Source organism: Pogoniulus pusillus, chromosome 16, assembly GCF_015220805.1.
Source record: "Pogoniulus pusillus isolate bPogPus1 chromosome 16, bPogPus1.pri, whole genome shotgun sequence".
NCBI classification, from domain to species: domain Eukaryota; kingdom Metazoa; phylum Chordata; class Aves; order Piciformes; family Lybiidae; genus Pogoniulus; species Pogoniulus pusillus.
The window spans coordinates 1,357,834-1,427,162 of NC_087279.1; the positions used below are offsets into that span (position 1 = coordinate 1,357,834).

Here is a 69,329-nt window from a genome sequence, read left to right on the forward strand (position 1 = left end):
GCGGGGTCCCACAGACCTGCCTCTTCATGGCGAGCACTAAATCCAAAGGGATCACAGGTCACAGGATGGAAGGGACCCAAAGAGCTCATCCAGCCCAACCCCCTGCCAGAGCAGGACCATGCAATCAGGCTCAGGGCACACAGGAACATATCCAGACAGGTCTGCAAAGGCTCCAGAGAAGGAGACTCCACAGCCTCTCTGGGCAGCCTGTGCCAGGGCTCTGGGACCCTTCCAGGCAAGAAGTTGCCCTTGTGCTGAGCTGGAACCTGCTGTGCTGCAGCTTCCATCCATTGTTGCTTGTGCTGTGCCAGGGAGCAGTGAGCAGAGCCTGTCCCCCCTCCTGACCCCCAGCCCTCAGATAGTTACAGACATTGATTAGACCCCTCTCATTCTTCCCTTCTCCAGACTAAGCAGCCCCAGGTCCCTCAGCCTCTCCTCACCAGGCAGTGCTCCAGTCCCCTCATCATCCTCATAGCCCTCTGCTGGACCCTCTCCAGCAGATCCCTGTCCCCATTCAACTGGGGAGCCCAAAACTGGGCCTGACCTGTGGTGAGCTGCTGCTGAGAGATGAACAAAGCCAAACAGGAACATGAAGGCTGTGAAGACCCTTGGAGTTTTTCCCTCAGTGCTCTCATGGAAAAGAGGAGAGATAATCCTGGGGCGTGGGTGTCACTTTGCAATGAGGGATATGTATTCCTGGCCACAGTGGCTGCCTGATGTGCACACAGACAGAAGGACAGTTCCCTCTCATGTAATGCTTTCTCACCAGTGACATTCTCAGAACCACAGAAGCACCCAGGCTGGCAGAGGCCCTCAGCAGCACCAAGCCCAACCTAGAACCCTGCTCAACAAGATTCACCTTAAACCATAGCCCCAAGCACCACATCCAAACCAGCCTGAAACACAGCCAGGCTGGGGGACTGCACCACCTCCCTGGGCAGCTCATTCCAGTCCCTGACCACTCTCTGCACAAAAAAACTTTTCCCTAATGTCCAATCTGAACTTCCCCAGCCTCAGCTTGAGGCCATTCCCCCTTGTTCTGGCTCCAGTTCCCTGTGAGCAGAGCCCAGCAGCAGCCTCTCCACAGTGTCCCTTCAGGTAGCTGTAGACAGCAATGAGGTCTGCCCTCAGCCTCCTCTTCCTCACACTAACCACCCCCAGCTCCCTCAGTCTCTCCTCATCAGATTTATTCTCCAGACCCTTCCCCAGCTTTGTTGCCCTCCTCTGGACCCACTCCAGCACCTCCACATCTCTCTTGTATGGAAGTGCCCAATACTGAACACAGCACTCAGGTATGGCCTCACCAGAGCCCAGTCCAAGGGGACAATCCCCTCTCTGCTCCTGCTTGGCCACCTGGGCACACTGCTGGCTCACATTCAGCTGCCTGGGCACACTGCTGGCTCACATTCAGCTGCCTGTCTATTACAACCCCCAGATCCCTTTCTGCCAGGCATCTCTCCAGCCACACTGCCCTGAATGTGCTTCCTGAAGCACCACAGGAGAGCCGAGGCAGGGACAGGAGAAGCAATGTGCCCAAAGGGAGCTGGCAGCCACTCAGGCACATCTCCAGCTGCTGGGAGCTGTAGTTTCACTTGCAGGCTGCAGAGCAGAGGCTGTGAAGGGACGCCCAAGGAAGTGGGAGGTTGTGCTCAGGTGTCCCTCTCTGCTGAGCTCCATCTACATGGAATCTACATGGAAAAGCTGCCCACACTCTTGCCTTGTGGTGAGGGAGCACCCAGCTTCTTCCTGGTGGGGGAGGAAACAACACATCCACAGGGACAAACATCTTCAGCTGAACCAAGGCAGCTGAGCTGCTCTGATTTGCACCAGCCAAATACTCAGCTCATGGCCTCAGCACCTTGTCGGGGTCCAAGGCTGAGGAGGAGGAACTGGATGTATGTCAGCTCTGAACCCATTTCTTGGGTTCAGAGGGGCAGAGGAGCACTCAGCTCACTCTCCTGCTCTGGCTTCCACACGGTCGGGCTGCCTCTGCTGTCCCCTGTGCCTCCTCTGGAAGTCCCCATCCCCCGCTGGCCTTTCACGGGAAGCACCGCACAGGTCCTGCTGTCGGAACGCTGCTCTCCAAGGTTATTTCCCATCAAACTGCTCCTTCTCCCCTTACTTCCCCCTTGGCTAAACCACCTGAAAGCAGAGCTAAGCCTGCAGCCAGCCCAGATCCTCCTGCTCCATATGCATGAGCAGGAGAGGGAATTTAGGGCTTTCCTGCAAAGCCACACACAAAAGCCTGCTGGAGAGCATCGCTGATCAGCTCCCATCGCACAACCCAGGGACCCAAACAGAATCCAAGTAAGGGAGAGCTCAGCATGTGGCTTCTCTGCCTGCCTGCCTGCCTGCTTCAAGGCTCCTCACCTGCTGGCTCCTGGCCCTCCTCAGCGCTCTGTTTGTGCACATCCCAATAACTGGTTGGGTTTTATCCTCCTCTAACCACGAGGAAAAGAGGAGCAGAGCAACACGAAGCTGTCCTCATAACACAGCACAACCCCTGGCCTGCATTTGGCCATAAACCTGCCAGGTGCCTACCCAGAGGCCTCCCCTGCCTCCACCGTTGCTATTGCATGCAGGTGAACACCTCCAACATGCAACCCAGGGTGTGACAAAGCCCTGGCAGCCTCAGCACTGCCAACGTTGCCTGCTGGCTTGTGGAAGGGAGATGGAAACTTTTCATTTAGATCTGGGAACTAAATTAGCCAAAAAAAAAAGGGTGGGGGTTGGAGGGAGAAAGAAGAAGAAAACTACCTCCCATCCAAGCAAGCCTCTTGGGCAGGATGCAGCCCTGGAAAAAGCCTGATAGGATGTGGATTTTGCAGATAGCTCTGCTGGGTGATGGACTGGACCAGACTCCTCCTTCTGAACTCCCTGAACTTTGAGGGTTTGATGCAGAGCCAGAGTTAAAATTTCCAGTGGGACCTTTCTCACTTGAAAAAAAAACCCAACACCAAACCCAGAAGCAGAGGGACCTCATCTCCCTAGAGAGGCTGCACCAGATATCATCACAGAATGGGTTGGGTTGAAAGGGACCTTCAAGATCATCCAGCTCAAATCCCCTGCCATGGGCAGGGACACCTCCCACTAGCCCAGGTTGCTCAAGGCCTTACCCAGCCTGGCCTTGAACACTTCCAGGGAAGGGGGCATCAAAGAATCACAGAGCTGTTGATGTTGGAAGAGACCTTTGAGATCACCAAGTCCAACCTCTCACCCAGAGCTCACAATCCCACTACTGCTGCTAAGCCACTGCCACTAAGCCATGTCCCTCAGCACCACATTCAGGTGGCTTTCAAACCTCTTCAGGGATAATGACTCCACCACCTCCTTGGGCAGCCTGTTCCAGTGCCTGAGAGCCCTTGCTGGGAAGAAATTGTCCCCAGTATCCAACCTGAGCCTTTCTTGGCACAACTTGAGCACACACATGCTCCTTCTCCCTCTGTGTCTTGTCACAGAATCACAGAGTCAGGCAGGGCTGGAAGGGAGCACAAGGAGCAGCCAGCCCCAACCCCCTGCCATGCCCAGGGACATCCTACCCTAGAGCAGGCTGCACACAGCCTCAGCCAGCCTGGCCAAAAACACCTCCAGCCATGGGGCCTCAACCACCTCCCTGGGCAACCCCTGCCAGCCTCTCACCACTCTCCTGACCAACAACTTCCTCCTCACCTCCAGCCTCACTCTCCCCACCTCCAGCTTTGCTCCATTCCCCCAGTCCTGGCACTCCCTGACAGCCTCAGAAGTCCCTCCCCAGCTTTTTTTTAGCCCCCTTCAGATGCTGGAAGGCCACAAGAATGTCCCCTGGGAGCCTCCTCTGCTCCAGCCTGCACAGCCCCAACTCTTTCAGGCTGTGCTCACAGCAGAGCTGCTGCAGCCTCTGAGCATCCTCCTGGCCCTGCTCTGGACATGCTCCAGCATCTCCACAGCCCTCTTGTCCCAGAGGCTCCAGAAATGGATGCAATACTCCAGGTGGGGTCTCAGCAGAGCAGAGCAGAGCAGAGCAGAGCAGAGCAGAGCAGAGCAGAGCAGAGGGGGAGAATCCCCTCCCTGGCCCTGCTGGCCACACTGCTCCTGCTGCAGCCCAGGCTCTGCTTGGCTTTCCGGGCTGCAAGTGCACACTGCTGGCTCCTGTTGAGCTTCTTGTTCACCAGCATCCCCAAATCTCTCTCCTCAGGCTGCTCTCCAGACAGTCATTGCCTTCTTTACCCTTCTCCAGTCCATGTGAGCCTTGACCTAAGGCACCTACAAACCAGTCTTGGCTCTCCTAGACAGGGCACTGCAGTTCCTGTGAAACCAGGCTGCCTCATTTAGGGATTTCTCCTTTTTTCAACAAATTAACCCCACACAAAGCTGATCCAAAGCTGTGGGCACTCAGAAGTCATGTTTTAAACCACAAGAACAGAGGAGAGACAGGATCCAAGCCCATGCATCCCTTCTTCCCACCCTGCTCGGCGAGCACCGAGTCATGAGACTCGCGCGGCTTAAATCCCTCTGCTGCACTTTCCCACCAGACAAATCCTGCTTTATGAAACTCAAGTGCAAGGGAATTAGCAAACCCACCCATTTCCTTCATGCTATGGCATAGGCAAGCAACCTAATCCACCCTCCAAAGCTCCCACAGCTCTTGAAACACACACACACACACCAGGCTGGGATTTCCCATCAGCTGCTCACAGTCTCCCTCCTGTCAGCTCCCAATTACCTTTCCGTTCTGGAGCAGGGGATGGAGAAAAGCATTTGGGCACCTGCCAAAATGCATGGAATCACAGAATCATTCTGGCTGGAAAAGCCCTTCAAGATCATCAAGTCCAACCACTCTCTAACTCTACCAAGGCTGGTGCTAAACTGTGTCCCTCGGCACCACATCTCTGCCTCCTTGAGACCCCCACAGGCATGGGGACTCCATACCTCCCTGGGCAGCCTGTTCCTATCCCTGACCACTCCTGCAGCAAAGAATTTACTCCTCATCTCCAACTCAACCCTCCCCTGGCACATTTCCTCTCCTTCTATCACCTGAGACCAGGGAGAAGAGCTCAACCCCACCTGGCTACAACCCCACCCCTTCTCTTAGGGAGCTGCGGAGAGCAATGAGCTCTGCCCTCAGCCTCCTCTTCTCCAGGCTGCACCCCCCCAGCTGCCTCAGCTGCCCCTTCCCCAGCTTGGTTGCCCTCGTCTGGACTCATCTGGCCGATGGAACCAGAGCTCACGTTTGACCCAACGCTGCTGGCTCTGCCCAGCTGCCAGGGAGGAGGGGGCTTAGGGCTGATGGGAGCCGGAGGGATCCCCAGCGCCGCTGCCTGACCTGCCCTTCACCCCTGCCTGGCAGGGGCAGCCCAGCGCTCTGATGAAAGAGAAAGGAAGTGCGAGTCAGTGCGAAGGAGTCGGCGTTTCATTTACATGAGATAAGCGCCTTCGTGCAGCGACTCGAAAGGAAGGGCAAGTGCTGTGCCCGGGAGATGGGTGTCTTTCGTGACACCGGGCAGCGATGGGCCTCCTCCTCCTCTTCCTCGGAAGGAGCAGAAACCAGCGCTCCCGTGAGCGAACCCTGCAGTAGCGACGTGTTCCATCCTCTTGCTCAGGAGGGAGGAAGGAAGGAAGGACACGCGAAAAGCAGAATAGCAGCGAACGGTCCTGCTGCTGCTGCTGCCTTTTCTGTGGCTGCCGTTCCTGTCACCCTCCTGGCCTCACAGACAGGAACTTCGTTTCCAACTAAAAATAAGAGCTGCTGCTGCCTGCCTGCTGCCTGCCTGCTGCCCGCCCGCTGCAGCTGGGCGCTCCCAGCGGGCTGCCGGCTGCAGCTCCCCCCCGCCTGCCGCCTGCTATATTTACGCGGCAGCGGCTAGCGGCGGAACAGGATGTCCCGGCGGAGCTGCACCGGGATCCGCCGCACTCCTCACCCCCCGGGCACCCCAGGCACGGGCCAGGGCCTTACCGCCCATACTCGGCTCCGGGACCGCGGCGGTGCCCGGGGTGGGTGTTATCCCAGCTGGCATGCAGGCACAGCTCCGCTGGCATTCCCAGCCTCCCTCCAGACCCGGTCTGACACGTGTGGCTGAGGCAGAGGAGGGGGCGGGTGGGGGGGTGGGCAGTGGAAAGCTCCCATTTCTCATCCTGTCACACCTTGCCTTGCGAGGGCAGAGGAGATTCACTCTGCCCTCGGCAAAATCAGGTCTGTGATCTCCTCTGCACTTTGCTCTTCCCCCTAAACCCCCAGCAGCCATCGGGAGCGTTTCGATGAGAGGTTGATGGAGCTCAGGCAAGCCATTTCCCAGGCATTCCGGACCCTGCAAGGCAATGAGCTGTCTCCCTGGGAAGCACGTTGGATGCCCTGCCTCCCTTACCACCTTGGATTTAAATGCCTTTCTCACACGTTGGGTGTAGCTGCCCAAGTATTGTGCCTTCAGTACATCACTCCACCTTGATTTCAAACCACTTCGGCTTGTGTTTGGGAGTGGTTTCCAAGCATTCAGCTCGCCCATATCTTATCCACACTGGTTTCCTTTATGAGCTGCACCCACGACAGGTCCAGAGCCTTAAATGCAAACCCAAACAAATATGTGGTAGTGCTTCCCATTCCCACTGGGCTGGCCTGGAGTGGGAGTGGAGTGAGTCAGGAGAACCCATAAAGGAAAGTGAAATAGATCCACCCTGAGCAGATGATAGGATCAGGGCAGATTAGTAGCCTTGGATCAGATTCAAGGGTCAGCATAAATCTTTCATCTTTGCAAAGTCCTAGAGACTCCCTCCCCGGTGCTCAGGCTCACATGCACACACACCAGGCATGACTAAACAGCTCTCTGCGGGGATGGCAGACGCTTCAGAAACTCCCGGCTGGTTTTGGTTTGCAAAATAAAACAATCAGGCTGCTCTCTAAACGTGAGAACTTCCCTGCTCAGGCACGGCACCACCGACGCAAGCCCGAAGCTGCAGGTGCTGCTCGGGCACCGGGGGGCAGTGCGCTGCTGCGGCCACCGCTCCTGCCAGCAGCTGGCAAGCTCTTGGCTGGTGGGTGCCCTCCAGTCTGCTCTGATCCCTTCAGTTTGCTCTGATCCCAGGCTGTAAAACGCTGGGCTGCAGTTGGGTAAGAGCTAAGTACAGCCCCCGGCATTCTTAGGCCCTGGCAAGGCGATCTGCCAGGATGCCATCGCTCCTTACGTGAGACAGGGAACCACTGGAGAGAGGCCAGCGGGGAGCTGTGAGGGTGATGGAGGGACTGCAACGTCTCTGCTGTGAAGGAAGACTGAGAGAACTGGGGCTGGTTAGTCTGGAGAAGGCTGAGAGGGGATCTGACTGAGAATGTAATAGCTATCTGAGGGGTGGGAGGCAAGAAGAAAGGGACAGTCTCTTTCTGGTGGTGCCCAGGACAAGAAACAATGGGCATAGCTGGGACCCAGGAAGCTCCACCTCAACACCAGAGGCACTTCTTCACTGTGAGGGTGCTGGAGGCTGCCCAAAGAGGTTGTCCCCAGATGTCTCCTTCTCTGGAGACTTTCAACACCTCCCTGGATGTGTTTCTGTGTGGCCTGTCCCAGGTTATCCTGCTTTGGCATCATAGAATCATCATAGAATCACCCAGGTTGGAAGAGACCTCTGGGCCCATCCAGCCCAACCCAGCACCCAGCCCTGCCCAACCAACCAGACCATGGCACTCAGTGCCCCAGCCAGGCTTGGCTGCAACACCTCCAGGCACAGCAACTCCACCACCTCCCTGGGCAGCCCATTCCAATGCCAATCACTCTCTCTGCCAACAACTTCCTAACAACATCCAGCCTGAACCTGCCCTGGCACAGCTTGAGGCTGTGTCCCCTTGTTCTGGTGCTGGGTGCCTGGCAGCAGAGCCCAACCCCACCTGGCTACAGCCTTCCTTCATGTAGCTGTAGACAGCAGTGAGGTCCCCCCTTGAATTGAGGAGACATTGGCAAGGGGATTGGACTCAATCTTCAGAGGTCCCTTCCAACCCCTGCCATTCTATGATTCTATTCCTCTCTCTTTGCTCCCCACTGATGCTCTGCTCAGTTCCCAGGTTTCACAAGGAGCTGTAAGTGGTTTTGCTTGGAGTTATCAAGGTAGAGGGGGGAAAAAAACCTGAAGCTGCCCTTGGAGGGCAGAGAAGCGTGTGCCAGCTTTGCACCCAGGCAAAAGAAAGAGAAAAGAAATAAATAACTAAACAAAAAAAGCCCTGGCCTAGTTTTTGTTCCACTGTGCTGGGCTGAGGCTGGGAGGATGTGGTTTGGTGGTCAGCACGTAAGCAAACGAGAGAGAAGAGAAAAAAAAGATTCCTTTGGTTGAATCCAGCCCAGGCCTGTGCTGCTCTTCCTCAGGCCAGTGGGAAATCACACCAGGGACAACCCTGCCCACGCTGCCTGCAGCCCACAGCTGAGCTCCTGTGGCGACCCTGTCCTGCTAGCTGGGATGCTACATCCCACGGAGAGAGGTGTCCCATCCTGGTACCGGCAGCAGCTCGAGTCCTGCCAGAGCTCGCTGGTGAGGAGCTCAGTACCAGCTGGCACCGTGCGCCTGCAGCCCAGCCCCAGCCAGGTCCTCCCCAGGGATTCTGCCCCTCTGCTCTGCTGAGACCCCACCTGAAGTGCTGGGGCCAGCTCTGGAGCCTTCAGCACAAGGAGGATGTGGAACTGTTAGATGGGGTCTAGAAGAGACCACAAAGATGATCAGGGGGATGAAGAACCTCTGCTGTAAGGCCAGGTTGAGAGAGTGGGGACTGTTCAGCCTGCAGAAGGCTCCAGGGGGACCTCAGAACAGCCCTCCAGTGCCTGAAGGGGCTGCAGGAGAGCTGGGGAGGGAGTTCTGACAAGGGCTGGGAGTGACAGGACAAGGGACAATGGCTTTGAGCTGGAAGAAGCTGGACTTAGATCAGACATTAGGAAGCCATTCCTCCCCATGAGGGTGCTGAGGCACTGGAACAGGTTGTCCAGAGAAGTTTCAGAGCAGTGTTCAAATCCACTTTGGATGAGGCCTTGAGCACCCTGATCTAGCAGGAGGTCTCCCTGCCCACGGCAGGGAGGTCAGAACTGGATGATCTTCAGGGTCCCTTCGATTCAAGCCAGCCTATGCCCCCTTAGGCATCTCCTCAGCAGGCAGCAGGCTCCTTCCGAAGCTCTCTTGATGGGTTTATAACAATTCGAGTCAGTGCCTGCACGCCCAGGGCCAGGCAGGGTCTGTGGCAGTGACCATCTCCTTACCCCCACCCTCACTTTTGGATGGGGAGGTTGCCTCATCTGGCTCATGAGGCAGCGAGCACGGGCAGCCGGCCGGGGAGCCTGGCAGCGCCGCCCAGGGTGGCTGCGGCCCCTCGCCGCTGCCCGCTGCACACCAACCCTTTGCCTCCTCTCCCGAGCGCCTCCAGAGTGATCTGCACGGAGGCCTCGGTCTCACCAGCCTCCTGCAGAACCACCCTTAGCCTTCACAGAGCTGCCACTGCGCCGCCTCGAGTGCCCAGGTGCTCCGCAGAGCCCAGCTGCAGCTGGAAACCCCCTCTGTGGTTAATGCCTCACCAGCAGCCAGGGCTCCTGCCTGTCACACGAGTGGCACTGCCTGGCTTTGCCCAGCTGGCTCTTGGCGTGGTCTTCACGCCAGCACACCCCCTCGGCAGCTGTGTGCTGCGGGCACCAGGGGCCAGCCTCTGCCACCAGCCCTCTCCCTCGCCCTGGGCGAGCTCCTACCCGGTCCTGCCTGGCTGTGCCATCCGCTGGGCCGGCAGCTCTTGCTTGCTTTGCCAGGGCTTGCAGAGACACAGCAAACCCCTGAGGAAAGCTGCCCTCGGGCTTGTGGGCCCCACCAAGGAGCCAAGGTCCAGCATGAGCCTCACATGCCCTCAGCTCCCTCCTGCGGACCAGAGAAGTCACCGAGTGCTGCAGTGCCAGGCTGCTGTGTTACTATGGGGACAAACATCACAAGCATCAGCGCAGAGCAGTCCCTGCAGCTTTGCTCCGAGAGCAGCAGGGATCACTGCGGTGCCGTAACCTGCCCTCCTCCCCTCCCCGCCCTCTGCCTGGCTCCGCGGCCACCCAGCCCTTGCACCACCCGGTCCCTTCCTATCTTTTCCCAATCTTCGAGGCTGACGACTCAGAGCTTTACAGGCAGTTGCGGTTACGCTGGCCCGGAAACGCCTTGCAGCAAAGGCGGGTGCCTGCTGCCCTGCCCGCTGCTGGCCACGGGCCAGAGCATCCCTTGGGCACCGTGTGCCAGGCGAGGGGCCTCAAACAGGCTGCGTGGACTGTGGGCATGGCGCGGCAGGTGACACATGTGCTCCGCGTTCCCTGCCAGCACAGGTTTGCAGCAGCCACCTTGGCATGGGACGCACAGCAGCCGGTGCGGGCGCGGAGGGAGGCAGGCGCCGCACACTCACCCCTTACTCACTCAGCTCCGGGAGCCACTGGGCAGAGCCTGAGCTCTCCCTGACCTTTGGGCACTCGGCTAAACCGTGGAAAGCCTGACAGAGAGGCAGCCAGCAGGCAGGGAAAACAGGAAAACAGCCTTCGCGGCAGCCTCTGTCCTTGGATGTTCCCCAGGTTGGGGTGAGAACGGCGCCCATCACCTCTAGAGCTTGCCAGCACCCAGCGGGGGGGGGAGGTGACCAACCTCTTCTAGTCTTTAATCCTCCAAAAGCGAGCAGTGAGGCTCATAGGAAAGGTCGATGCTGGTGGTCACTTCACTGTCCCTCCTGAGCCAGTCCAAACCTGCAGACCAAAACCAGAGTCAGCCCTCATCTGCTCCAGGACCTGCTTTGTGGCTCAGCAGGCGCTGCTAAACTGAGCAGAGATGCCCTGATGGAGACGGGACTGTGGAGAGCCCGAGAGGGGCTGTGCTGCAGGAGGGAGCAGCACGGTGCGAGCCCGGGCTGCTGACAGCTTTCCCGAGGGCATCATCTTCGAAAGCAGCTCCTCCGCAGGGGTGATTCAAGGGGAAAGCTCCGCAGCAGTCATTCTGGGAAGTTTCCATTTGAATTGCTGCAAAGAGCTCTTTTTCCATGATAAACAGATTGCTTCAGTTCCCCAGCAGCTCTGGGCTGGGGGGTTGGGGGGGTGTCACTACCACCCTCTCCCTCCGCTGCCCTTCCTGCACGGGGCCTTGAGTCATCCTCCACCCAAAGGCTTGGCCCCAGAGGATGGGTGTGTGCGTGTGTGTGTGGTGGCATCTGGTGGGATCCAGGCTTGCAGCTGCCCGTGGTGCCCCGAGGAGCCCTCCCACTCCAAAGGGGGAATTCAGCCCTAGAGCAGCCGGTACAGCTTTGAGGTCAAAGGCTTGTTTGAAACCAAGCAGCAGAGAAAACCCCTCCCAGCCGACTCCTGACCAGCGCGCACGCAGCCAGAGCCTCCCCCGAGGCCGCCCAGGCAGGCTCAGCCTTTCCTTGTCTGCAGACCGGGGCTGCAGCGGGGTCAAACGCTTGGACTCCACGAACAACAGAATCCTTGCCTCCCGCCTGCCTTGTGGCCACACCACCCAGGCAGGGATGCCCAAGGAGGTTGCCCAGCGCCTCCCGCTCCCCCTGCCCCCCCGAGAGCAGCGCCTTTCCGAGCGCTGTGTTTTGGCTCTGCTCGCCTGCTTGTGGCAGCCACCGCGGGGGAGAGCAACTCTCAGCTCCTCCTGCAGCCGGCACCCGAAGCAGGTCGGGTGGCTCCTGTCCCGGGAGCTCCAGGGCTACTGTCTGAGTGGTGCAGCTCACCGAGGGAGAGGAATCCCGCTCCCTGCACCTCTTTAATCCTATGGGATAAGGCATGCGAGGAAGGAGGGGGATCTGGATCCCTTCCAGCACTCACTGCCTGCAGCAGCACCAGCAGCGAGCTGGGTGCTTTCAGCAGCCTGCTGCCGGCCACGCAAACAGCTCAGCCAGCCCCAGCGCTCCCCGAGCAGCCAGCAGACATCAGGACCTATGCCCATAGGTCACATCTGGTCTCCAATCACACCCGTTCCGTAGAACTGGAGTCGCTGTCCCTGGAGGTGTTGCAGCCAAGCCTGTCTGGGGCACTGAGGTAGTGGATTAAAGGCTGGCTGGGGCACTTAGTGCCATGGTCTGGTTGGTTGGGCAGGGCTGGGTGCTAGGCTGGGCTGGCTGAGCCTGGAGCTCTCTTCCAACCTGGCTGATTCTGTGCTTCTATGAACTGTAGGAGTGACAAGGTTGGAAGAGACCTCTCAGATCAAGTCCAGCTACTGACCCGGAGCTCACAACCCCACCACTGCCACTAAACCACAGCCTTTGGCACCACCCCATGTGTCTTTTAAACACCTCCAGGGATGGGGACTGCCACCTCCCTGAGCAGCCTGAGCCAGTGCCGGAGAACCTTCTGTGGGAACAGATTTTTCCTAATATCCAACCTGAATCTGCCCTGGCACCGCTTGAGGCCATTTCTTTTTAGCCCTGTCACTTGTTGCACATGAGAAGAGACCAATTCCCACCTACCTCAGACCTCCTTTCAAGGAGTTGTAGAGCCACGAGGTCTCATCTCAGCCTCCCCCCTTCTCCAGACAAAACTCCCTCAGCTGCTCCTCCCAGGGACACCTGCTAACACCTCAGGTAATCATCAGTGACTGCTTCCATCTGGGCTGAAATATTCCCCCCACCCCCACACACCACACAGCACTTGATGGCTGGAGAGAAACTCCCCCAGCAGGTCTCCAAAGCCTGGCTGCAGCAGGAGGAGAGCTCTGGGAAAGGCCCCAAGTGTGGCCATAACCTTATTAATGATTGAGCTTTCCAGAATAGAAATAAGAGTTAAAGCTTCCCTAAGCTGCTCAGCCCCACGCTGGCGTTGGGCACAACCTCAGGCAAAAGTGCAAATGCCAGCTCCATGCACAGCCTGTGAGGAGGAGAAGGAATGTTCCAGGGGCTCTGCATACTCCTCAGCCCTCCCAAGGCAGGCTCTCCCTCCTGGCCTTTTTTCTTTCCTAGCTGACACTGAAAGCAGACCCTCAGCGAGGCTGGCAGGAGAAGTGACCCAAGGGCTGGAGCACCTCTGCTGTGAGGATAGCAACGGGAAGCAAGAACAGACCATGGGGGAAGCCCACAGAGATGGTGTCCAAGCAGCCAGGGATGAGGATGGGAGAGCAAAAGCACAGAGAGAGTTGAACATGGCCAGGGACATAGAGGGGACTTGGGGAGGTTTTCTTCAGGGACAAGAAGGTGTCTGGGGAAGGTCTGGGGCCTCTGCTAAAGGAGAATGGGGACCTGGCCACGATGAATATGGAGAGGCCTGAGGTGCTCAGTGGCTGCTTTGCCTCGGTGTTGTCTGCAAGGGCTCTGCCTGAACCACCCAAGCTCCACAAAACACGGGTGGGGAGTGGCAAAAGGGAGATGTGCAGACTGCAAGAGAGGAGCAGGTTCAGGGCTAGCTAAAGACCCTGAAGCTGCACCAGCCCACGGAGCCCCATGAGGTCCACCCATGGCTCTGGAGGGAACTGGCAGGTGAAGCTGCCAAAGCATGTTCCAAAAGTCCTGGCACTCTGGTGACATCCCTGCTGAGTGGAGAAGGGGCAGCATCAAGTCCAACCAACACACTCAACAGAGGCCAATTAGCAGCTGTCACCTGGCTGGCTGCCACCAGCAGCTATTTGGCCATTTCTCCATGCAGTGCCTGGAGAGGGATAATGGGAAAGGTGTGGAGCTGGGCTGGAGGGGGGAGAGCTGTGCCTGCTGGCTCCGGGGCATGGAGCTGGGCTGGAGGGGGGAGAGCTGTGCCTGCTGGCTCCGGGGCATGGAGCTGGGCTGGAGGGGTGAGAGCTGTGCCTGCTGGCCCCGGGGCGTGGAGCTGGGCTGGAGGGGTGAGAGCTGTGCCTGCTGACCCCGGGGCATGGAGCTGGGCTGGAGGGGTGAGAGCTGTGCCTGCTGGCTCCGGGGCATGGAGCTGGGCTGGAGGGGGGAGAGCTGTGCCTGCTGGCTCCGGGGCATGGAGCTGGGCTGGAGGGGTGAGAGCTGTGCCTGCTGGCTCCGGGGCATGGAGCTGGGCTGGAGGGGTGAGAGCTGTGCCTGCTGGCTCCGGGGCATGGAGCTGGGCTGGAGGGGGGAGAGCTGTGCCTGCTGGCCCCGGGGCATGGAGCTGGGCTGGAGGGGTGAGAGCTGTGCCTGCTGGCTCCGGGGCATGGAGCTGGGCTGGAGGGGTGAGAGCTGTGCCTGCTGGCTCCGGGGCATGGAGCTGGGCTGGAGGGGTGAGAGCTGTGCCTGCTGGCCCCGGGGCATGGAGCTGGGCTGGAGGGGTGAGAGCTGTGTCTGCTGACCCCGGGGCGTGGAGCTGAGCTGGAGGGGGGAGAGCTGTGCCTGCTGGCTCCGGGGCATGGAGCTGGACTGGAGGGGTGAGAGCTGTGCCTGCTGGCCCCGGGGCATGGAGCTGGGCTGGAGGGGTGAGAGCTGTGCCTGCTGGCTCCGGGGCATGGAGCTGGGCTGGAGGGGTGAGAGCTGTGCCTGTTGGCCCCGGGGCGTGGAGCTGGGCTGGAGGGGTGAGAGCTGTGCCTGCTGGCCCTGGGGCATGGAGCTGGGCTGGAGTCAGAGCTGTGCCCGCTGGCCCCGGCAGCACGCCCCAGTCACCGAACAGCAGTATCCTGTGTCACATAGCCAGGGGTCAGCCTCACGGCTGGGCTGGCTTTGGTTACAAGACCTCTGCTCAGCAGAAGTCATTTTGCCTGCAGCCCTGCACTGCCTGCTTTCATCCTGCCTCTTCCCCGGGCATTCCCAACCCTCTCCTTCCACCCCCAGCATCACACCAACTGTCTAAAAAGGATAAAAAAGATTTGCTCGAGACCTGCTGCCTTTTTTTTCCTCTTTTTTTTTGTCTTCTCCACGGCGAAGCAGCTAAAGCAGAAACAGCAATTATCTGGTTCAGTCTGGTGCTGCTGGCCTGGAACATGCCATGACAACGTGTTTCTTGTTTCAAAGCCTCTTTTGTACTAGGACACAGTTCAAGGGATCTTGCAATGCCTGCATTTGTAAACACGCGGCACTTGCAGCTACACGCTTTGCAGATGAAAGGCAGGGCAGAGCAGAAAGGGCACTTCCACCCCTGCCGTGCCCCTGTCACCCCTTCGGAGGAGGAGGCAGAAATGCCTCTCGTTGTGGCTTGCTTGCTTTGCCCCCCCTTCCTGTCTGCAGGGATGGACCTGCTGATGCAGCGGCTCGGGGAGCCCTGGGGCTTGCTTAGCCCTGCACAGTCCTCAAAAGTCAGGGCACGTTCAGAAAAGTGAGAAAAGTGGAGTCCTGGAAAAGAGAGGGAAGGGAGAGGGGGAAAGAAAGGAAAGAAAGGAAAGAAAGGAAAGAAAGGAAAGAAAGGAAAGAAAGGAAAGAAAGGAAAGAAAGGAAAGAAAGGAAAGAAAGGAAAGAAAGGAAAGAAAGGAAGGAAAGGAAGGAAAGGAAGGAAAGGAAGGAAAGGAAGGAAAGGAAGGAAAGGAAGGAAAGGAAGGAAGGAAGGAAGGAAGGAGGGAAAGGAAGAAAGGAAGAAAGGAAAGAAAGGAAAGAAAGGAAGAAAGAAAGAAAGAAAGAAAGAAAGAAAGAAAGAAAGAAAGAAAGAAAGAAAGAAAGAAAGAAAGAAAGAAAGAAAGAAAGAAAGAAAGAAAGAAAGAAAGAGAGGAAGGAAGGAAGGAAGGAAGGAAGGAAGGAAGGAAGGAAGGAAGGAAGGAAGGAAGGAAGGAAGGAAGGAAGGAAGGAAGGAAGGAAGGAAGGAAGGAAGGAAGGAAGGAAGGAAGGAGGGAAAGGAAGAAAGGAAGAAAGGAAGAAAGGAAGAAAGGAAGAAAGAAAGAAAGAAAGAAAGAAAGAAAGAAAGAAAGAAAGAAAGAAAGAAAGAAAGAAAGAAAGAAAGAAAGGAAAGAAAGGAAGGAGGAAAGAAAGAAAAGGAAGGAAGGAAAGAGGAAGGAAAGGGAGGAAGGAAGGAAGGAGGAAGGAAAGAAAGATCACAGCAAAAAAAAAAGCTGTGCGTCACTGCAGCTTATTTTAGGCCCTGGTCCATGCATAATGCAAATAAGCAGCTCCCGGGGTAGATGCCTGCGAAAGGCTTCCAGTCCCAGCCTGGGCTCCAGGAGCTTTCCAAACAGGTGGTGAAAAGCTAAAATTATGTCTGGGTGTCCTCAGCGGGGTGAGGAAAGGCCCTGCCGCGCAGAGGGCTCCCATCCTACCCCCACCAGCCGGCTCCCAGGCGGCCCCCAGGCACTGCACCGATTCCGGAGCCTTTCTCTTGCCCTTTTGAGGCGATCTGCACCAAAGCTCCCTCGGCATCGCCTCCGCAGCTCCGCTTCCGCCCGGGCTGCCTCCTCCGACCTGCCTTTTCCATGCCACTCTGCCGCTACTTTTCCTTCACCGAAATCGAACGAATTCAACCCCGACCCCCTAATAGCAAAAGTGATGCTAATAAATGCCGGTGTCCTCCTTGCCTTCCTCCAAGGAGGCGCTCGGGAAGCCCTATTTATGGGTCGAAACGCTGCCGAAAGAGTTATTGCCATGTTATTCAGCTGCTGTGCCAAGCCTGCTCGGGGATCGGGTTTCTGCTGAAAGGGTGCCAGGCACGTCTTTTTCCAGGAACCAGCAGCCGTATTTAGCCTCCGGCTGCACATGAAAGACTGCAGTCGGAAACGTGACATTGTGTCAACATTTGAGGCAGGTCAGAGCTGGGTGAGACCATGAAAACAAGCGCAGGGAACTCAGCACACCCCGGCGGCGCCGTGCGCCACGGGCTGCCACCGCCTGGCACCGCGCCGGGGCGCAGCCCCCTCCAGCGCCTTCCTCCCCCGCCCGCCTCGCTGCCCCCTCCGCTGCTTGCCAGGCGGTGCAGCTCACCAGCTCCGCCGCGCCGGTGGCATCGCGGTGGAGCATCCCCAGCAGTAGGCAGGGAGATGCTCAGAGTGCGGGCAGCTCTGGGATTGGACACCCCTGGATGTGTTTAAGGGTCGCTTGGATGTGGTGCTCAGGGATGTGGTTTAAGGTGAATCTTGTAGAGTAGGGTTCTAGGTTTGTTTAGCCTGGAGAAGAGGAGGCTCAGGGCAGAGCTCATTGCTGTCTACAGCTACCTGAGGGGAGGCTGTAGCCAGGTGGGGTTGGGCTCTGCTGCCAGGCAACCAGCAACAGAACAAGGGGACACAGCCTCAAGCTGTGCCAGGGCAGGTCTAGGCTGGATGTTGTTAAGAAGTTGTTGTCAGAGAGAGTGATTGGCATTGGAATGGGCTGCCCAGGGAGGTGGTGGAGTGGCTGTGCCTGGAGGTGTTGCAGCCAAGCCTGGCTGGGGCACTTAGTGCCATGGTCTGGTTGGTTGGGCAGGGCTGGGTGCTAGGTTGGGCTGGCTGAGCCTGGAGCTCTCTTCCAACCTGGTTGATTCTGTGCTTCTATGACTTGGTGATCCTGAGGGGCATCGCCAGCCTGGATGTTTCTGTGATTCTGTGTGGGATTCCCCGTGGGTGCAGCCTGGTATGGGGAAGGGTTGGGTATTTCTGCTATGGGTGCTAGACAGGGATGACCAAGGCCCACCAGCCCCTGCCCAGAGAACTCACCTGTCTGGCTGGCACTGAGCCATGGCAGCAGAGAAAATCCCTAGACCATAATTAGTTTTGCTTCCTCCACCAACCTTACCTCTTCCACCTTCCCCTTTTTCTGTTGCTTGTTTTTTCCTTTAACATGCATTTTCCATCGCTGACTGCAGATCTGGAGCTCCTCTGGGTCCTTCCCCACCAGCTGACAAGGTGGGGCAGGAGATGGACAGGGAAGAGGAGAGGGAGGAGTGGAATGCAGCCAGGACCCAGCCCTTAAAGAGGCTTTGAACGCTGCCGCGCCGAGCACCAGCTGCTGTCCCCAAAGTGGGGTTACTCTGAGCCATCTTCAGCAAGATCAATATTTAGCCCTAATTAAAACAAACACAAGAGACACGTCAGGAGGGCTCGATGAGCTTAGAGGTCTTTCCCAGCCCTAATGATTCCATCACTCTAATACCAGCAGCCTTGCAGGCTTCCTTCTAGCTTTACATCATCTAAGATGGCTTTGAGCTGTGGTCCAGCAGCAGCCCCTGGGTACCTGCTTCTGCTCTGGCCTGCTGCTAGAGGTGCTGCAGCCCAGGCCCAGTCGCTATGCTTTGTGATTCACCCCCACTGTGAACGTCTGCAACACCCTTCAGAAGCACCCCAGCCCCATCCACTGCTGGCAAACCAACTCCTCCCACCCATCCCTCACAGCCCACCTTTGGCTTTTGGAGAGGGGTTTGGAGTCCTCTCTACTTGCACACAGGCCAAAACTCAGGTGGTGTTGCTGGAGAGGCAGGCACAAGCCACGGTCAGAAGTCTACAATACTGCACTGAGCCCAGAGGCAGGACTGGAGGCACCAGAGGCTGCTCACCACCACCTGCAGCACTGCTTTCTAAGGCCCAAACCAGCAGAGCAGCCAGGGGAGAGCACGGGAGAAGCAGCAAAGCAGCACGCCAGGGCGTGCAGGGGGGTGGCATGGGTTCATGCCTGGCAGAGTGGTGGCCTTCCCTCCCAGCCCAACATTGCCACCGTGGAGGCAAGCAGGGCTTTCCCAAGGGAGGCCTGCAAAAGCCCATCTTACCTGCAGGTGGTGGGCAAAGCCTGCGGAGATGTGCCCTCCATGGCAAGGGGCTGCCTCCTCCGGGTCGAGTAGGTGGTGGGCAAAGCCTGCAGAGATGTGCCCTCCATGGCAAGGGGCTGCCTCCTCCCCGTCCGGTTCTGGGGGTGGACAAGCCAAAAAGCCAGACCCAGGGGAGCACAGAATGAAATGAGAACAGAAGAGGCAGCCAGGCTCTGCTGGCACCTCTCTTGGCTCAGGGAAGGAGAAAAATCCCTGAAGGTGCCAAGGGAGCTCAAATAACTGTCCCTGGGGACAGGGGTAAGGGAGAGCCTGAGGTGGCTTTGGGCAGGGCTGGCACAGCTCTGCTCACCAGCAGGTGCACGACAGAGCCCTGCTCGAGCATCTAGAAGCACAGGAGGCAAACCCTCACCTTCCACAGGAAAAGAATCGTTTTATTAAGTCCTCTTAAAACAACTACTGAACATCGACTCGAGATAAAAATATGTACAATTATCTCCCACCTTGAAGAAGGCTCCAAAATATAAACACTGTACCTCTCCCAAGAGAAAAAAAATAAACAACCCCAAAAGATTCTTCTCTTCCAAAACAACCACCAAAAAAAAAAATTGTTATTATTAATAATAATAATAAAGACAACCCAGAAACAGGAATACATTCAGAGCTCTCACTTCTTTATGCTCAAGTAGTTATACAAATAATAGACATTTTACCTCTTAATATATATTTATATAATATATATATTTATAACAGGATTTTACAAATAAAGGCAACAACTGTAGAGCAAAAAAAAAACAACCCAAAGGAAAACAAACAACAACAACAAAAAAAAAAAAAACCCAAACAAAACCCCCCCAAAACAAAACCAAAAAGAAACAAACCAACCCCCCCAAATCCCAACCCAAACCCCCAACAGAGAAACGTCCCAACACAACCTGCCATCGAGCATAGTGCATCTCAGGAGCTGGTGCAATGGAAGGGCCACACGAGGAGGTTCTCCTGGACATGAGTTCTCCAAACCAGGAAAGAGAAAGAAATCCAACCCCACACTGCCCTCCTCTTGCTGTGGAGTTGGGGTTTGGCTGAGCCAAAGCCAACCTGGAGGCGATGCTCCCCCGCGGAGAAAGGCCCTCGTGCTTTAAGGGGCCAAGCGTCACCTCCCCAACCCTCTTCCTCCTCTGCTACAGCCACGTGGGCCTGGGGGGGACGAAGGGATTGAAGCCACTCAGCCCCCGCTGGGATGTGACTGGGATGATCCCAGCCCTGCCATTCTCAGGAAGGCACTGGCAAAGGGCACCCTGGGCTGGCCCGGGGGTGCCCCCATCGCTCCCTCGTGTGTGAGGCTCTCCGCTCGCCCTGCCGCGGGCGCTGGGAAAACCATTCTGGATGTGCAGCAAACTGGGCCTGGCTAAACTGTACAGCAGCAGCAGGGAGAGAGGGCGAGAGAGAGGCCTGGAGTCAGGTGCAACAAGCAAAGTGATCCTCAGGATACTTTCTCCCCTCTTAACCCTGCCCAAAGCAGCAGCTCAGGTTACAGGAAGGGGCGCGTGTTAATTTCTTGATTAGCTGTGGGCCAGGAGAAGCTTCCAAGCAGCACCCAGGGGTTAGTTCTTACAAACCAGAGGGATCTGTATCAGCAGAGGTGTGGAGAGGAACCCGGCTCAAGTCTACTCTGCATGACCCAGCAGTGACCGCCGGGGGCACGGCCACCACCAGCAGCGCAGCGCGGCAGGGAATGGGTTCGGCTCGCCCCGCGCTGCCCGAGGAGCCTCTGGGAGGAGTACCACGGCTTGTGGTTCTGCTCACAGAGCCTAAAGCCACCCAGTCTGCCTCCTGCAATAGTTCTCTTTTTCCTCTTTTCACAGCTTTGCAACGTTAAGTCACAGCTGAGGGAGTCAACTGCTGTGCTGCAGATGCAGGGAGGGAAGGAGGGAAAAGCACAAACCCCTTCTTTTGTTGGTGGGGCTTTTTTAATCCTTTTGGAGCCAGTTCTGAATCGTTTGACCTGGCTGCATCCTTCATCCTCCTCCAGGCTGCCTGACAAGTCGGGGAGAAAAAGGGGACTTAGCTTCCTATGTGCAGCGAACCTTATCCCCACACCTCTGTCCAGCCAATTTGGAAAGTGAAAGAAACAAACAACAAAAGAGAACCAAAGCCAAACCCCAAAACAAACCAAAAATCAGCAACGCCCTCCCAAAAAAAAAACCAAAAACAAAGAACCAGGGAAAAAAAGCCAGATGAGAAATCACCACACTGAGCTCAGTCTTTGGTTTCCAAGTTCAAGGGAGGGATCTGCTTCAGGGCCTGAAGAAGAGCTGAGGAGTCGATAGGGGAGTGGGCAGGGACGGGAGAAGGGAGTCTCTGGGGCATCAGCAGAGGTGGGGAGATCTTCTCGGGGCTCATGAAGCCCGAGAGCGCCGCGGCGGAGGCCGGGAGGCTGGGGTACAAGACGGGGACGGAGGCTGGGTACCAGCACTTCTCCAGCATGGGCAGGTAGGCTGTGGCGGACGGCGGGATCAGGTAGAAAGGCAGGCAGAGGGGGGGCTGGTGAGCGTGGGGGCCCAGGAAGCCGCCGGCAGAAGCCATCATGTCGCTGCCGAAAGGGCCCTCGTCCTCCGGAGACTCCAGCCTGCTGCGCTTGGCTGGCGGATCCTCAGTCTCTTGCTTTATGGAGCCGATCCTCTCCTGCACGGCGTACTTGAGCTCCGAGTCCTTTCTGAAGTAGGGCTGCTCGGCCTTGGCGTCGCCCTTCTCCAGCTCGCCGCCGTAGCCGCTGTCCGTGTCCGTGTCGCTGCCGCTCTGCTCCCCGCTGGAGTGAGCGAACGTCCTCTGGATCACGGGCACGCAGTTCTTCCCGTGGCCCTCCGCCGCCTTGCCCAGGGAGACAGCCTTCTCCTTCAGGTCCCCCATTTTGGGGGGCAGGTCCCCGGCCTTGCGGGCCGCCCCGCCCTGCAGCACCTCGGAGGCCATGCGGTGCAGGTGGCTGACCAGCTGCGAGGGCTTCAGGTCCTTGCCGTTCTCGTGCTTCGCCAGGTACTGCAGCATCTCCTTGGCGCACATCTGGAAGCCGGATCGAAACATTTCCTGGCTGGAGTCGAGGCTTCTGGACGACAGGTCACCTGAGGAAACATTAACAGGCAGAAATTAAACATTAACGAGGTGCTAAATGGTTCCGCTACCGGCGCCCGGGGCCCGACGGAGGCACAGAGCGCAGCTCCGCCCGGCTGAACTCGGTGGTCCACCCGAACCCGGCAGGCCACAGCATGCCCAGTTGGACGAGGCCCCTGAGGGCCATCTGATCCAACCCTGCTAGGTGAGAGTGGAGCTGCAATGAGCTGCCCCCGGCCCCCCGTCAGGATGAGCGCTCAAACTGACCAGCAGAGAGGAATCCACTGCTGCCCTGGGGAGGTGTTCCCCACGCTGCTGCATGAGCCCAGCTCAGCATCCCCCTGCCTGCTTTAATGACCTTTCTCTTTCAGTCCTGTCTTTGCTGCATGGGCTCCAACAGGTGCTGAAGCAGGGAGCAAAGGGGTGAGTCAGGCTGGTGCCTTCTCTGGGAACCACCCCGGGGAAGGCTGGGCGCACCTCGCCCTTCAACCTCCAGGCAGAGCTCCCGGAGCACGTCTGCCCGCCAGCAGCTCTGCCAGCCCCGGGTGGTTTCTGCTTTAGCTTCAAGCTCTCTTGCACTCCCTGTGGCTGTCAGAGCAGTGGAAACCTCCTCAGAAAAAAAAAAAACCCAACACTCTAAATTTTACTTTATCAGCTTCACGTGAGTGCCACATGTGAAGGGAGGAGGAGGAGGAGGAGGAGGAAGTGCATCTGAAGCGTGAGGAGCTGCCACACCGGGTGCCCTCTTTGCCTTGCAGAACACACACTGCCTGCTTTAGAAAGAGACCTAACCAAGGTGTGCAGCAGAAGCAGATCCGGAGCTCTTTTCAGACCAGAAAAGAAGAAGAAAACCCCAAACAAACACAAAAACCCAAACCCAAGCAAACCGATCCTAAAGCTGCTGACAGGTTTGAATGAGCTTTCGGGAGCACCCCCAGAAGCAAACCCGCTTACGAATCCCGCTGGGCTGCACAGGCGCTGCACAAGGCTTTGCCGGCAGCGGGCAGCCGGCGGCGGCGGCGGGCAGGAACTGCTGCCTCCTCCCTCCCGGGGTGTCACACCCGCGTCTGCCGGCTGCCGGGGAGGGTCCCCCCGCGCACGCCACTGCCCACGCACCGCCGGCCGGGCACTCACCTGCCTGCAGCCCGCTCTGCAGCGCCAGGATCTTCTGCTGCTGCTGCTCGATCAGGTTGGTCAGGGCCTTCACGTGCTTCAAGGTGAGCTCCAGGACCACGGCTTTCTCCAGGTGACCTAAAGTCTGAAAGCCAAGGGGACAGGTTGGCGTCTGCTGCGTAGCAGCTTGGCAGGGCTGCCAATGGTTTTTCTGGGTGACAGCAGAAGGAACGATGTGGTTTGGAGAGAGGCTGAAAGGCAGAGCCTTGATCCTGACCAGCACCGGACCATAAATGTCAATATCCCATAAAAAAGAGTGAAAAAGCAGCTTCTGCCAGGAGCTCCTCTGGGTATTTGCAGAGCAGCCACACAGCTCACACAGTGTTTTATTTATCTCTGCTGCTGCCATCGTGACCTTAGCCCAGGGCAATCCAGATCGGGAGGGGGGCGTCCCCCCTCAGCGGGTGATGGGGGAAGGCAAGGAGGAACCCAGCAGCTCAGCAAGCCACTGGAGGACTCTCACTCCTGGGAAAGTTTGGGATGCCCTTACGGTGGATGCAGCCACCATGGGGCATGGGATGCAAGGGTGAAGGGAAATGAAAAGGCAGAAAACACCCCCCCATACACACACACCTCCCCCCAAAATAATCACAAAGCCTCACATTCCTGCTGAAATGGCAGGGACAGAGTCCTGTGACTCTGCAAAGCCCCAGCCACGGAGGCACCGTGGCTGCTTGTGCCCAACGGTGCCAGCTCCATCCCCACCGGGATCCCCGGCGCCGCGCAACCCACCCCTGCCAAAAAAAAATCAACCTACCGTCAGCTTGAGGTGCTCGGGCAGCAGGTCCTTCAGCTGGGCGATGCACTCGTTGATCCGGTCTCGCCTCTTCTTCTCTATCAGCCTGTGGGGCAACTTGTAGGTCTCCTGCAAAGCCAGCGGCAGCGGTCAGCGCTCCGCGGCCAGCGCTGTCCCTGGGTCCCCCAATCTCCCCGCGTCCGAGTCTCCCCGTGTCCACACTTCCAATCTCCGCGTCCCCCGCTATCCGTCTCCGCTTCCTCCCCATCTCTGTACTCCCTCTCCTCAGCCCCGGGGATTCGTTCCCCCCATTCCCAGCACCTCCACCGCGGACCTGCTCCCCCATCCCAGCCCCAGACGCTGGGAGCACCTCCACCGGGAAAACTTTCCATTCCCAGAGAGGGCAGCCTCGCACTACTCCCCCCCCGCCCCGACTTCTCTCCATCCCCCCCATCAATTTACCTTATTATCGTCGCTCCTCTTTAAGCCCCTCCTGGGCTTGTACACTTGGTACATGTGCGCGAAGTCCAGCCTGCACGGGCGACACCAAAGTACCCAATTACTCCTTGTCCCCCGGGGGTCGCAGAGGGAGGACACTCCTCCTTTTCCCCCTCCACACTGCCCACCTCCCGATGCCCGCTGCCGTCTCTCCCCGCCGCTTACCCCGGCACATCGCCGCTCTCCAGGGCCGGCAGCTTGCCCAGGCAGCCGGGCGGGGGCTGCGCGCTGGGGATCCGCTCCATGGCGGTGGGGCTGAAGGGGGGCGGGAGGGGGGAGGGGGGGAGGAGGTCTGCAGAACGCTGAAAGAAGCCGAAACGGGGAGCCCGGTGCCGGTCGGGTGCTCGGCGGCGGTCGGCGGGGCTGGGTTTTTAGTTCCCGGCTGGGCTGGCTCAAGGTGGGCTGCTCATTCCGCGTCCGCGCCGGGCGGGCTGAGGAGCGGCGGGCGGCGGCGGGCCGGGTTAAATGCGGGCGAGTGGGTGGACGGGAGCGACGTGCGCTACCCTGTGACTGCCGGCACGTCTGGCGGCCGCCGGGGCGGGACGGGACGGGCCCCCCCTTCCCCTTCTCCTCCTCCTGCCGCTGCCGCCCGCCCTCCCGGCCCCGCCATCACATGAGCCTCACGTGTCGCCAGCGCCGCCGCCGCCGCGCAACGTGCCCGGGGAGGCAGAGGCGGAGCCGGCCCCGGGCGCCCCGGCAGGGGCTGGGCTCGGCGGGGCTGTCCCCGCTGCGGCGTGGCCGGGGGGAGGTGGGGTGACTGCGCGGCTGGGCTGGGATCGGCGGCCATCGCCCGGCAGCGCAGGGAACGGGACGGGGGTGTCTTCTGTGCGTGTGTCCCGGTGGGATTTGGGCTCCCTCGGTGCCGAAGGGAATCGGGGGTGCGTGGCGTGTGTGTCGTCCTGCGTGCGTGTCCCAATGGGACACGGGACAGAACTGGGGCCGACAGGGCAGCCCCGGTAGCAGGGATGGGGTTGGAGGGTGTCCACCTGCATGGCCATCTCGGGCTGGGCTCGTGGGGGGTGCTGCCCCCAGCACATGTGCCCCAGCAGGATCCTCTTGCCCCCTGCCTCTTCCCCCCATGTGGCATGGTCCTGGTGTCCCCAGGGAAGGGGACACAGTATTAGGCACACTAGGGGAATCATTAGGGGAGTATTTCCAGCTGGAAGGATCCATAAGACTGATGGGAGCCCAATGCCTTGCTCCTGGCAGGACTGTCTAACACCAACCCATATGGCTAAGAGCATCCTCCAGACGCTCCTTCAGCTCTGCCAGGCTCGGTGCCGCAGCCACTGCCATGGGGAGCTTGTGCCAGCAACCTCCTCAGTGAAGAAGTGGTGCAGCTCCAGCCTTAGAATGGTGCCCTGGGTGCCAAAAGGCTTTTACCAGCACAGCTGGGCTGGTGGAGGCTCTGTGTGCTGCCCATCTCCTTACCCAGTGAGCCTGCCAGGGCAGGGTTAGATTGGAGATGAGGAAAAATTTGTTTGCTCTGGTCAGGGATTGGCACAGGCTGCCCAGGGAGGTGGTGGAGTCCCCATCCTTGGAGGTGTTCAAGAAGGGTGTGGCCATGGCACTTGGGGACATGGTTTGGTGGTTGTGCTGGTCTTGGATTGACAGTTGGACTGGGTGATCTTGGGGGGCTTTTCCAACCCAAACAGTGCTACGATTGCATGGACTGAAAACCAACGGAGCCATACACACAGACTCCAATTAAATCTGCAGATCCAGGGCTTTGGAAAGGGGGGGGGGGGGGGGGGCGGAATAAGGGAGAGTCACCAAAACCTGTCTGTAGTTGAATGCTGAGAGGCTGAGGAAGCTTCATGCATCGCAGAGCATCTGCAGCCCTTGGGTGCCAGCTGTTGCCCAATGCTGAGCGTGATTAGAGCTGCGTGTACCTGCCAAAGCAAACCTCCTCTGCTGCAGGAAAGGCTCTGGTCATTCTCCCTGCTGAATGCTCAACAAGTGGAGGCAAGCTCAGCAGATAAAGAGCAGGGCTGAGATAAGGGAGCAGCAGAGCTGCGGCATGGAGCCTCTGCTCTCACCACTCACAGTCCTGGGCTGCTCCACCTCAGGAGGAATCTGAGGGCAGGGGGCGAGAAAGCAAAGAGGATCTCCACGGGTGGAGTTACCAGGAGAAGCCCTCCAGGAAGCCAGAGGTCCATAGAGCTCTGCTAGGTGTAAATGGAAGGTCAATAAAACCCCCCAAAACCTCTTCACGAGGTGCCAGCTGCATGCACGGAGCAAGCAGCAGCTCTGCAGGTGCTGCTCTGAGCTCTGTTGCCCTGACATGAAGTTCCCCAAAAGCAGATGTGCCACTCTTAGCCCACTCAACACAGTCTGGGCCAGCAAACGAGGCCTCCAAGGACTCCTGTCATAGAATCACAGGAAGCTCTAGGTTGGAATGGACCTTTGAAGATAACATTGAGTCCAACTATGATGTTGCAGGCCCAGCCCAGCACCAAGGGGAGGGCTGAAAATGGGGTGCGAGTGTAGGGCAGGATCACAGCTCTGGGCCATGGATTCAGAATGGTAGGGGTCAGAAGGGGCTTCTCAAAGCTGAGCCTTTGTTCAGGCACTGGACAAATCACCCCCCCTCAAAAACAAACAAAAAAGAAAAGATGTGAAGTGTTTGTCCCTTCTTGCAGGTCAGGAGAAAGCAACCAGCACAAGTGACAGGCTGTGGATGATGTGGGTCATCCTCTCTCTACCCGGGAGACCCAGGGCTGCTCTCTTCCAGACAAAGGGTGAGAAGATAAACCCTGTCCAGCTTTCAGTGCCCCACCACTGCTGCTCTGCCCAAGGCTCCAGAAACGATCTGTGCTTGCTGTGGCTGATGGCTAATAAAAAACGAGGTTTGGGGGCAACCTGCTCTGTGCTTGAAGCTCAGGGGTGTACGTGGCCACCTTCATGCCCAACAGCTGCCTGCCTGCTGCGTGCTCTGTCGGAGACTGGGTACATTCCTGCCGTGGGTGGTGAGCTCCACAGCAGGGGCAGAGGTAATCCCCAATTATTTAGCCTTTTTACTCTTCTCCTGCTTGCCAAACAATTCTCCATATCTGGCTTTACTCATGACCTTAAGAGATGTTGCCAAGGATTTAGGAGTCCCCCCCTAAAAAGAGGATCTGAGTGAAGTTGTGACATTCCTGGGCATGGAGCGAGATTGCTGGAGAGTTGAGTTACGTTTTCCTGCAGATCGGTTTTCAGGAGCTGGGGCTGATGCAATCACCAATTTGCCTTCTCCAGGTTGTTTGCTGCATTATTTCTACGGGGAGGGCTCCTTCAGGACCTAAAGGCAGGAGCCAGAAGCGTTCCAAAAGGCTTTGTTTGGTCGGGCAGCAGCAGATCTGCTCTGGAAGGGCTGAGAGGCACAGGGCAGCAGCAGCTCCTCTCCGAGGGGGGTTGCAGTTGTTCACAGGCATGCTCCAAGCTCGGGAGATGTGCTGAAGGTGGGATGATCTCCAGGATCTGCACCTTCCCTAGGACTTGTCTCAACCACAGCAATTTGGGAGGGAAATACTCCAAAAATCCCCTGCCCCAACTGTCTGCTGGCAGCCTCCGTGGGCAGCGCTGGGAGCTAACAGCTGGGCTGTGGACTGGAGCTCACGATAAGGTTACTGAGGGTGGTTTGGGTTTAAAATGTCTCTTACTTAATATATCCATGAAGGCCAAGCATGTGCCTGTGGCCTGTCACCAACCCCCTGACTCTCCCTCTTGCTCATTTCCAGCACTCCCGGGTCAGGTTACTGGCACCGGAGGTGAAAGAACAGCCACGGCTTGGCCCTGCCTGGGTGCTGAGGTTGCACCGTGCTGGAGGTGCTGCACAGCCATGGTTGGGCCTCAGCAGCTGGTGGACAGCCTTGAGGCCTCTGCAATTAAATCTCTAGCCATAATTAACTAGTAGCCATTACTTTTGAGAAGGGAAAATGCCCATGGGAGCCTAACTGTGCCTGGGAGAGCAGGGTGTGCTCACCTTCAGTGGGCACGGTGCCCTTCTTCCTAGACGTGCAGCTGGGCTGCCCCCACCTTGAACTGTTCCAGGGCAGGTTGGATGAAGCCCTGAGCAAGCTGGGCTGGTGGGAGGTGTCTCTGCCCATGGCAGGGGGTTGGCACTGGGTGATCTCGAAGGTCCCTTCCAACCCAAAGCATTCTGTGATCACCAGTGGTGGCAATGGTCTGCAGAGGGATGTGACAGTGCTCCAAGGGCAGCTGGGTGCTGTCAGCTACATGGGGTGGTACCTCCAGCTAACATCCACCACCTCACCACACAGCCCGAGCTCTGCAGCACCTCGCTCACTGTAGGATGTGTTTGGCCAGGAACACTCAGGCTGAGTAGCCTAAGTCTTTTCCAACCTAAATCATTCTTTGGTTCTATGTTATTCAGCCTGGAGAAGAGAAGGCTCCAAGGAGACCTTCTGGTGCCCTTGTAGAACTTAAAGAGAGCTATAAGAAAGCTGGGGACAGCCTTTTGTGCAGGGGCTGTTGTGACAGGATAAGGGGTGGTGGTTTGAACTAAAAGAAGCAGATTCAGGCTGGAGAGAAGGGAGAAACGTTTGACACTGAGGGTGGTGAGACCCTGGCTCAGATTGCTTGGAGAGGCAGGAGATGCCCCGTGCTTGGCACCATTCTGGGTCAGGTTGGTTGGGGCTGTGAGCTCTAGTTGGGGATGTCCCTGCAGACTGCAGTGGAGTTGGGCTGGGTGCCCTTTACAGGTTCTCCACTCACCCAAACCACTCTCTGAGTCCATGATTTAACACTGCTGCTCAATAAGGTTAGCTTGGGCTGCCATGGAGGACTCGCTTGGATGAAGCCCTGAGAGAAGCCAGGCAGGGCTCCCTGTGATCCTGGGCGAGCACAGGGCCCTGCCCGGGGTGCTGCCCTGCCCGGGGTGCTGCCCTGCCCGGGGTGCTGCCCTGCGTGGCTGCGGGCACGTGAGAGCTGCGGGGATGACGCTGGCACCGCTGGGCGAAACTCAGCCCCGGGACTATTCAGATGCAAGCTGTTCCCTGCTCTGAGCTGAGATCTTTGCCAGCAGCCAGCAGTGGGAGGAAGTCTGGAGGTGGAAACTCATTTGGAAGTGGCAAAATTTGTGGACTTTACCATTGGTAATAAGAGGCTGTGGCCCAGCTTTGATAGTGGGTTCCTGAACCCCGCCGGCTGCCAGCCTGCCCGGCGAGCCCCACGCAGCTCACGCTGCTTAACCAGTTCCCTGCTGGCTGCTTGCACCACCTCGTGAGAAAGGACTCGAGGTGTGCCCAGCCCGTGGGGCTGCAGCCTCCCCTGGCTCACCCTGCAGAGCCTTGGACCTCTGCTCATGGCGTAAGAGCTGTCTCAAAGGTCGTGTCCCTGCTGCCAAGCCTGGGCTCTGTGGCCTCTCCAGAGCTCAGGTGAGGTTGGGGATGGGGAGGGGTCGCCTGCCTGGTTTTACGGATCGACAGATGGCATCAGGTTGGAAGGGCATCCTTGTCTTGTCCAACCTCCCTGCAGTCAGCAGGGGCACCTCTAACTAGAGCAGGCTGCCCAGGGCCACATGGAGCCTGATCTTGAGTGTCTGCAGGGATGTGGCCTCAACCACCTCCCTGGGCAGCCTGTGCCAGTGTCTCACTGCCCTCGCTGTGCAGAACTGCTGATGTCCAACCTAACTCTGCCCTGCTCCAGTCTCAAGCCATTTGCCTTCACCCTGTTGCTCCAAGCAGTTCTGAGCAGTCATCTGGAGACATCTGTCAGCCCATCCTGTTGAGGAGCAGGAGCTGCTTCTCCTCCCAAGCGACAGAGTTGTCTGGTGGATGCACGCACAATGGTATCTGATCACATTCCTCCTCCTGCCTCACATCAAACAGTGAGTCAGCGGTGAAGCCTCATCGGATGTCTCTCTGCTTGGGCTTCCAGCTCTGAAGAGCAGGAGGGCTGGTGCCATGTGAGTATGCAAAGCACAGAAAGTAGGTGCCTTTAGATCTAGCACGGGCTGAGAAAACACCAGGGCTTGCCACAACAGCAGCAGTGATTCCTCACTGCCATCCTCGCAGCCCAGCAGGAACCCAAACCGCTCCTAGGGGCTCCTCACCCTGGGAGATGTTTCCTGCAACAGCTGCAGACCCAAATGACATCCACAGACATACTGACATCAAAAGTGCTCTGAACTTGCTCACTGGAAAGAAAACCATTAGACACCCCCTAAAATAATGATGAAATAAAGGCAGGCCTGGCAGAAGCAGAGATCAGGAGTCCATGTCAGGGCCTGGATGAGCTGAGCCTTAACCTGTGAACCTTGAGCTCACTGCACAAGGTCTGTGTGAGCTGCGTGCTGGCAGCGTGGAAGGCACCTGCTGATCAGTTCAGGGGGTTCACTGGCAGCAGAGCAAAGGCTGCTTGTCAGGGCTGGTGGCAGAGGTGGCAAGCACAGCAGCTCAGCGTGGGAAGCTGGCCGGGGCAAAACCTGGCAGGCGGTTTCAGCTGTGCCGAGAAGAACCCAGCTGAACTCCTGCAGGCACACCACCAGCTCCTGTGGCTGGAGATAAGGGAGGGCAAGGCTGCGTGCTGTGGGTGGGCTTGCTTAGCCCAGCCTGGCCTTGGGAGGTCTCTGTGATCCTATGGGATCAAGCCCTGCTTGTGAGGGAGCAGGAGGTCCCCATGACTGGCTGAGGGCTGCACTGGTCCTGGTTAACCAGGGCTGCTTAAGGTCTGCTGACTGTCCAGAGAAGGGCAACAAAGCAGGGGAAGGGTCTGGAGAACAGAGCTGAGGAGGAGCAGCTGAAGGACCTGGGAGTGTTTAGTCTGGAGAAGGGGAGGCTGAGGGGAGACCTCATTGCTCTCTACAGCTCCCTGGAAGGAGGCTGGAACCAGGTGGGAATCAGTCTCTTCTCCTGGGTAGCAAGCGACAGGACAAGAGGGAACAGCTTGAAGTTCTGCCAGGGGAGGTTTAGATTGGACATGAGGAATGATTTTCCTCCCCAGAAGGGTTGTCAAGGCCGGGAACAGGCTACCCAGGGCAGTGGTGGAGTCCCCTGCCCTGGAAGAGTTTCAGAGCCGTGGAGATGTGATGCTGAGGGACATGGTTTAGTGGTGACCTGGCAGTGCTGGGCTAAGGGCTGGACCTGACCTTGGATGTCTTTTCCAATCTTAGTCATTCTACTCTCTGACTCTATGAGGCCAGGAGAGAAAGGGAAGTTCTTGGCACTGCAGCTCTCCAGGGGTTAAAGAACATTGGAGCCCTTTTAATAAAGGGGACCCAGAGAACAGGCAGGAGGCAGGGAAAATGCAGGTGCAGAGGCTCCTTCACAACAGGCCAGACAAACCAGGCACATGAGACTGCTTCCGAGGCGTGCAGACTCAGAAACCACTTGGCCCTGAATCTCATTAAGCTCTGGGGCAGTCTGGAGCAGCCGTGGGAGAATGCAACCAGTCATTTTCTAAAGAAGAAGCCAAACCTCTGAATCCAGATCCACCTCCTCCCAAACTCCTGCTCTGATCCCATGTGCATCATGAGCCAGATGTGGCTGAGGCACTGATGCTGCTGCTGCGAATTCAGCTGAAATAAGCACAAAGGGGAATTACATGGAACAGGAAATATTCGTGGAGGGTTGGTGTCTAATCAAGATGACACACACAGGGCTGCAGATTGGCTTCCTCTGGGGTGCAGCAGAACCAACCTGCAGAGTCCCAGCATGGTGAGGGTTGGAAGGGACCTCTGGAGCTCAGCCAGTCCAATCCCCATTCTAAAAGCAGGGCACCCCCAGCAGCTTGCCCAGCAGCACAGTGCCCAGCTGGCCTTGGCAGCTCTCCACACGAGGAGACTTCACAACCTCTCTGGGCAGCCTGCTCCAGGACTCCAGCACCCTCACACCAAACATCTTTCTCCTCTTCAGGTTCTCCTGGGTTTCAGTTTGTGCCCAGAACTGGAACCAGCACTCCAGATGTGGCCTTCCTAGGGCAGAGTAGAGGGGGAGGAGAACCTCCCTTGACCTGCTGGCTACACTCTGCTTCATGCACCTCAGGAGACCATCTGCATTCTTGGCCATGAGTAGCTTCCAGTGAGCCCAACCCCTGGTGCAGTGAGTACCTAGGAGCTGCGAGCATTTCTCCTCATGCTCGCATGGAACCTCCTGGGTTCCAGTTTGTGCCCACTGCCCCTTGTCCTGTGCCTGGGCATCACTAAGCAGAGCCCAGTCCCAGCCTCTTGCCCCCCACAGCTCCCTTCTGTCTTGCTGAGCATTGCTCAGCTCCCCTCTGGGGCTGCTCTTCTGCAGGCTCTCAGCCCCAGGGCTCTCAGTCTTTGCTCCTCACAGAGCTGCTCCAGGCCCCTCAGCAGCTTTGTAGCCTCCCCTGGACTCTCTCCAATGGTTCTCTGTCTCTCTTGAACTGGGGAGCCCAGAACTGGACCCAGTACTCTAGATGTGGCCTCACTTGATCATATTAGACCCCTGCTAGCATGCTGCAGTTGGACCCCTCACCTCACCAGCACCCTGGAGGAGAACATGCCTGTGTTGACACAGAAAACACAGCCCACCAGGACAGAGAAGGAGGCAAAGTGCACCCAAGGCATCCCTGCGAGTTGGCAGGAATGCCTCTCCTGGTGCCCTTCCCTCTGTATCAGAAGTGATCTGGCTGAGAAGTCCCGGAGCAAACCACAGCTGAGGGTGTTGCTGTGTTCCCCACATACTTTCTCTAATGAGGTTTTTAAATAGCTGTGCCCCGCCTACACCGGCAGCCCCAGCACTTTCATCTCCAGCTGAACGGGAACCCAGGTGGGACTGCTGTCTGCTGGGGAGGATCATTTCCATAGTGCAGCCCTGGCAGGGCAGAGATGCCTGCTGAGCCTGGTGCAAATGTTAGCCACGTGCAGAGGTGCCCGAGAGGCAGAGAGCACTCCAGCAGCTTGGGCCTTTGCAGGAGAGGAGCCATGTCTGGCTTCCACCTTCCTCCTGGAGAGACCTGCACAGCAGCCAGCAGGTGCCTGCTGTAGACAAGAGCTGTGCCAGCAGGACTCCACTTACTACAACCTGCACCTCCAGCACATGGAGTAACCATGCACTTGTGATTCTCAGGTGGCAAAGGTCACCTCTCTCCTAGGTGGTTTTGGGTGGGTGTGGAAGAATCACAGACTAACAGAATGCTAGGGGTGGAAAGGGACCTCCAGAGGTCACCCAGTCCAAGCCTCCTGCCAAGGCAGAATCCTTCCACCTAAATGTGTCCCACAGAACCCCAGACAGCTGGAGCTGTCTGTGCTGACTGCAGTGGGACTGGACAAGGTGATCTTCGAGGGTCCCTCCCAACCTGACAAAATCTGTGAAGGATGAAGGTTGGAAGAGCCCTCTAAGGCCACTGAGTCCAACCTTCTACCAGCACTTCCACTGCACCACGTCCCCAGGCGCAACATCTGCTTGCTTTTTGAACCCTTCCAGGGAAGGTGACTCCACCAGCTCCCTGGGCAGCTGTGCCAGTGTCCCACTTCTCCTCTCCTCCCTGGCTGCTGGTGGAGCAGCAGTGATGTGCAGCCTCGGAGGAGAGCACTCACCCAGCCCTGCAACCACTGAAGGGGAGTCCAAGCCTTGCTCTGCACCTCCGCGGGTTCATCCTGCGCGGGGATGGCCATGCCCAGCGGCGAGGGTGGGGCAGGAGAGGTCAGCTGGTGCTCTGAGGGGAAAAAGAGGGATTTCATCACCAAATATCCCCACTGGGCTACATCCCAAGAGCCCAGGCAAACACAAACGGCCACACAAGCTCCTTCCAACTGTCCCTTCTGGTTTGCTATAAACTGCACGTCCTGCTGGGTCGAGGGTTGGGCTGGAGCATCTTTGAGGTCTCTCCCAACCAGATCGAGTCTGTGAGTGTGATTCAGCGTAAGGAAAACAAAGCTGTGAACATCCACAGCTGCTGCCCAGATGTGGCTGCCCAGAGCCCGTGTGAAGGTCTGAGGGGAACACCTCCCGCCCGCCCCGCACGTAACGCCGGGGGAGAGGACAGAGCTCTGCTCTTAGCAAGCTTGACCGAGCAGCCGTGAAGCCTCCTTTGATCTGCAGATAGAGAAATGATCTCTTGGTTTCAGCTGCTGCAAATGAAGAACCATCTGCTGAGGAACAGCCACGGACCCACGTTTTATTGGGGCCAGATGGTGGCCAGGCCTTCGACGTCTGAATTCAATTAGCTGCCTGTGCCTGCGTCAGTAACTCTGGATCCACCCAGTCATGTTTTTGGAGCAAATATTATAATATTCCCATGGATCCTCCAGACAGTGGGAGGTGTTTCCTTCACTGTGAAGGTTTTGGGAAGTGATGACTTTGTCTCATTTCCATCTTACCCTACTCTGCATTTTTAGTGCTTCGCTTCTCCAGGCTTGGAGCGTTCCCCAGGATCTCGGAGCCAGCTGCGGTGCTGAGTAAAGACATCCCCAGCTCCAGTGCGCCTGTCGGGGCTCATGGCTTGCCTTTTCCCAGCACTTTCATCCCCCATCCACCTCTCCTGCTCCAGGACCAAGCTCGTGGTGGTTTTGGGAACAAAACCTACTTCTGAGCTAAGCTGGATCGTGGTGGTTTTGAGAACACAACCCCCACTCCTAACCTAAGCCAGAGCTACTCAGACTGACATCTGCTTAGGTCGACTCAATGATCCTAGAGGCCTCTTCCAACCCAAACAATTCCCTGATGCTATGGTTCTCTGAGTCTAACCTAAGCCAGATCTACTCAGGCCAATGTCTCCATAGGGTGAAGCTTGCAGTTGATAGTCTTAGAGGTCTCCTCCAGCCAAAACTATCACCTCTGAGTCTAACCTAAGTCAGATCTACTCAGGTGGATGTCTGCTTAGGTTGAAGGTTGAACTAGATGATGTTAGAGGTCTTCTCCAACTGAAACAGTTCTGTGATGCTATGAGGGGAGATTGAGGCTGGAGACAAGGAAGAAATTCTTGACAGTGAGGGTGGGGAGACACTGGCACAGGGTGCCCAGGCAGGCTGCGGATGTCCCCTCCCTGGAGGGGTTCAGGGCCAGGTTGGATGAGGCCTTGAGCAACCTGTCCAGAGGGAGATGTCCCTGCCCATGGCAGGGGGATTTGAACTGGTGATCTTGAAGGTCTCTTCCAACCCAACCCATTCTGTGATTCTATGGATCTGTGATTCTTAGATTCTAACCTAAGCCAGATCATAGAATCAAGCAGGTTGGAAGAGACCTCCGAGCTCATCCGGTCCAACCTAGCACCCAGCCCTAGCCAATCAACTAGATCTACTCAGGCTCCTTTCCATGGTGCTCACCAGGGACTTACTCAAGGCTCACTTCTGCTGAGAGCAAGGTTTCCACCACCTTGCAATCTGGAAGGCTGGCATGATGTGAAAATACAACCCTTTAATAGGGTGCAGAAGGGTGGGAATGACCAGAGCCAGCAGCCACAGCAGATGGGCAGCTCTCCTGCCTGGGTGAGCCAGGTTACACCAAACCCAATTAGCTGCTGTGATCTTTCACATCTAAGAATCTGGAAGTTCCTTTTGTGTTGGGTTGGTTTTTTTGTTGGGTTTTTTTTTCCCTTCAAGGTGTGGCTCAGCACCACAGGTTACACTCAGCAAGCTGCATATTGACAGCAATTTGCCTCTTTGCAGTCTTGGAAGTGGGAAGAATCCTGTTCCGGGAGCAGGCTGGGCAGAAGCCCTGCGAGCAGCAGGTTGTAATTAGGGGCTGGAAGAACCTCACTCCCAGACCACACCTTCCTCTGCCTCCTGAGAACTCATCTGCAGCAGGGACTGCCTCCAGCCAAGGCTCCTCGGCAGGAAGTGTCCCTACCAAAGGGGTGGTGGTTGCTGGTTTCTCCTAGCTGGTTTGTGTGTGTGTGAGGATGGAGTTGTTAAGCTGGATTGCTATTTATAGATTCACTTCTGGAAGGGCTTTGCTTTTCCCTCCTCTTTCTGTGCACACAGCACAGACACTGCAGAGTGTGCCCAGGTTGGATTAGCTTCTGTAGAGCCCTGCATTCACACAACCATACCATTGCTTGGGTTGGAAAAGCCCTCTGAGATCATCCAGTCCAACCAGCAACCCAGCCCCACCATGGCCATCAAACCATGGCCCCAAGTGACATGGCCACACCTCTCTTGAGCACCTCCAGGGATGGGGACTCCAGCACCTCCCTGGGCAGCCTGGGCCAGTGCCTGCTATGCCAGAACAACCCCGAACAGAGATTACCAAACAAAGCCCCCCTCAGACCCCTCTCCCCACAGAAGGACACACTCTGCAGACACCCCCAGCCCCTGAGCCCAGCTCCTGCTCCTCATCCCCCTGCCATGGCACCACAGGCAGTGGTTCCTCCTCTGTACAAACCACCACTTCTCTCCAGGTCCAAGGTTCCTTCACCATCACCATGGGCTCAGTGTCACTGCTGCCCTGGACCGTGCCTGTAGCACAGTGTGGTGACCCACAGGGATCCTGCTTTGGCTGCTCCCCATCACCTCCAGCCCCTGGTTCTGGCTGTCTGAGCCTGGGCATGGGGGCTGCAGCTTCTGCATGTGCTTGCACATCATTTACTTGTCCTCCTGCCTTTTGTCCATTCCTCACTCTTATTATCACCCAGATTCTGCCTACTGCAGCTGCTGGAAGGGGGCAGCCAGCCAAAACATGTAGAATCACAGAATCAGCCAGGCTGGAAGAGAGCTCCAAGCTCTGCCAGCCCAACCTAGCACCCAGCCCTGCCCAACCAACCAGACCATGGCACTCAGTGCCCCAGCCAGGCTTGGCTTCAACACCTCCAGCCACGGCCACTCCACCACCTCCCTGGGCAGCCCATTCCAATGCCAATCACTCTCTCTGCCAACAACTTCCTAACAACATCCAGCCTGAACCTGCCCTGGCACAGCTTGAGGCTGTGTCCCCTTGTTCTGTTGCTGGGTGCCTGGCAGCAGAGCCCAACCCCACCTGGCTACAGCACTCAAGGGGTGGCCTGAGCAGTGCTGAGCACAGGGGCACAAGAAGCTCCCTTGTCCTGCTGCCCACACTGCTCCTGAGCCAGCCCAGGATGCCATTGACTCTGCTGCCCACCTGGGCACTGCTGCCTCCTCTTCACCTCCTCTCTCTCAGCACCCCCAGCTCCCTCTCTGCCTGGCTGCTCTCAGCCATTCTGGCCCCAGCCTGTAGTGCTGCTTGGGGTTGATATAGAATCACAGAATCATTCTGGTTGGAAGGGACCTCTCAGACCATGGGGTGCAAGCATTAACCCAGTGCTGCCAGGTCACTACTAAACCATCTTTACATGGTTCCACCCCCATCTGAGCACTGAGCCAGGAGCTCCTCAGACTGTCCTCCTTTCTCTGCTACACTGAGGAAATCTAAAGCAGGATGATGCATTCCAACTCATGTTCCATGTTGTCCTGCTGTCCAGAACAGCCTTGTCACATAGCAGCCAGGGTGAGGTCTCTTGTTCCAGGGGCTCCTCACCAACCCTCTCTCTTTGACTCTGGTTCAGGAATGGCTTTGGATCATCAGCACGTGGCCACATTCCTCCGCTCTGATGTCGTTGCTGAGATTTGCTGATTCCATTGTTCTGTCACTACAGAGCCTTGCTAAGGTCCTGGCTACCACTGCTAGAAGGTTCATCTCCTCCCCACCTTCCCCGGGGACCATTCAGGGGCCATCAGGGCACACCTAGGATGCCCAGAGGGACATCATTCTGGACTGGATCTGCTCAGCAGCAGCAACCTGATCTAGTTGAGCATGCCCCTGATTATTGCAGGGGGTGCTGGCCTATGTGACCTTTGGAGGTCCCTTCCAACCCAGACCATTCTGTGACTCTGTGATCATTCTGCTCAGCCATGATTAGAGACTTAGCACTGAGAGGATTACAAACACAACACACAGCAAGGCTAGAGGTGCTTCCTGGAGAAGAGAAGGCTGCAGGGAGACCTCAGAGCAGCCTTCCAGTACCTCAAAGGGGCTGAAGGAGAGCTGGGGAGGGACTTGTGACAAAGGCTGGGAGTGCCAGGATGAGGGACAATGGCTTTGAGCAGAGAGGGGAGAGTGAGAGTGGAGAGGAGGAAGAAATTTGTGACAGTGAGGGTGGTGAGACACTGGCACAGGTTGCCCAGGGAGGTTGGGTGCTTCTGTGCTCCACAACCTCCCTGGAGGTGTTCAAGGCTGGATGAGGCCTCAAGCAACTTGGTCCAGAGAGAAGTGTCCCTGCCCATGGCAGGGGTTGGAACTGGATGAGCTTTAAGGTCCCTTCCAACCAAACCCATTCTGTGACTCACTTCCAAGGGCCTCTCTCCTCTACAGTAAAATATCAGTGCTTGGCCAGATGGGTTTTGCTCAGCAGTGCTCTGAAGCAGAAGCCATGAGCAGCAGAGTGGAGGGCTGAAGAACTGGAGCAGGTTCTCATTAGGGTGCAGCACATGGAGTAATTGCTTGAGGAAGCAGGGGCTGGAAGGCTCAGTTCATTCTGGATCCCACAGCGACTGCAGCCTCGCTTGCGTGTGCAGCTGCTGCAGGCCTGGAAGAGAACTCTACAGCTCCAACCCAAACATCCCTTGCTCCTTCCTTCCTTCCCAGCAGCTCTCAGCAACCTGTATCTGATCCAACATGCCACTTGTGGGCTGGTTTTTTTCCCTTCTGAAGTACTTGCTGAAGCAGTTTGCTGCTCCAAAAGAGGATTTCAGGCAGCTAGTTCACAGCTGACACCCTTCAACATGGATTAGCCAACTCTACACCACAGCCATCACTCTGGCTTCTCTGCCTCCCTGCAGCAAGCTCAGAGAACCAGCCCCACCATGCTCTCAGCAGATCTTCTGGGTGTCAGATTCACAGTGGGTTGGAAGGGACCATCAAAGCTCATCTTGCCCAATGCCCCTACAGTCAGCAGGGACACCTCCGGCTACATCAAGCTGCCCAGGGCCACATGGACTCTCATCATGAATGTCTCTGGGGATGTGGCCTCAACTGTTTTCCACTTTCACAGTATCACAGTATCACAGTATCACCAAGGTTGGAAGAGACCTCATAGATCATCAAGTCCAACCCTTTACCACAGAGCTCAAGGCCAGACCATGGCACCAAGTGCCACGTCCAGTCCTGCCTTGAACAGCTCCAGGGACGGCGACTCCACCACCTCCCTGGGCAGCCCATTCCAGTAGCCAATTCCATTCACAGTTCATCTTATCCAAGGGAACCACCAAAGACTCTCTGGCAGGTCTTTTAGGGACTCCTTTAGCACAGCCCAGGCTGGGTTTGGGCTCCCAAACCTTGGTGCAACCTTTTGCAAAGGCTAAATGTGCCCAGCCCTCCCCATGGCCACCACACACCACTAACATCGCCCATCTCCGAGTGCTGGGGGAAGGGCCAGGGCTGGCTGGGGGGAGCAGCTGTGACTAATCGTTTGAGAGGGAAAACACTTGGTGTCAAAACAACTGAGGAGTGAAGCAGAGCCACGTGGAGCAGAGATGGATGTGGGGAGGTAGGGAGGAGCTTTGGGGGGGGTCAAATTTCCCTTTTTTATAGAATCACAGCCTGGTTTGGGACCTTAAAGATGATCTCATTCCAACCCCCTCTGCCATGGGCAAGGACACCTCAAGGGAGAAGCCAAGCTGCCTTATTTCTTAATGTAGAATGAGGCAGAGAAGGGAAACTTCCTTCTTTCCTTTTTTAAAGATCCTCACATTTCTAGAAAGCTGCTGAATCACAGCCTTATGATAAGCTGTCATGGAGAGGACCTCCTTGGCATCACCTTGTGGCCACCGTGGACCAGCCCACTGCGGCTGCTGAGGCCAGAAGAGCTGAGGGAAGTGGTTGAATTGCTATCCCTGGATGTGTTTTAAAGCCATCTAGATGTGGTGCTCAAGGATGGTCTAGTGGGAAGTGTCCCTGGCTATGGCAGGAGGTTGGAACTAGATGATCTTTGAGGTCCCTTCCAACCCAAACCATTCTATGACATGGTTTAGGAGTGGTCCTGGCAGAGTTAGATAATGGTTGGGCTTGATCTTAGCTATCTGGACAGTTGGAAGGAGATGCTCTTGAAGGCCCCTTCCAGCCCAAACCCTTCTACGAACCTTAGAGGTCGTTTCCAACCTGTACCTTCATCCCAGCAGAGCTCTGCCTAGCTCTGATGCCCAAACCATCACACTTGCACTGCAGCAATTTCCTTTCCTCATTGCTCCTTCCCACAGCAGAGGCTGCAGGTCTCAGGCTCCCCAAGCCTTCCCACGCTGGCCAGGGCGAGCTGTCCAAGCAGGCACACAGAAACCTGCCAGGAAAAGCTGGAGTGCAGGCCCAGGGGGGAGCTTCTCATCCAGCAGACAGCTGCAGCAGGTCCTCTCCTGCCGGGCTACACAGCCAGCCAGGTGTGCTCTAGGGAAACATTTGGGACCTGTGACTTCATAAGGGGAACAAACCCAATTATTTGGAGTCATTTAGAGCAGGCAAAGGACTCAGCCCTGGTACCTGCTTTGCTGCCAGGAGTTATTCACACCCCATGGAGCCACATATATTTGGTTATTAACTATGAGCCTGGGAGAGTAAAGGCTCCTTCCTCTCTCTCTGAAGCCCCAACATGGTATGTAAAATGGCAGTGCCTTTCCTAGCCCTGTGCCCACAGAGCCTCAGCTGCTGAAGTCATTTCCCATTTACATCCCAATTAAAAACCCCCAGTTCAGCAAAGACTGCTGCAGCTCCAGCCAGCAAGGTGCTTTCTGCAGGTGTGGATGGGTGACTCACCCTCCTGCTGGCTCCAGCCAGCACCTTCTGCCCACAGGTTATCTTCATCCCGCTCCTGGTGCTTCCCTGGGCCCAGGCAGTTGCAAGCACACCCAAAGAAATTCCCATATCAAGCCTGTCTGGCCTCACCCTGCTTCTCAGCAGAGGGTTTGGATCCTTTCCATGGCTCTTTGGCTCTTCCTCCCAGAGGAAGTCCTCCTTAATTCATACAATGGGTTGGGTTGGAAGGGACCTTAAGGGCCTCATCTCTGGAGACTTTAAGGACCAGATTCAGTGCAGGCCTGGGCAGCCTGATCCAGTTGGAGGTGTCCCTGCTGACTGCTGAGGGGGACAAGATGACCTTTGAGGGTCCCTTCCAGCCCAATGAAATCTGTGAGTCACAGAACAGTTTCTGCTGGAAGAGACCTTTCAGATCACTGAGGCCAAACACCAGCCCAGCACCACTGTGGCCATCAACCCACGTGCCCAGTTGCCCTGTCCACACGTTTCTTGAACACCTCCAGGGACAGCAACTCACCACCCCCCTGGGCAGCATATTACCATGCCTGACCCCTCTTTCATCATCCAGCTGCAACACCCTGCCATGGGCAGGGGCATCTTCCACTAGCCCAGGTTCCTTGAAACCTCATCCAGCCTTGCCTTGAACACCTCCAGGGAAGGGACAGCCACAGCCTCCCTGGGCAACCTGCTCCAGTGTCTGCCCACCCTTTTGAAAACCTCAGGCAGAGGATTTGCCATTCCTGCCATGCTCTCCTAAGCTCTTCTCATTCGAGCAACAAGCCTCCAAGCCTCTCCTACACCCCAGAGGATCTGCTGGACAGGGTCCAGCAGAGGGCTATGAGGATGATGAGGGGACTGGAGGGCATGGCTTATGGGGAGAGGCTGAGGGACCTGGGCTGCTTAGTCTGGAAAAGAGAAGACTGAGAGGGGATTGAATCAATGTCTGTAACTATCTGAGGGCTGGGGGTCAGGAGGGGACAGGCTCTGCTCACTGCTCCCTGGCACAGCACAAGCAGCAATGGATGGAAGCTGCAGCACAGGAGGTTCCAGCTCAACACAAGGGAAACTTATTGCCTGGAAGGGTCCCAGAGCCTGGCACAGGCTGCCCAGAGAGGCTGTGGAGTCTCCTTCTGTGGAGTCCAGTCAGCCTGTCTGGATGTGTTCCTGTGTGCCCTGAGCTAGATTGGATGGTCCTGCTCTGGCAGGGGGATTGGATTTGATGATCTCCTTGGGTCCCTTCCAGCCCCTGCCACCCTGTGATCCCATGGCAGACAGAGCTGGCTGAAGCCATCACTTTTGGCTACTCTTTAAAAGCTCATCAGAAATACTCAAAGACACTGGGTTTTTTTTTGTGCTATCCATCCCTTGGGAATGCTGGTATTGTTCCCAGCCAGCACTGAGGAGCTGTCAGGATGCCCAGAGCATGACATGACCAGCTCAACGCCTCCAGCAATCCCAGCTTCACTGGAAATCACAGTTCTGGGCTGGTCTCCTTGGTGCTGTGCTGTGCTTTGTCCAGAGTTCAGCCCTCTCAGAGCTAAGGCACAGCAAAAGGAGATTCCTGAAGAGAGCTGCTTTAACAGAGAGGGAGTTTCATCACAGCCAGCTAACCAAAACCAGGCCTGCTCTCAGATAATCTTCACAGATAGGAGCAGAGGAAATACAAACCAGGTGGCCGAGTTGCCCCAGGGGAGGTTTGGGTTGGACATCAGAAGAAGCTTCTTCCCTAAAAGGGTTCTCCAAGCCTGGCACAGGCTGCCCAGGGAGGTGGTTGAATCCTCACCCCTGGGGGGTGTTTCAAAGGGGCAGAGATGTGGTGCTGAGTGCCATGGCTTAGCCCCACCCTTGGCTGGGTTAGAGACTGTTTGGGCTCCATGCTCCTAAGGGGCTTTTCCAACCAAAGCAGTTCTCTGATCTCAGGGACTAAGCCAGCTTGGCACAGTTTGCTCCATTAATCACTTTGGCTGCAACTCAGCATCACCAAAACCAGGGCCACAGAGACAAATCACAGGACTGGAGAACCTCACCTGTGAGGACAAGCAGAGAGTTGAGGTTGTTCAGCCTGGAGAAGGCTCCAGGGAGACCTTAGAGCTGCATTTCAATATCTGAAGGGGATCTACAGAAAGGCTTGGAGGGGACCCTTGTCTGTGGTGACAGGATGAGGGGGAACAGTTTGGAACTGGAGCAGGGCAGAGCTAGATTGGAGAGCAGGAGGAAGCTCTATACACTGAGGCTGGGGAGAGACTGGTACAGGCTGCCCAGGGAAGCGTTTGATGCTCCATCCCTGGGGACATTCCAGTTCAGATTTGATGTGACCATGTGCAGCCTAGTCCAGCTGGAGGTGTCCCTGCTGGCTGCAGGGGGTTGGCCAAGGTGACCTTGGAGGGTTCCTTCCAACCACTCTGTGATCAGTGAGGTCTGAGGTTTAGCTGCTGAGGCTGAGGAGCTGTGTCACGCTGCAACTAGATCCTGTGCTGAACCTCAGCTGCCGGAACTCTGGAGGTGGAAGCCCTTTATTTAGCCTGATCTTCCAGCATGAAACCTCCTCCAGACTTCCAGAGAAACCCCTTTTGGAGCGTGTCAGAGTGCTGAGTAACAGGCCAGGTTCAGCTGAATGCTGTGACCTCTGCCAAGCTGCTGCTGTTATTTTGGATACCAAACTATTTTCCCCAGAAAGTGACTTCCTCAGAAGCGACTTCCTCAGAAAGCTGGTGGGAAAGCTCCAGCTTCAGTTGTCCTCTCAGCTTCTAGAACACAAACTAAATCTATTTCTGTGTGTGGAGACAACTCTGACACCTCCTTGAACCACAAACTGGTTTTGAAGCAGGCTCTGCCTTGGCTTCAGCCTGGCTCTTGCCTCTCCTACAGCCAGCCACGGGTGACGTTGCAGGGTTGTGCAGAGCTGGGGTCACACACCCACCACCAAATCACACAGCCAACCTCCCAGAAAGAAAACATCTCCACTCCTCTGGCATCTCCTTCTCATCACTCAAAGGCTACTGATCTGGGGTGGAAGTTCCCTGGCAGGAGCCTCAGGTTCCTTTCTGCCTGTTCCTGAGAGAAGTGTTGGAGGAAGCCTCAGGAGATGAGCTGCAGCATGCTGGAATCACAGCACCGACCGGGTTGGGAAAGACCTCTAGGATCATCCAGTCCAACCTCACCCAGCTCTCACCCAAACTGCTCAAAAGGAACTCCAGCATGTGGTAAATCTGGGCAACAGTGAGGACCCCTCTCCAGATAGCTGCTGTTCACAGGCTCACAGGATATTAGGGGTTGGAAGGCATCCAAATAGCTCATCCGGCTCAACCCCCCTGCCAGAGCAGGACCATCCAATCTAGCTCAGGGCACACAGGAACACATCCAGACAGGCACTGAAAGGCTCCAGAGAAGGACACTCCACAGCCTCCCTGGGCAACCTGTGCCAGTGTCTCACCACCCTCACTGTAAAGACGTCTGCTCAGCTCACATGGAGGAAGTGATGGCCCTCCCACCTTGGTCAGAAGGGCATCCAGCACTCCCAGGGCAGGAATCAACTCCTGCCTCTGCCACAAGTGCCCAGGGAAGGTCTGACCTCCACCCCATCACAGGACAATCAACCCTGGTTAGTAGCTCACCCCCATCTATGCCAGAGTGTTGTGTCCTCCGCTCAGAGCTGCCATGAGGCCCCAAAGCTGCCACCAGGGTTGGCAAGACAGAAGCAGAGCCACCTAACCCACGGGACAGCCACAGGCCACCACTCTTTGCCACCACTGTCCTACCTTGTTTCTTTCCACTGTAAGCCGCGGAAACCCCCCTGAGCCTGACAGCAGCCACGTAGCCAGGGCAGCTGAGGAGGAGGAGGAGAAGAAGAAGAATGACTCAGAGGAGGGGAGACTTCCAGGTCAGCCTGGCCATGAGGGAACCACCAGTGCTTGTGTCCCACGGGGGAAGTGAGATGGGGAAGTGGAGTGAACTGGCACAGGAGGTCAGCAGCAGGTCAGGTGGGCTCAGAGCTTCGGAGTAAGATCAGAGCCCAACACTCATCCTTGTGCCTGTCATGAGGGTGTGTGACAGGGGCTGTAAACATGGCTCTGTAGGTGCTGAGGGCCTGGAGCAAAGGCTGAGAGCCTGCAGAAGAGCAGCCCCAGAGGGCAGCTGAGCAATGCTCAGCAAGAGACAAAGGAGCTGTGGGGGGCAAGAGGCTGGGGCCAGGCTCTGCTCAGTGCTGCCCAGGCACAGCACAAGTGGCACTGGGCACAGACTGGAGCCCAGGAGGTTGCATTTGAACAGGAGGAGGAAGCTGTTTGTTGTGAGGGTGCTGGAGGCCTGGAGCAGGCTGCCCAGAGAGGTTGTGGAGCCTCCTGGTGTGGAGAGCTGCCAAGGCCAGCTGGGCACTGTGCTGCTGGGCAAGCTGCTGGGGGTGCCCTGCTTTGGCAGGGGTTGGGCTGGCTGAGCTGCAGAGGTCCTCTCCAACCCCTCCATGCTGGGGTTCTGGCACTCTATGCCTAGATGCTTCCCTCCCCCAGCATTCAGAAGTGTTATCTTCACTTTCCTTGCTGGTGCTGGCATTCCCTTGCCAGATTCCATCCCCCTGGCATGTCCCCATGGACATTTTCTGCCCCAGGTTGTGCCAGTGAAGTGCTCTGGGACGTTTTACCAGGAGAAGCACCCTGTGAGTTCCAAGCTCTGTCTCCCAGTCCCATGAAAACTGCCTAGCAATAATGCAATCCTCTCCACTCTGGAAGCTCAGCATGGGGCAGGATTTAATCTTCACCCCTCATCGGCCAAGGACATTCTTGTGCTCCACCAAGATGTCTTAGCAACTGCCCTACGGTGAATGCAACGCCCCAGTGCCTGCTGCTGGGCCACTGATGGATTGATTTTCAGGGCTTGGATCAGGAGAAGCAAGGGAGGGAGCTGGGGAAATGAATAGAAGCGAAAGCACTGCCCAGGCTGAGGACACAACTGCACCACCCAGCACGCATCACCAGATCTGCCTTCTGCAGCCTGCACGGCCCTGCCTCCTCCCTCAAATGTCACACTCTGCCCCACGACACCCAGAAAGCCACAGCAGTACAAATCCTCTGCTGTTCCCTGCCTCCCTTCCCCAAGGCAAAGCATTAGGAACAGCAAAAACAAAATCATGGGACTGAAATAATAAGAATTAAAAAGAAAGCAAGAAAGCAAAAGCAGCAATCACAAGACTGCTGGGCTGGAGCTGGGCAGCCAGGCAACTGCAGGGGGCACAGCACAGGCACCACTGCTTGGGCTCTTGGCACCAGGAGGCACCACACAGGACCCTTTCAGCTGGGATTTCTCCCTCCTGTCTACCTTTTCCACACAGTCCCAGCATGGTGAGGCCCAATCTGACTGCACCAACATCACACCATGCAACTCTTCAGCCAGCAAGGGCAGCCCTCCTGCTCTTCTGATGCAAAGGTAATAAAGGAAGTGGATCAAAGAATGGTAGAGGTTGGAAGAGACCTCTGGAGCTCAGCCAGCCCAGCCCCTGCCAAAGCAGGGCACTCCCAGCAGCTTGCCCAGCAGCACAGTGCCCAGCTGGCCTTGGCAGCTCTCCACACCAGGACACTCCACAGCCTCTCTGGGCAGCCTGCTCCAGGCCTCCAGCACCCTCACAACAAACAACTTTCTCCTGCTGCTCAGATGCACCTTCCTGGGCTCCAGTCTGTGCCCAGTGCCCCTTGTGCTGTGCCTGGGCAGCACTGAGCAGAGCCTGGCCCCAGCCTCTTGCCCCCCACAGCTCCTTTGCCTCTTGCTGAGCATTGCTCAGCTGCCCTCTGGGGCTGCTCTTCTGCAGGCTCTCAGCCCCAGGGCTCTCAGCCTGTGCTGCTCCCAGAGCTGCTCCAGGCCCCTCAGCAGCTCTGCAGCCTGCCCTGGGCTCTCTGCAGTAGTTCTCTGTCTCTCTTGAACTGGGGAGCCCAGAGCTAGACCCAGTACTCCAGATGTGGCCTCACTATATCATAGCAGAGCAGGAGAAGACCCTTTCTCAACATCTCCATGCACCCCTGCTCCTCAAGTCTGCACCAGAAATGAGACCATGGAGGACCCAATTTAATCACTGAATTTTATCCCTTTTTTTTTTCACTCTATAAATTCTCAAACCCTGCACATTTTTGGGCTGAAAGCTCCTCTGTGTGTCTTCAGCTAAAGAGAGATTTGGACTTCCCACCTGCCACTCTGGGACTGAGGATAGCAGCAAGCTGACTCCCTTTTCCTGGGAGACAGTTCAGCCAGATTTGGGAAGAAGTGAGCAGTCTCCTGTGCCAGGACCCATGGCAGCTGCTGGTGGCAAGGCAAGGATGTAGCTGAAACTCTTGAAGGCTGAGCTGCAGCTTGCTGCCAAACCATGCAGCAGAAGGGGCCGTGCTCAAGAGCAGCTACTGGGGCTCAGCAGCAGGCACAGGGCTCAGCTCCCCACAGGGACCTCAGGCCACTCAGGCTCTGCACCAAACACCTAAGCTGAGGGTTCCTTGCTGTAGTCTGCGTGGGAACAGAGGTGTCTGACTATGCCTACAGAGCTCCTCTTACTCCCCCATGACTGCACTGGCACAGCCATGCTCTGGCCCCATCTGCCAGGGCAGAGGCTTGGGCAGCTGCACTGTCCCCTGCCCACTGGCTGCAGTCAGGGAAAGCCCCAGATCAGGAGGGGCTGGGGCCTGGTGTCCAAACACAGCTCATCAGCAGGCAGCCGCTCTGAGCTCCCTCCCACCAGACCTGGCATGACATGGGCACACATCTGCTGTGCTGGCACACGTGGGCAGCAATCCCAGAACCCAGCACGATAGGGACCTCTTGAGATCAGCCAGTCCAAGCCCCTGCCAAAGCAGGGCACCCCCAGCAGCTTGCCCAGCAGCACAGTGCCCAGCTGGCCTTGGAAGCTCTCCACACAAGGATACTCCACAGCCTCTCTGGGCAGCCTGGCCCCAGCCTCTTGCCCCATCCCAGCTCCTTTCCCTCTTGCTGAGCATTGCTCAGATCCCTCTGGGGCTGCTCTTCTGCAGGCTCAACAGCCCCAGGGCTCTCAGCCTTTTCTGCTCCCAGAGCTGCTCCCATGTGCACTGTGCCCATAGCAGGCTGGATGCCATGTGGTGGGATGTCTGCAGCAGGAAACATGATCTGTTGTCTTTCAGAAGGGAGAGATGATTTTGACTATCTTGAGAGTAGGGTTTCACAGGCAGACAAGCACAGTGTGAGTGCCCTCTCACTTGGGATGCAGACACAGAGCAGCCCCTCAGATCCACTCTGTCTTCCTCCCTCCATTATTCCCCTTTATAAATCCTTCCTGACAGCCACTTTCCAAAGCTCCAGGCTAAGGCCACTAAATGTTCCTTGGCTCCATCTCAGGGAAGTTCAGCACTGCTAAATGATTTTGCTCAATTCATTCAAGAAGGGCAGCACAGGAACCCCCTCCCAGACCCTGCTGTGCTTGTGGCAGCAGGCATCCTGCCCACTCCCTCAGCACCTCTTGCCCCAGGAGGTGTTGGAGACGTTCACGAAGGTTGGCAAGGCAAACTTTGCAAGAACCCAGATCCTCTGACTCCTGGTCTTGTGCCTTGATCACAAGATGAGCTCTCCCTCTGCAAGAGCACTGAGAGTGAGGGATGAAACATCACTTCTGTTGCCCAACACCTCCCCCACGGACATGTTCCACTTAGACCTTGGTATACGTGGAGGAGAGCCAAGAAACCACTGCAAGAAGGAAAGCAATTCCAGGGCAGCCTCGTGCAGGGCTCTCCTGTGAGCTCTGATCAGAAGCTCTGAGCTGTGAAGGTTTTTTTTCACTCCCATCTTGGTAATCCCCACTTCTTACAGCACAGATTTAGGCCTAGGGGAAGCTGAGGCAGGCAAGCCTGCACCATCAGCCACACCAGATGTGGCCATGAGAAGTCTTGGTTCTTACTGAGAGAAAACCCCAAGACAACATCCTGGCAACCAACCCTGACCTTCTCTTTCCTTTGGCCTCTTTGGAGGCAGTGAGGCCTCTGCCTCCATGAAAAACCACCATGGCAATGCTCCCCATGAATCCAGACACAAACTGCCTGCAGCCTGCAGTAAGGAGTCAGGATCAAGATGAGTTTTGCTTGGAGGAACCTCTTTATAAACCAACCCCAGCCATGGATTCCTCCATTCATGTCCTGACCATGATCTGGAGCCCACTTGGAGCCTTTCCACTTGGCTGCAGTGAAATTCAGATCAGATCATAACAATCAGCCAGGTAGGAAGAGAGCTCCAAGCTCTGCCAGCCCAACCTAGCACCCAGCCCTGCCCAACCAACCAGACCATGGCACTAAGTGCCCCAGCCAGGCTTGGCTTCAACACCTCCAGCCACAGCCACTCCACCCCCTCCCTGGGCAGCCCATTCCAATGCCAATCACTCTCTCTGACAACAACTTCCTAACAACATCCAGCCTGAACCTGCCCTGGCACAGCTTCAGGCTGTGTCCCCTTGATCTGTCCCTGGGTGCCCGGCAGCAGAGCCCAACCCCACCTGGCCACAGCCTCCCTGCAGGCAGCTATGAGCTCTGCCCTGAGCCTCCTCTGCTGCAGGCTGCACACCCCCAGCTCCCTCAGCCTCTCCTCACAGGGCTGTGCTCCAGGCCCCTCCCCAGCCTTGCTGCCCTGCTCCAAACACCTTCCAGCACCTCAACAGCTCTCTGCAATGGAGGAGCCCAGAACTGGACACAGCACTCAAGGGGTGGCCTGAGCAGTGCTGAGCACAGGGGCAGAAGAACCTCCCTTGTCCTGCTGCCCACACTGCTCCTGAGCCAGCCCAGGATGCCATTGGCTCTGCTGCCCACCTGGGCACTGCTGCCTCCTCTTCAGCTCCTCTCTGCCAGCACCCCCAGCTCCCTCTCTGCCTGGCTGCTCTCAGCCACTCTGGCCCCAGCCTGTAGAGCTGCTTGGGGTTTTTGTGGCCAAAGTGCAGAACCCTGCACTTGGCTTTGTTCAGTCTCATCCCATTGGCCTCTGCCCACCCATGCAGCCTGGCCAGGTCCCTCTGCAGGGCTCTGCTACCCTCCAGCAGCTCCTCACCTGCTCCTAGCTTGGTGTCCTCTTCAAACTCACCGATGCTGGACTCAATGCCCTGCTCCAGATCATCAATACAGATAATATCACAGTATCACAGTATCATCAGGGTTGGAAGAGACCTCACAGATCATCAAGTCCAACCCTGTGCCCAGCACTGATCCCTGGGGCACACCACTGGTGCCAGCTGCCAGCTGGATGTGGCACCATTCACCACCAGTCTCTGGGCCCAGCCCTCCAGCCAGTTCTTGACCCATACCAGAGTGGATCTGCCCAAGCCAGATCAGCTGAAGAGAGCTGTGCCTGGTTTCCCTGCAAGCTCCCACAGACCAGCCAGCTCCAGGGCCTTCAGGAGACCCAACGCAGGTCAAACCACTGAGAACTGTGACCAGCAGGACAAGGGAAGGGATTCCTCCCTCTGCTCAGCTCTGCTGAGACCCCACCTGCAGCACCACCACATCCTGTTCTGGTGCCCTCAGCTCCAGAAGGACATGGAACTGCCTGAGAGGGTCCAGAGAAGGCCACAGTGATGATCAGAGGGCTGGGAGAGTTGGGCTGGAGCCTGGCTTTCACTCCCAAGCTATGCCAAGATGAAGCCAGGATCTCCAGAGGCAGCAGCCAGGCCCAGGAAGGTGCTGCTGCCTCTGACATCCCTGTCCTGCAGAGCTGCTCGCCTGCAGCCTTGACGCTTCTCGAGCATCCTGGGGCTCCCTCCACTCTCTCATGACTCAAGTGACTTTTTCTCTCTGCAACCAATCCTGGCCCCAGCTGATGTGGAAAAAAAGTAACAGAAGTATCTGCAGATTGCATCGGGCTGGAAGGGACCCTCCAAGGTAACCTTGGCCAAGCCCCCTGCAGCCTGCAGGGGCATCTCCAACTAGATCAGGCTGCTCAGGGCCCCCCCACCAAATCTAATCTTGAGTGTCTCCAGGGATGGGGCCTCAACCACATCTCTGGGCAGCCTGTTCCAGTGTCTCACCACTCTCACTGTGCAGAGCTTCCTCCTGCAGTCCAACCTAACTCTGCCCTGCTCCAGTTCCAAACCATTTCCCCTCGGCCTATCTCTAAAAGCTCTTGGGAATGGTCCCTCCTCAGGCACTGAAATGCAGCTCTAAGGTCTCCCTGGAGCCTTCTGCAGGCTGAACAGCTCCAACAGGGTTGGAAGGGACCTTAAAGATCATTCAATTCCCACGAGCAGGAACAGCTTCCACTATCCCAGGTTGCTCAAGGCCTCATCCATCCTGGCCTTGAACACCTCCAGGGAGGGAGCATCCACCTAACCCTCCCTGGCTCTTCTCAGCAGACACCCAGCGCCGCTTTCCATTGCCCCCCACTCTCTCCCCCTCGCCTTGACCCATTTCCTTCTCTTTCCTTCTCCCCTCCTCTTGCCAGCTGAACCGAATCCTGTCGCTAACCTTTAAGGGTTCCTCAGGCTTTAGTTTGTTCCTATTAACCTTCTGTTTCTCTGGATAATTCTGCAGCCAGGAGTAGGTGTGACTCCCACGTTGCCAGTCTAGCTGTGCTGTTGACTCATGTGCTGCGCTCGCAACGCCAGCTCCTTTCAGGGGAAGGCTTATGCAACGTAGCGAGGTCTCCCAGAGCATATGCTCTTACTCCACTTGTCAGATTGCTGCTGCTGCTTCTCCCTCTCCCTGCTAAATCAGACTCAAAAATGCTTGTGGGCTGCACAGAAGCTGCAGTTCCACCGAGCCCTTACTATGCCCTCAATACGCACCGCCAATCCCCCGGCCCCCGCGCAGCCCACACCAAAGGGACTCGGGGCACAGTCTTGCTCCAGTCCTTTCTTCTACACCCCCAAAAATCAAATGTCTGCACGAAGATGTTTTTTGGCTCCTGCAGAGAGCTGAGTGTGGCTCTGAGTGGGCAGGCTGGCTGCAGGGTGCCCTCCTGATGCACAATGAGCCGCCCAGTGAGTAACTCTGGCATCTAAAGGTACTTTGGGCAGATCCTTCCTTGCATCCTTCCTGCTAGATCCCCCTCAAAAAATCAAATATCTGCACAGAGATGCTCCTTGGCTCCTGCAGAGAAGTAAGTGTGGCTCCGAGCAGTCAGTCTGTCTGCAGGATGCCCTCCTGGTGCCCAGCGAGCTCCCCAGTGAGCAGTTCTGGCATCTAAAAGTACTTGGGGCAGGTTCTCCTCTGCATCCTTCCTCCTCGATCCCCCTTCCCCCCGCCCCAAAGGAAAAGAGTCAAGTGTGTGCCAAAAGATGCTCTTTGGCTGCAGGCTGTGATCCTGCCGGGCGGTGAGCGCGGCTCTGAGCGGGCAGGCTGGCTGCAGGCTGGCCTCCCGGTGCCCAGTGAGCAGCTCTGACTTTTAAAAGGCCACTTTTTGGTACACAGAGATTACATAAAGTGAACTCAGCAGACGGCCAGATTTGGCCTGTCATGCTGGGAGGCCTCTCACAGATCTTCCTTTTCTTTCTGTCTCTTTTTCCCTTTTTCCAGGAGGGAAACTAGCAAGACATGTGGTGAAAAACACCCTATAGCTTCAAACTAATGTCTCTGAGCTCTAACCATCTGTTCCCATGAACTTCAAGTGAGAAGCAGCCACCATTTTTTCTGAAGGCAAACACTTGAGAAAAGGGAGAATTTAGCCCTGGATTCCTTGGACAGAAACCTGCCCTGACACCCCCACCTGAAAGGCCAACACACCAACCACAAACCTTCCCTGCAGGGCTGAGGAGAAGCTGGCTGCAGAATTCCCAGCACTCCCATGGGTGCAGGAGGGAAAGAGCTGGGGTGGATGTGGGGGACACTCATCCCTCCAAGCAGGATGGGATCTCCTGGCAGGGATGGGATCCATCCTTGGCAGCAAAGGGGCTAAGCAAGCCAGGGGTGTGCAGGGCAGAGCAGCCTCTGCTATTTCATAGCATCACAGAACAGCTTAGGCTGGAAAAGAACCCCAAGGTCACGGAGTCCAACCACTAACCCAGCACCAGAGCTCTGTGGCTAAGACATGTCCCTCAGCACCACACCTACACAGCTTCTGAAGCCCTCCAGGGATGGTGACTCCACCACTGCCTTGGGCAGCCTGTTCCAGGCCTCGGGGAAGAAATTGTTCTTCACGTCCAAGCTAAACCTCCCCTGGGGCTACATGAGGCTATTTCCTCTTGTCCTGCCACTTGTTCCTTGGAAGGAAAAAAGCAGCTCCCACCTCACTGCAACTTTCTTTTGGGGAGCTGTAGAGAGAAATGAGGCCCCCCTCTTGGCCTCCTCTTCTCCAGACTAAATAAGCCCAGGTCCCTCACCAGCCCTGTTCTCCAGACCCTTCCCCAGCTTTGCTTCCCTTCTCTGGACCCTCTCCATCCCCTCAGTGTCCTTCTTAGGACTGCGAAGGTGTTACCCTTCAAGGCTCAGTGGCCAACCACCACCTCCCAAGAGTCATAAACCACCAAACTCAAACCTCCTTAAAAGCTGTGCTAGGGAAAGAACCCTGCAGCCCAGCTGCTGCCTTTGGAGCCAGGACTCAGAGGCAGCAACCAGGCCCTTTGCTGGAAGTCCTGCTGCAAGCCAGCTGAAACATTAACCTGGGGCTTGCAGCAGTGCTCCTTGGTGGGCACGTTTCCCAAAGGGAGATTAAAAGGCAGCAGCTGCTGATATGGAAACCGAGCGAGCGTTTGAACTGCAGTGCACTTCCATATGCTAATGGTGCCGAGGCAGCGGCTCCTGCAAACGTGCTGCAGGAAATGACTAAACAGTTAGTGCTTGTTATTTAGCAGTATTCCTGGAGACACGTAGGTGGTGTGGACAGCCTGGTATGTGCATTCAAGTGCAATTTAGGTCAATGATTCTTTGAGAGGACCGTTCTGCCTTGGGGTTTTTTTTCTTGCTTCCCCTTTTTTCCCTTCAGCAGCATTTAGAAGCGTAGAATCATTTGGGTTGGAAAAGACCTCCGAGATCATCGAGTCAAACCTTCAGCCAAAGAGCACCATGGATGTGAAACCATGGCCCCATGTTTCTCTGAACCAGAGAGTCCTCTGGGTTGGAAAAGACCTCTGAGGTCACCGAGTCAAACCTTCACCTAAGAGCACCATGGATGTCAAACTATGTCCCCATGTTTCTTAGAACCAGAGGGTCCTCTGCGTTGGAAAAGACCTCCGAGATCATCGAGTCAAACCTTCAGCCAAAGAGCACCATGGATGTGAAACCATGGCCCCATGTTTCCTAGAACCAGAGAGTCCTCTGGGCTGGAAAAGACCTCCGAGATCATCAAATCCCAACCTTCAATCTGAGACCATCATGTCCCCATGTCCCTTGTTCCTTAGAGTCAGAATTCTTTGGGTTGGAAAAGCCCTTTAAGATCACTGAGTCCAACCTTCAACCTAAGAGCACCATGGCCACGAGACCACATCCCTGTGTGTCTTAGAATTAGAGAATGAGAGAATTCTTTGGGTTGGAAAAGACCTCTAAGATCATCAAGTGCCAACATTCAGCCTGAGAGCACCACAGCCATTAGAGCATGTCCCCATGTTTCTTACAGCTACAGAATGATCTGGGTTGGAAAAGCCCTCTAAGTTCATCGAGTCCAACCTTCAACCCAACACCACCATGGCCATTAGAGTAAGTGCCCATGTTTCATAGAGTTACAGAACTCTTTGGGTTGGAAAAGCCCTCTAAGCTCACCGAGTCCAACCTTCAACCCAACACCACCATGGCCATTAGAGTAAGTGCCCATGTTTCATAGAGTTACAGAACTCTTTGGGTTGGAAAAGCCCTCTAAGCTCACCGAGTCCAACCTTCAACCCAACACTACCATGGCCATTAGAGTAAGTGCCCATGTTTCATAGAGTTACAGAACTCTTTGGGTTGGAAAAGCCCTCTAAGCTCACCGAGTCCAACCTTCAACCCAACACTACCATGGCCATGAAACCATGTCCCCATGTTTCTTACAGCTACAGAATGATCTGGGTTGGAAAAGCCCTCTAAGATCATTGAGTCCAACCTTCAGCCCAACACCACCACTGCCATTAGAGCATGCACTAGTGTTTCTTAGAATTACAGAATCAGATAACTCTTTGGGTTGGAAAAGCCCTCTGAGATCATCAAGTGGCAACATTCAGCCTAAGAGCCCCATGGCCTCATGCTTCTTAGGATCACAGAATTGTTTGGGTTGGAAAAGATCCCCAAGATCGTTGAATCGCAACCTTCAACCCAACTCCACCACAGCCATTAACCATTTGCTATGCCAGGGTAACTTTTCCAGCTACCTTTTCCAAACAGGTCTCATCACAATGAAATAAAAAAGGGTGGAGAGAAGGCTGCAGGAGTGACCCTGGTTTAATATTGAAACCTCTCTGCAAACTTTGTCCTTGTTTCATCTTTTTTCATATTCATAAATTCATAGACTGGGTTGGAAGGGACCTTCGAGATCCTCCAGCTCCAACCCCCTGCCATGGGCAGGGACACCTCCCATCAGCCCAGGCTGCTCAAGGCCTCATCCAGCCTGGCCTGGAACACCTCCAGGGAGGGGACATCCACAGCCTCCTTGGGCAGCCTGTGTCAGTGTCTCCCCATCCTCACTGTCAAGAATTTCTTCCTCACCTCCAGTCTCAATTTGCCCTCCTCAAGCTTCAATCCATTCCCTCTCCTCCTAAGACCATCACAGCCACAAAACCATTTGCCATGCAAGAATTAACTTTTCCAGCTACCTTTTGCCATCAACTCAAAATGAAATAAAAGAGGCTGGGGGAGAGAAAGCTGTAGGAAAGACTCAACCTTAATAGCAAAACCTCTCTGCAAACTTTGTCCTCATTTTATCTCTTTTCTTCATGCTTCAAAACCCAGCCTTTAGAAGAGGCTTTGGAGGGAAAAGTGCCTGTTTAGACAAACCAAATAATGCTTAATGAGGTGTCTGAGTTGTAACTTTTTAACAGGTGAACTGACAACCCAAAATGAAAACCAGCCCTGGAAAACAAAACAAAAGAAAAGAGCCAAACAGGGGCTGTGGGAAGGCAGCAGGGACAACCCCAGTTTATGCTGTGGCATGCCAGGGCTGCAATCTTGCTTTTCCATGGACACTCCTGCGCCCAGCAGTCCAGGATAAACCAAGGTAGTGCCTCCAGCATCCAGGGGACCTCAGTAGGAAATGCCAATACTGCCCCAAAGCTGCTAAAAAGCTATCAAAACCATGCACTGCACAGATATCTCATGGTAAAGAATCATAGCATGCTCTGGGTTGGGAGGGAGCTCCAAAGGTCATTTAGTCTACCCCCCCCAAGTCAGCATCACCTATCACATAGCAGTGGTGTGAGAGAAATCTGTGCATCCACCACACCCAAATGGAGCTGCTCCAGCTGGGGATGTCCCTGCTGGCTGCAGGGGGGTTGGATTAGATCACCTTAAAGATCCCTCCCAACCCAAACTGTTCCATGATTCTATGAGCTGAAGGCTTCTTGCCTTACTGGGAGACAGAGAGACCCCAGGGAGATGAGGGTGCTGCACAAGAACACTGGATCCCTGAGCAGGGGGGTTCACCTGCACCCCAAGGACACCATATTTAGTGGGAGTCAGAGAAATGCCAAACTGGAACCAGTGGCAAGTCTCCAGTGGGGCTGGGAGAAGTTGGGTTTGCTAGGAGGGCAGGTCTCTAATACAGGTTTCACAAAAGCTAAAGGTCTCCTTGCTTAACACCCAACTGATAGGAGTTTTCCACCAGAGCAATGACCCTTTCCACGCAGCACAGCCCTGGGCTGCTCAGGCCACCTGCTGAGTTTTGCTTCCCACCCAAGGAGGAGCCAAACAAAATCCCAGGAAAAGCTCATTGGACTCCATTTAATTATTTAAGCCATAGCACTGCTTTCAAATCTCCTCCTCCCTGAGGAAGCCTGGTGGCCCTCACATTGTCTGTGAGATCCAGAGGACCATGAAGTCTTTCAGGAGTTGAATTTTAGGTCACATTTAATCCAAAAGGTGTTGAATGAAATGCACACAGCCCCTGAGAGCGCCAGGGGAACGACAGCTATGCCACCTGCCAGAGCTCACCCACAGGGTTGGGTACAAAAGCTGGCTTCTTGCCAAGGTGCCCAGGTTATCCCAAGGTCCTTCCAGGAGCTTCACAGGTCCTGCTGTTGCCAACTGGGCAGCAAGGCAAGGGCAGGCAGCAGGGAGCTGAGGGGATGGTCTTCTCCGCAAGACATCACCTCCAGCAGCCTTCTGCCCTAGGCATGAACCTGTCCCCTCCTGACCCAGCAGATCCCCACACCAGTTGAGTCATCCTGACCTTTAAGGGTGCAGACTGGCTGGCTACTGCCAGCTATTGTTGAACCAGGAGAGGGATCACAGCCACAGGCAACTCCAGGTAGTTTTTCAAAGCTTCTGGTGCTCTTTTGCAAGGCTTTTCCTCGTAGTGTTTCACAGCTGCTTGTGGCAGGAGGCAGCAGCTGTGGACGACTGAGAGTCACAGAGTGGCTAGGCTTGGAAGGGACCTTAAAGCTCATCCAGTTCCAACCCCCCTGCCATGGATCATGAATACCTTCCACTAGCCCAGGCTGCTCAAGGCCTCATCTGGGCTGGCACTGGACACCTCCAGGGAGGTTGTGGAGCACAGAAGCACCGAATGTGATCACATTCGGTGCTTCTGTGCTCCACAACCTCCCTGGGCAACCTGTGCCAGTGTCTCCCCACCCTCAATGTCAAGAATTTCATCCTCCTCTCCACTCTCAATCTCCCCTCCCCCAGCTCAAAGCCATTGTCACTTATCCTGGTGCTCCCAGCCCCTGTCAAAAGCCCCTCTCCAGCTTTCTTGTAGCCCACTTCAGGTGGCTGCTCTAAGGTGACCCTGGAGGAGCCTTCTCCTCTCCAGGCTGAACATGCACAGCTCTTCCCAGCCTGATGGTCCCCAGGTAACACTGAGAAGCATTTTTCAAAGCAGTGGGAAATTTCAGACGAGCTTGAGACATGCCCCTGGAGGGCTGCACCAGCTGGGACAAAGGCCTCTCTGGCTGGGTGGCCAGGACAAGGCAGACTCACAGTGCACGAGTTGTGCTTTTGCAGGAACCACAGCTTAGATAGAACTTCCTCCTGGCAATGGGCTGTGGAGACTGATCAGGTGTGAACCTCCTGGGAGAGTCAAGAGGCATGAAAACTCAAAGCAAAATGCAAAAGAGCCCAGCACAGCCTCTTTGATTATGCAAAATGCCACAGACAACTGCTTTGAGTCTTCACATGGCTCATGTTTTCCACCTTGCCTTTCCCTTGTTCCCTAGTTTTGATTTGCTCCAAAAGAAAGGGACCCCAGGAACCATCTGGTCCAACCTTTCCAACAGCAGAGCTGAAATGAGCTGGCCCAGCACTCTGCCAAGCTATGCCCTAAACATGACCCATGGAGGGGAATCCACTGCTTCCCTTGGGGTTGAGACCAGAGGTTGAGACCAGACAGAGGCACCACCAGCTTCTCAGCAAGCTTTTGCTGGGCTCAGCTCTCCAGCAGGAGCCACCTCTCCAGGCCATTTGATCTCACACTTTATGTTGTTAAGGGAATAGATGATGCAATGCTGTCAGGTCTGCTGCCAGGGAAAGAGTGTCCCTATTGCTCCTTCATTACCATGACAGCTCTGGGGACCTTGGGTCCTGGCTGCACTTCCCAAGACTGAGCAATCTTTCCAAATGCAGGGAATTCTCCTGGGATAAAAGAGAGTGAGGCAGTCACAGGAAGTCTTTGACTGCCACTCCCCAAATGTCCCTCTTCATGCCCTTCCCGGCAGCTGCAAACACCTCTGGAGTCAGCCAGCACCTCCACACTGGCCCTGACTTTGCATCAGCCCAGGATACAAAGGCCAATTAAACCTCCAGCACCACCAGTTTTACAGACACCACAATGCAGCAAAGCCCAAGCATGGGAGACCTTCCCTTCTTCCCTCTTCACCCACTTCAGAGCCCCACACAGTGAAACAAATCCATTACTGGAGGAAAAGATCAGCAAGTGCTGAGTGTCATTAAATACAAGCAGCTCCCATAGAAGCAGCCAGGGAGAGCTCCCACATCGCTCCTCTTAGGGGAGGCAGAAGCTCTAGGGGAGCAGAGTTCCTCCTCCCCCTCCTCATCTCAGTTCTGGATCAGAGGAGCAGAAGTGGCCTCTCATCTGCTCTGTCACCACGCTGACCTTTCCCAAATCACCGCTCAGGGTCCTGCCTCTCAGTGCCACATTCTCTTCACTCCAGATACTCTCTCTAGAGCATTTACTACTCAGAGACTGAACTGCTTTGTGCTCCCTGCGAGACACCAGTGTTTGAAGGGGGCTCCAGGGAGAGCTGGTGAGGGACAAAGACATGGAGTGACAGGATGAGGGGGGATGGCTTCAGACTGGAGGGAGCTGGATTTAGATTGGATGTTACAAAGAAATTCTTCCCTACGAGGGTGGTGAAGCCCTGGAACAGGATGTCCAAAGAAGTTGTGGAGGCTCCAAGCCTGGCAGTGTTCAAAGCCAGACTAGATGAGGTCTTGAGCAACCTGGTCTAGCAGGAGGTGTCCCTGTCCATGGCTGGGGGTTTGGAACTAGGTGGTCTTTAAGGCCCCTTCCAACTCAAACCATTCTGAGATCTTCTGATCAGAAGACACCTCTAAGTCCAGCTTCTTTGAGATGTCAAGGTATGCAAGCAAAGAATGTTTTCCCCAGGAGCTGCCCTTGTATGCCATGGCCTCATCCCACATCTTTGTTTTATAGACCCATAGAATTGTTTGGTTTGGAAGAGGCCTGCAGCAGGATGATGCAGTCCAACCATCGACCCAGCACCACCACGGCCATTAAACCATGTCCTCAAGTGCCACGTCCACACCTCTCTTGAACACCGCCAGGGCTGGCGACTCCTCCAGCCACTGGGACAGGCTGCCCAGTCTCCAGGCAGGATGCCTTTGCACTGCCAGTGCCACTGCAAGGCACCAGCTGAAGCCTGCATGGCTCTCATCTGCTTCCTGACAACTCCACCTGACCGCAGCACCGAGCGCCCCGCGTCCTGCCTTCCCCAGTGTGCCCCGCATCCTGCCTTCCCCAGTGCCCCGCATCCTGCCTTCCCCAGTGTGCCCCGCGTCCTGCCTTCCCCAGTGTGCCCCGCATCCTGCCTTCCCCAGTGTGCCCTGTGTCCTGCCTTCCCCAGTGCCCCGCATCCTGCCTTCCCCAGCGCCCCGCGTCCTGCCTTCCCCAGTGTGCCCCGCATCCTGCCTTCCCCAGTGCCCCGCATCCTGCCTTCCCCAGTGCCCCGCATCCTGCCTTCCCCAGCGCCCCGCGTCCTGCCTTCCCCAGTGTGCCCCGCATCCTGCCTTCCCCAGTGCCCCGCATCCTGCCTTCCCCAGTGTGCCCTGCATCCTGCCTTCCCCAGTGCCCCGCGTCCTGCCTTCCCCAGCGCCCCGCAGCCTGCCTTCCCCAGCGCCCCGCGTCCTGCCTTCCCCAGCGCCCCGCGTCCTGCCTTCCCCAGCGCAGCCCTCTGCTTTCATCTGCAGCCCGTAAGAGGGCTGGGGTTTGTTTGGCCTGGGTGGAAGAGGCATGAAAGCCAAGCCGGCAACCACAAGTGTTAGAAACTGGCAGAAAGGGCAGCAGCTGCTCTGATGCAAAAGCAGACATTTGCTGGAAGACTCTGGCTAGAAAAGCAGCAGAGAACTCCAGACTGATTCATGCTCTGCACCCTCAGCAGATGACTCCCGACAGAGCCACGCCAGCTTCCCTGCAGCAGCCTGAACCCAGCTGGCTGCCTCCCGCCCAGCTGCCTGCACACAGCTCCTCAGTGCCAGCTCCCGAGGTGCTGGGACCACGCAAGCCCTTCCTTTGCGCACGTCCTGCTGGGTGGCTTTGAAGAGCGGCAGACACTGGAATACTGTGTCCAGTTCTGGGCTACCCAGGTGCAGAGAGGCAGGGACCTGCTGGAGAGAGGCCAGGGGAGGCTATGAGGATGATGAAGGGACTTGGACATCTCTGCTATGAAGAAAGACTGAGAGCCCTGGAGCTGGTTAGTCTGGAGAAGAGAAGGCTGAGAGGGGACCTCATCTAGGTCTATAGATATCTGAGGGGTGAGTGTCAGGATGAAGGGGCCAGGCTCCTTGTGGTGGTGCCTGGTGACAGGACTGGTGACTGTTCTTCACAGAGAGAGTGATTGGCATTGGAATGGGCTGCCCAGGGAGGTGGTGGAGTCACCATCCCTGTAGGTGTTGAAGCCAAGCCTGTCTGGGGCACTTAGTGCCATGGTCTGGTTGATAGGCCAGGGCTGGGTGCTGGGTTGGGTTGGGGGAGCTTGGAGCTCTCTTCCAACCTGGCTGATTCTGTGATTCTATGACAAGGAACAACAGGCACAAACTGGAACAGAGGAGGTTCCAACTCAACATAAGGAAAGCCTTTGCTGTGAGGGTGCTGGAGCCCTAGAGAGGCTGTGGAGTCTCCTTCTCTGGAGGCTGTCAAAACCCACCTGGATGTGTTCCTGTGTGGCCTCCTCTAGGTGACCCTGCCTCTGAAGTGGGGTTGGACTGGATGATCTGTAGAGGAGTCTTCCAGCCCCTGCCATTCTGTGAAGAGACATTTCCTTGAGAGTGGTTTCTCTTTAGTCACAGGAGAGCAGCTTGGTAAGACATTGAAGGTGGTTTACCTTCAGCACCAACAGCTGAATCACAACGGCTGAGCAAGCAGCCAGTGCCAGCCACGGTGCCTGGGGAGCCCCAGGGAACCAGGAGAAACCAGGCAGCAACGCTCGAGGCTCCAACAGCTGCACTGCCAAACCCACCCAGCAACAGCCTCACGGCAGGGCCGGGAGAGCAGTGCCCACAGAGCCCACAGTCACATTTGTCAGCAGGAGTGAAATGCTCCAGAGCCTCCTCTCCGTCACCTGACGCACATCAAACCTCCTCCTTCCAGGGACAAAAGTCAAGCAAGTGGGAGAAGGTGCTCTTTGAGACAGGAAGGCTTGGAGACGTGGGCTGAAGTTTGAGCTCATCAGGAGACTCCAGCAGTTAATTTACAATCTCTCAGCAAGAGCTTCCAAATCACCCTTCAGAGGCAAAAAAACCCAGAGATACACTGCTGGGAGGGGAGTCTGAGGTTCCTCTGCTCTGGGTGTGATACTCAATGAACACAAGATGCTGTCTGAAGAAGCTTTCCACTGTCATCTGAACACAGCTGTCCCCTGTGAGGAAGGCAAAGTCATTTCCCTCCAAAAAAAAGCTCATAAACAGGAGAATTCCAAATTGCTGGGGTGGCTCAGCTCCCAGGATTCACAGCTCTGATGGCCACAGCTCAGAATCTCAGGTCAAGGTGGATTTTTTTAATCCCCTCCTATCACACATTCCAGCATTTCATGGCTAGCAGCAACATTTTTGGGTGCTTCTCCTAATTGTACCCAGCAGCATTGTCAGCATCAAGCACCACCAGCCCTAGATAGATCAGCATCAATCAGCACTGCTCTCCTTCCACATCCCAAGGAGATGACTTGTGCCTGCAAGCCTCAGGGGGAAAGAAAAGCCAGTCGATCAGGTGCTTGGGTTCTGTGCAGTCCACCTAGTGCTGGGATGGGAAGACCTTGTCCCCTGCCAAGTGACACTGCTGCAGAGCATGGGCACCATGGGCAGACCTCAGCTCCTGGGTGGATAAACAGCCTCACAGAGGTGAGGAGCGAGCTGGTTCCTGTAGCAGGGGCAAAAATGGGCTGCTCTGTCGTAAAACATCAGTAACCCTCCCCCCTCAAATGCCACTAGAGCAAACACAAGCCCTAGCTCTACAGAAACTACCGAGGAGCTCCTCTGGATATGTGTTTTGGGTAAAACCTGCCCCAGGGTGATTTGGTTTGTTCTGCTGCAGAACAAACTCCAGAGCTTCAAGCATGACATCAGCAGAGTGAACAAGACCACGCTGCTGCCAGAGATTAATTTCATACTTGTGTTGTAGTCCTGAGATGTCCTCATTCCCCTCAGGCCACAAGTGGAGTCTGGGGGAAATTGGCTGCTCGTTTCTGGGGAGGGGGAGCCCATTTCCCACCCCCCCCAGTAGCCTATTTCCTCCCTCGGTGCTTATACCAAGACCTCTACGCACAGTAACGCTGCAAGCTCACTCAGGCAGCCAGGAGCTAAGGTCTGAGCATGTTGCTCAACCAGACCACAAGCAACAAAGCCATCAGCTGACAATCCCCTGAACCCTCCAGCAGCAGGATGGGCAAGGGCCAAACACCAACCCCATCAGCAGATTAACCACTTGGCAACTGCTCTGCCTTCCCCATCTGATGGGCTTTGCCCATGCAGCTCACGGAGACCTCTCCACAGGGCCTGTGTGTGTATAACCATCTCAGCCTCTGTGAGGGCTTCAGCAAGATCTCCAAGTCCAGAGGGGCCATGAAACTCTAGATGTGCTTTCATTCAAGTGAGATGATGCCACCACGGCTGCAGACCACAGCAGAGCTGCCTTGGTCCTCTTTCAGCAAGCACCCCACAACTGCCTGCATCTCCTTGGCATGATGCTGCCCAACTGCCAAACCCCATGGTGGCATGGGGGACAGGAACCAACCAGGGTCTGGTGCCATGTCAGTGTTCTGCCTAACCACATCCCTTTGGGTTGTGTCCTATGGAATATGGACTTTGAGTTGGAAGAGGGGGGATTTAGATTGGAGATGAGGAAGAAATTCTTGAGAGTGAGAGTGCGGAGACACTGGCACAGGGTGCCCAGAAAGGCTGTGGATGTCCCCTCCCTGGAGGTGTTCAAGGCCAGGCTGGATGAGGCCTTGAGCAACCTGGGCTTTGGGGAGGTGTCCCTGCCCGTGGCAGGAGGCTTTGAAATAGAGGATCTTGAAGGTCCCTTCCAACCCATCCTATGAATCCATGAAATGTGAGCATTTTCTCCACGCTTTTCTCTCCCTCCTCCTTTCCAGTCTTTCTTTTCCTCCCCCTTGAGTTAACTACAAACTCCCTCTCTTGGCCTGCAGTTACAGCACAGAACCACCCCCAGTGATGGCTCCGGGCTCTCCAGCTTGAGAAGCTGACTGCCCACACTGGATTTATGCTGTTTGTTTGTTAGGAAACTCAGAGAGTGGGATCTGTGCACGGGATAGGCACAGGTCGCAGCAAGACCTGGCAGAAGTGCCTGCCAACCCTGCTGCCAAAGCAGTGCCACCCAGAGCAGACTGCCCAGTACCCTGTTCAGGTAGGTTTGGAACCTCTCCAGGGAAGGGGACAGTAAACAACAACGGGAGAATGTTGCCTGTCATTCTCAGGGAGAAAAATCACCCAGTTCCCTGGGGCAGCTACACACAGAGCTGGGCAACCAGCACCCAGCCATGTGGGTCGTGGCATGCAATGGGCTGCAGCCCCCAGCAAGTCTCACCTCCACAATTCCTATCTCACTGCAAGCTGGAGCAGAGGAGGTTCCATGTGAGCAGAAGGAAAAACCTTTTCACTGTGAGAGCGACAGAACCCTGGAGCAGGCTGCCCAGAGAGGCTGTGGAATCTCCTTCTCTGGAGACATTCAAACCCCACCTGGATGTGTGACCTGCCCTGGGGGACCCTGCTTTGGCAGGGGGTTGGACTGGATATCTCTGAAGGTCCCTTCCAACCCCTAACATTCTGTGAACTGCTTCAGGTGGGAAAACTCCCCAAAATCATCCAGTCCAGCCATCAACCCAACATGAGTTTGCCACTAAACCATGTCCCAAAGTGCCATGGCTACACATCTCTTAAGCACTTCCAAGGATGGGGATTGCACCACCTCCCTGGGCAGCCTGACTGCAGCAAAACACTTGTTCCTAATCTCCAGGGTATGGATTATTACCCACAGCTGGCCTATGGATGCTGCACTGTTACTGGTTTTATACAAAGAGAGGTTCACCTGGGGGACACTGAGCTGCTGTCATTTCATAGGACATGACATGGAGCAACACAACCAGCACAGAAGATCTGGCCCATAGTCAGCATGAAGATCAGACATGAAGCAGAGAGTCTTCATCAACCCTCCCTACCCCATGGCCAGGCACAGCCAGCCAAGATGTTTCTCACCAGGCAGCATGAAAGAAATGACAAAACCAAGAACCTGGCTCCTAACACACAGACAATTTCTTCTCCCACCTCCAAAGCCCTCAACTTACTTTTATGTGATTTGGAAATCTCCTTCTCCCAGCTCCAAACCATGCCTTGAAATTATTAGAGGGAGTGATGCCTCTCAGGGCAGAATGCAAATTTAAAACACTTGTCCCAAATCACAGGAGGTAGTAATTAGGCTCCAGCACTTCCAAAGCAGCAGCCTTCAGCTACACCCTTTCCTGCTCTGCTGTGTGGATGTAGGACGTGGGGCATGGCCATGCTGGTAGTGCAGGCTCAGGAGGCTGCCCTGCTTTATCTTGTTCATAAATCAGCTCCTCTCCTTTCATGCTCCTCCTCCACTCTGTGAGCTTTGCTCTCTGCATGTTTCACCTTTTTGCCCTTTCCCTTGCTGCTGCCCCTTATCCCTGTCCCACCATTTTAGTTTGGTTCTACTCTTCCTAAGGTGCCTGCTTCCATAGACAGTTGTTCTCTGTCTCCTTCCTGTCCCACTTTGATTACCATCTTCTCTCTCTCACAGCTAACCAGGCTCTCCTTCCTCTTCTCTGGGCTCTCCTGCAAGGCCATTTGCATTCTTTCCCAATCACATCCAACAGGTATTTCAGTTTAGCAGCAACCAGGGAAACACCTCAGACAACCACAGGGCATCAGAGCCTCCTGCCCCCTGCACTCACAAAATCCTGCTGAACTCTGGTTCTGCAGAGCCAAAGCTCACTCAGCCCTACCTTGCAGTGAAGTGCCAAAATGCTGCCTTCATCCTCTGCCGTGGCCGTTCCCAGAGCTGCCTTTCTTTGCTCTCAGTGGTAGGTGCCTTGTCCATTCTGGCCACAGCAGCCTCAGGCTGTAGATCCTTCCAGGCAGCAAGGGCAGCCCTCCTGCTCCTCTGCTGTAAAAAATAATACAGGGAATGGATCAAACAATGGTAGAGGTTGAGAGGGACTTCAAAGATCATCCAGTCCAACCCTGCCTGCTAAAGCAGGGCACCCCCAGCAGCTTGCCCAGCAGCACAGTGCCCAGCTGGCCTTGGCAGCTCTCCACACCAGGAGGCTCCACAGCCTCTCTGGGCAGCCTGCTCCAGGCCTCCAGCACCCTCGCAACAAACAGTTTTCTCCTCCTGTTCAGATGCAACCTCCTGGATTCCAGTTTGTGCTCACTGCCCCTTGTGCTGTCCTTGGGCACCACCACCAAGAGTCTGACCCCATCCTCTTGCTCCTCACAGGTCTTTTAGCTCTTAATGAGCATTGATCAGATTCCTTCTGGGGCTGCTCTCAGCCTTTGCTCCTCACAGAGATGTTCCAGGCCTTTCAGCATCTCTGTAGCCCTCAAATGATGCTGCTGCTCCCAGCCCTAGAGAGGCAGGATGAGAGAGGGCTGAGCTCAGGACTCCTGCAAGGACTGATTGCCAGAGGGAAAGCAACCATGCCACAAGCACCTTGCCTGGCCAGTGCCTGTGCCCTCCAGGAGGACAGGAAGTTAAAGCTGAGATATCTTCCTGTGGCTTTTAGGAAGTGGATATGTTTGTTATAATCCCATTCACATGCTTTCCAACCAGGCTATAAAGCTAGCTCTGGAATCAATGAGTGGCCACAGATCTCCCCAAGCCCAGGATTCATGTTTAAGAAACTCTGTCATCATGGTAAGCCTACAAAGAGTGTGTCCAGCTGGCTGGCAGAGCCAGCAGCCACCCTGGCTTCATGCTTCCACAGGACAGCCTCTGCTTTGCTTTGTTCATCCCAGCTGACATCATCAAGATGGGCTGCAAATGAAATTCCAGGTCCAGCTCCAGGACTACAAAGCATCCCCTCCCAAAGCTGCAGGAAATGCTGAACACAGCTCCTGCAGTGGCACTTCCCAACGTCCCACCTCGCCCACTGCCCAGTTCTTGCTGGTGGCAGCCTGTGTGGAACCAGCTGGCAAGTAGCACAAGGAGGGAACCTTAGAGACCATCCAGTTCCAACCCCCTGCCAAGGCCAGGGACACCTCCCACCAGCCCAGGTTGCTCAAGGCTTCATCCAACCTGGCCTTGAACATCTTCACAAAGGGGGAATCCACAGCCTCCCTGGGCAACCTGTGCCAGTGTCTCCTCACCCTCACTGGCAAGAACTTCTTGCCAGCTTCAATCTCCCCAGCTCAAAGCCACTGTCCCTTGTCCTGGTACTCCCAGCCCTCGCGAGAAGTTCCTCCCCAGCTTCTAAGATCTCCTTGGAGCCTTCTCTTTTCCAGGCTGAACAGCTTCAACTCTCCCAGCCTGTCCCACAGGGGAGATTCTCAGCCTTCTCATCACCTTTTCGGCCTCCTCTGGACCTGCTCCAGCAGTTTGACATGAATCTGTGAACCTGTCAATCCATGAATCCATCAATCCATGAACTTATCAATTCATCAATCCATGAGCCTATCAATTCACCAATCCGTGAGCCCATCAATCCATCAATCCATGAGCCTATCAATGCATCAATCCATGAGCCTATCAATGCATCAATCCATGAGACTATCAATCCATCTGTCAATCAATCAGTCCATGAATCTCTCAATCCATGAATCCATGAGCCTATCAATTCATCAATCCATGAGCCTATCAATCCATCAGTCCGTGAGCCTATCAATGCATCACTCCATGAACCTATCAATCCATGAGCCTATCAATCCATGAGCCTATCAATCCATCAATCCATGAGCCTATCAATGCATCAATCCATGAGCCTATCAGTGCATCAATCCATCTGTCAATCATTCAGTCCATGAATCTCTCAATCCATGAATCCATGAGCCTATCAATCCATCAGTCCGTGAGCCTATCAATGCATCAATCCATGAATCTATCAGTCCATGAGCCTATCAATTCATCAATCCATGAACCTATCAATCCATGAGCCTATCAATGCATCAATCCATGAACCTATCAATCCATGAGCCTATCAATGCATCAATCCATGAACCTATCAATCCATGAGCCTATCAGTGCAGCAATCCATGAGCCTATCAATCCATCAATTGATGAATCTATCAATCCATGAGCTTATCAGTCCATGAATCTATCAATCCATGAGCTTATCAATCCATGAATCTATCAATCCATGAGCCTATCAATCCATCATTCCATCTCTGGAGGTGTTGAAGCCAAGCCTGGCTAGGGCACTTAGTGCCATGATCGAGTTGACTGGGCAGGGCTGGGTGCTAGGTTGGGTTGGATGAGCTTGGAACTCTGTTCCAACCTGGCTGATTCCATGATTCTATTCTATGAGCTTATCAATCCACCCTACCCATCAGCCTACCAATCAACCCATGAGCCCCCGAGTCCCTGCAGCCCGCTCGGGTGCCTCCCTCCCGCCGCCAGCTGCGCCACCGGTGTGAGGGCGCAGCGCAGACGTCTGCAGCAGCAAACCAAGTGCAGAACTCGCTCTGTTTTCCTCCTGCCAAGGGTCTTCTCCTGGAAGGCAGCAGGCAGAGCCTGGCTGTGCAGAGTTAAGAATGAAAGGCTATTTTTAGCCTGTCCCCGGTGAGGTAAGTGCGCATGAGTCAGACCCCGGCGTGGGATGTTGCATAAGCTGGGGCCTGTGCCGCAGCTCACGGGGGTGAGAGGAGGCTGGAGGGAGCCTTCCCTCACTGCTTCCTGGCATTGTCATTTCAAGGCAGACCCTTCACTACTCTTTCAATGCAGGGTTCTTTCTTCCTTTCCCCACCCCTCCCCTCCCCCCACCCCTTGACAAATTTAATTAGAAGCAGCAGTAGGCTGGTTATGTAATGTGATTAATTGCAGCATTAGAGGGAGAAAATATAGGGCACACAGGTCTTAAAGATTCACATGCAAAGTCATGTGTGGGAGTGAGAGAGACAAGGGTGAAGCACAAGACTTATCTGTTTGATTAGGTGCTTTTCACAGGGCACCGACTGACTCCCGGGGCAATTTCACGGCAGCAGTCTGCAGATAGCTAAAGCACAAGGAAAGAAGGGGAGGGGAAAACAACAGGAGGCAGCAAATAAGCATCCAGGAGACACCAGAGCAAAACTGCTTTCACAGCATCTCCAGAGGTTTGCTCTGGACCTTGCTAGCAGGATGTCAACCCTCAGCAGCAAGACCTGCCCCTGAGCAGCACTCACTCACACCAATAAAAATGAGCTCTTTCCACTGAGTCATGCTGAAGGAACAGCGAGCACAGGCCAGCACCGCAGCTACCTTGCACTCTGCTGCAGCTTCATCCCAGGGCTGCATCCAAAGCAGTGGGACTGGCAGGTCAAAGGAGGGCATTCTGCCCCTGCGCTCTTGTGAGGCCCCATCTGCAACACTGCACCCAGTTCTGCTGTCTCCAGCACAAGGAGGACATGGAACTGTTAGAGCAGGTCCAGAGGAGGCCACAAAGATGATCAGAGGGCTGGAGAACCACCTCCCCTATGGGGACAGGCTGAGGGAGTTGGGGTTGTTGAGCCTGGAGAAGAGAAGGCTCCAGGGAGAACTTAGGTATTGGAAAGGGAATCACAAGTCTCAGGGCAATGGAAATGCAGCACAAAATGTCCCTCCTTACACTGCCCTCTTTGTACATTTTTTGGGCTCCAGGGAGACCTCAAAGCAGCCTTCCAGGACTTGAAG

The 69,329-nt window shown here is 55.8% G+C and overlaps 1 protein-coding gene and 1 long non-coding RNA gene across 2 annotated transcripts; both read right to left on the reverse strand.

The window, feature by feature from the left end:
* Nucleotides 1–20,406: 20,406 nt before the first annotated feature.
* BHLHE40 (basic helix-loop-helix family member e40) lies at nucleotides 20,407–24,604 on the reverse strand. Its single transcript, XM_064156148.1, has 5 exons — nucleotides 24,202–24,604; nucleotides 24,001–24,070; nucleotides 23,560–23,667; nucleotides 22,764–22,887; nucleotides 20,407–21,640 (listed from the first exon to the last, which is right to left on the reverse strand). Exons 1-5 carry the CDS (start codon nucleotides 24,279–24,281, stop codon nucleotides 20,781–20,783), a joined length of 1,242 nt encoding a protein of 413 aa, XP_064012218.1. The 5' UTR covers nucleotides 24,282–24,604; the 3' UTR covers nucleotides 20,407–20,780.
* A 31,890-nt stretch (nucleotides 24,605–56,494) lies between these two features.
* Nucleotides 56,495–64,861, reverse strand: LOC135182189 (uncharacterized). Its single transcript, XR_010305080.1, has 3 exons — nucleotides 64,792–64,861; nucleotides 61,141–61,237; nucleotides 56,495–57,129 (listed from the first exon to the last, which is right to left on the reverse strand). It is a non-coding gene; the product is annotated as an uncharacterized LOC135182189 (long non-coding RNA).
* Nucleotides 64,862–69,329: the final 4,468 nt, after the last annotated feature.

What these genes read in the sequence shown, in the direction of transcription:
- BHLHE40 (XM_064156148.1), bottom strand. Translation starts at nt 24,281, where the DNA reads ATGGAGCGGATCCCCAGCGCGCAGCCCCCGCCCGGCTGCCTGGGCAAG. An exon ending in CCGAGCACCTCAAGCTGACG is followed by an intron (nt 22,888 to 23,559) that starts GTAGGTTGATTT and finishes CTTGGCTTTCAG; the next exon opens with ACTTTAGGTCACCTGGAGAA. An exon ending in GCAGAGCGGGCTGCAGGCAG is followed by an intron (nt 21,641 to 22,763) that starts GTGAGTGCCCGG and finishes ATGTTTCCTCAG; the next exon opens with GTGACCTGTCGTCCAGAAGC.